The following is a 72,089-nucleotide window of genomic DNA, read 5'->3' as shown; positions in this document are numbered from 1 at the left end:
AAGAGTTCATGTACCTTAATGAGTCACAAATCCTTAAGGAGGGACAAACTAGAGTTTGTATGGTTTATTTTGTGCTTGGAATGAAGGCCAAGTAGCTCAGTTATGAGGATGATTTGAAGTCCAAATTATGTGTGCCCTTATGAAGGCCTGTATGTGCAGGAGGAGGACACTGCTTTGTGATGAAATTTTGTGCCTAGTTAGGGCCTTGTCCTAGCTCACATACTTGTAAATCATTGTCCCATGGTTCAATTTATATTCTGTTATGAATATAATTCATAAAAAAATTATAAATGTAAATATAAATATAATAATAATAAATACTAGGGTGATACATTAACATAGACACGCAAAGAATCGAAGAACGAATCTTCACTTTTGCCAGAATTTATGTGGAGGTGGATCTTAGCAAAGGGTTGTCGGATCGTATCCTCCTTACGCATAACAAGAAAAGTTGGACATAGTTTCTAGATTTTGAGAACACGGCATTTAGATGTTGAACATATTGTCAAACAGGGCATTTACAAAGCACATGTCCTGATAACCAGAAAGCGCCCTGAAGGAAGAAGAAACCAGGAAAACAACCCAAGGGATGGAAATTCCCACCGCAACAGCCTGAAGACGAAGATGAAGAAGAAGAAATGGCACCTCCTACCATAGAAGAAACCCAGATTCCCCAAGACAACGTAGAAAAGGAAGGAGTAAATCATGAAGATTTAGGAACCCCGACACACACAACGAGGCAGACGATCATTACTGAAGCAAAGGAGACAGGGGTCTCCAAACATCATCATGTATCTGATAGCTCAGATTCAGATAAGGAAAATCCAAGAAAGATTAAAAGCTCACAGCTAGCAACTATATCAACCACTCCATCCAAAGGAGAATGGAGAAAGGTAGAAAAGAAGAAATGGAGAAAATCATAAAGCTTCTCTCCATATCGAAGTTATTTTTTTTACTTTTTGGCTCTGTTTACACAGCTCAGACTAGAATGATTGAATGATTTGTAAGCATCTGCAACATGTGATTTTGTTTTTTTTTTTTTTTTTACAAAATCGGTTGCTTGTTATATTCAAAAAAGATGGAGGAGTCTAAGCTCCGATTTTACAATAGATGGAGTTACAGATGTAACTTGTTTCTGGATTTCATTGTGGCAGTACACATGAGTACCTTTACTGCTTGCTTGTAAGGTCCTAGAGCAAGTATAGATTCTTACAAATTGGGACAATAGAAGACTGGTTTTGCTGTACATTTAGACAATAATGTTAGATCTGATTAGTCAGTCAGCTGAGGCCTCTGGTTGGCTGTAAAATCACAAGTTCTGCTGAAAAGTACATTTAGACAGGAATTGCTGCAAAAAGAGGTTTGATCAAACTCCTTGATAATAGAAGCACAGTCATATGGATAGAAGACTCCTTGGCATTTTGGCGCTGTCATGTGGATCAAGGGATGAATTGGAGCAGGCTCGCTTGATTGCATAAGAGGCTTCCTTTTTCCCGTGAACAGGCATGGCTAGCTCTCTTGTCCGCTTCCTGGTTGCTGGATCGAAGGACATGAAAAAATTGGCACTTTAAATTCTGAGACAGCATATTTTTACAGCGGCTTATGATTTGATGGAGGAAGAGATTGGATGCTTGTCTGTTGCTATTCATTAAGCTGACTATTATAGCCGAGTCGCCGAAGACAAGGGCTTTATTGATCCCTTGGTTCTGAAGCTGCAAGAGGCCTTGAAACAGTCCCAGAGCTTCAGCTCGATTGTTACTCAATCTTCCCAGACCCCATTCAAAAGAGGACACCGTTACACCTGAAGGATCCAGAATGATGCCCCCTGCGCCCGCAGCTCCCGGATTTGATTTGGAAGCTCCGTCAAAAAATAATGAATGAGTATTCTTTGAATGAAGCCATTTACCGAACTCATCTTTTGTAAGGCGGATTTTCCATTCTAGATTGTCAGATTTGCCAATGAATTTACGAATCTTTGTTGCTGGTATGATGCTGGACCTGTCTATCAAATTCGAAATAAAATTTCTCTCCTCTGTCCATAAACTGTCGGGATCGATTCTCTGTGTTAGCTTGACTGCTATTGTTTCTGATGCTAGACTGGTGGCTTTAAGGATTACGTGTCTGGTTGTGGTGGCTTTGTCTCGGAAGATCAAACTGTTTCGGGCGATCCAGATGCGCCACAGAAGAACAAACGGGATGGCGTTCCACACTCTTCTAGCTGGGTTTTGATTCGCTGAGTGCCAGGGATAGCTTCTTCTCCAGTTGTTTAAGATTTCGACAATAGAATGATGGGGGTTCCAAATGGAGGGGGCAGAAGGTGCGATATTGTTCCAGCAATAGGCAGCAAAGGGACAGGATATAAACAAATGCTGTAGGGATTCCTCCGCCGCTTGACAGTTGGGGCACCTGGAGGGTCCGAAGATGCCTCTCTTCCTGAGGTTCTCTGCAGTTAAAATTTTCCCATGGAGAAGAGTCCACATAAAGAATTTGATCTTTGGGATTGCTTCAGCTCTTTTTAGAATCTTCCTCTGAGCCCAGACTGCGGTGGGAAATTCCTTGCTGCTCAGGTAGCTGTAACCTGCTTTGATGGAGTAATTTGTTCCTGAAGGGTCCCAGCGAAACTCGTCCTTTGCGCCTTTGATGGTGGGTGCTATACTGTGTAGGCCGCTACAGAGAGAGTCAAAGCTATCTGTGAGATGATGGGGTATGGGTGGGAATTCCCATTGAACCCAGGCATTAGTTGAATCATTCCATTGGGAGATTTGACTCAATTTGGATATGCCTTTGCTATGAAGATAACGAAGAATAGGATCGGTATCTGGGAGATTGTTTATGGGAGGATTCCCCATGATTTTGTCCGAACCTATATTCACCGTTTCACCTCCTTTTGGCACTTTAGAGACATTTTGCGCCATGAAGACTATGGCTTTTTTGCAGAATTTCCATATCTTTGTACAGTGTCTATTGGGGATTTCAGCATTTAGGATTTGCGATCTTGGCTGGCTGAGATATTTTGATTCTAGGACATTTTTCCACCATGCTGGTTGATTGTCCATAAGTCTCCAGATCAACTTCCCACCGAATGCTAAATTCATAATAGATGGGGACCTGATGCCCAGACCTCCATTCTCAGGACTTTGTATAACCTGTTTCCAGTTTACTAAGTTGAACTTTTTCTTTTCATTCTTGCCTCCTTGCCAGAGAAAGAATCTGAGGATGCTATCCATTTTTCGATGGAATGAAGCTGGAGCATGGGCAAGAGAGAACTGGTATAAAGGGAGGGAGGAGAGCCCTGATTTTAGGAGAACCTGTCGCCCAGCTGGATTGAGCCACAGAGTTCCCCATCTCTGAAGTTTCCTTTTCATTTTATCCAGCGTTAAGTCCCAGACTCCAGTCTTTGCTTTCCCTATGGTTACCGGCATTCCCAAATAACTGAAGCTGTCCCAATCTAACTTGCAGGGGACACCAAAAGTATTAGCAATATTATGTATCATTTGGGCCGAGACATTCCAACCATAAATGCAGCTCTTAAGGTAATTTATTTTACCTCCTGAATATCTCATGAACTTGTCAAGCAGGGACTTAAATCTTCTTGCAATAATGGTGGTCGCCCCCCCTAGCAATAGGGTATCGTCTGCAAATTGAGAATGATTTATATTTTTGATGCCATCTTCAAACTTGATGCCCGTAATGAGGCCTGACTGCCTCTTTTGATCAAGGGCACTGCTAAATGATTCTGCCATAAGGATGAAGAGATAAGGGGATAAGGGGCAACCTTGCCTTAATCCTCTTGAGGATTGGAAGGATGGACCAGGTCTTCCGTTAATGAGGGGGGCGATCCAAGGCCCAGAAATACAGCATCTGATGACATTAATAAGGAGAGATGAGAAACCCATCCTTTGGAGAACTGCAAATAGAAAAGAATGCCTTACCCTGTCAAAGGCATTGGCTAGATCTAGTTTTAGAATGAAGCCTTTCTCATTCCTTGCATGACTTGAATGTATGGCCTCTTGGACTAAAAGAATAGAATCTGAAATTTGTCTGTTTGCTATAAAGCCTCCTTGGTTGTCTGAAATCAGCATCGGTAGAAGAGGTTTAAGCCGAGAGGCTATGATTTTAGTGAAGATTTTATATGATGAGTTGCATAAGGATATGGGCCTGAAGCGAGAAAAATTGGATGGCCGGTTCTCCTTCGGAATAAGAGCCAAATGGGTAGCATTTGTGTATCCACCTATTTTACCTTTTTTTTGAATCCACTTGATGTATTTTATGAGGTCTTTCTTTATCAGCTCCCAGTAATCCCTATAAAAGCTAATAGGGAACCCATCCGGACCAGGTGCCTTGTTGGGATGAAGGGTCCAGATTGCTTCAACGATTTCTTCCTCTTTTATTTCAGCTGTCAACTTTTTGTTTAGATCATCTGTGACTTTAGGATGCAAATGTTGTAATAAGTCATCATAAGTTTCTTCCTCTGGCACCTCAGTTAACAGGTCCTTGAAGTGCTCTGTAGCTGCTTCTTTAATATCCGCTTGTTCCACATGGTGTGTCCCTGCGCTGTCCGAGATAGCAGTGATGGTATTTCTGACTTGTCTAGCGGTGGCTTGCTTATGGAAGAATGAAGTGTTCTTATCCCCGCTTTCCAACCATACTTGTCTTGATTTGGTGCGCCATTTTTCCTCCTCCTGCCTTTTAATTTTGCTCAGTTTATTGTACAACTCTTCTTCTTGAAGTTTTTTACTGTGGCAGTAATCCTTTTGCTCGATTGTGCACTGGAGTTCAGCGATTTGTAACTTTAGCTCATGCTTTTCCTGTTCTGGCTCCTTGTAATACGATTTGGCCCATTGTCTAAGCGATCTTTGCACATTCTTCAGTTTGCTCTCCCATATGTAGCCTGGGGAGCCTTCAATATGCTGCCTCCAGGTGAGCTGAATGATATTTCGGGCAGCTTGTTGATCACTCCATATCTGATTAAACTTAAAAGGTAGCGGACCAAGGGCGCAGTGAGTGTTCAAATCGAGGGTAATTGGATAGTGGTCTGAGGCAGCGAAAGGCAAAATGGCGGAATTGACAGATGAAAAGGTTGACAAAAGAGAAATATTCACCAAGAATCTATCCAACCTCTCCATGATATTGTGACTGCCCAGTCTTCGATTGTTCCATGTGAACTTGCGATTTTTTGGTGTTATGTCTATCAGGTCACCAATGTGCATTACATTTTCCATTTGGTTCCTGAATGGGTCTGGCAGAAAATTCCCCCCTCGCTTTTCATTTGCATGAAGGATTAAATTGAAGTCACCGCCTACGATGGTATTGTTGCTGTCTCCTTCCAGGATGTGATTGCTAAGAGTTTCCCAGCATTTTCCTTTATCCCTGTAGTGATTGGGGACATATACATTGAAGATGACAATCTGCTGATGGCTGTTATTATTTCTCAGGACTGATTTTATCCAATGCTGATCGACTATCTCAGATTCACATTGCCAGTCATTTTGATTCCAGATTGTAGTAATTCCTCCCGAAGCTCCTCTCGCTTCGCATATGCTTCCTCTGTAATTTTTATACTTTCCAATGATTTTGCTGATTTCTGTTTCTCTTTGTTTCGTTTCCTGAAGTAATATGATGGATGGTTTCTCCTGCACTATAAGGTCTGTTAGAGCATTGATTTTAGCGGGGTGCCCAAGTCCCCTGCTGTTCCATGAGAGTATTTTGATCATTTCAAACCTATGTTTCGAGAAGGTGCTCTGCCTCCCTTGTCTTTGCTTGCTACTTCTTGATCTTTTGTGGCCTGAATGTAGGATTCTATTGGATGTTGCAGGCCAAGTGCTATGTCTTTCTGCGCGTTTTCATCCCTGTGCTGCTTTGTAGTCTTTCTTCCCGGCTTCTTTTGTCCATCAAAGGAGGAACCCTGGTCCTTAGAGTTGCTACGGGTAATTCTAGGAGGGAGAGGTTCAGTTAAGAGAGGGGGGTGGGCACTCATATGAGGGGAGGAGGACTGTTCAGGAGGGGAGGAGGGTTGGGCAGAGGGGATCGAGGGGAAAGGGATCGAGGGGGAAGGGTCATCTTCAGGGAGGGAAAGAACATGGAAAGGGTTGGTGGATGGAGGAGAATGAAGGGGATTTTCAAGAACGGGGGAGTGAGATAGATGAGGAGGGGGAGGCGGAGGAGACGGGATATGGGCAGAGGTTTTAAGAGAAGAGGGACCAGGTTCATTGGGCAAAGAGGGGCTAGGGGCAGATTTTTTTTTTTTTACCACTTCCCATTGCTGATCTTGAGTATTATTATCCACATTAATAATCTTAGTGCAGCGATTGGCAAAATGACCATACTCATGACATACCTTACATTTGAAGGGGATCTGTTCATAGTCGAGCTGTTGTATGTGTGACCATTCATCGACTTTGATCTTGATAGCTTCTGGAAGTCCTTTGCCCAGATCGACCTCGACGCAGATACGAGCGCAGGCTTGCATGTTGTCTCTTGGTTCGCTTCTGTCAATATATTTTCCGACTGCGTTTCCAATGGCTCTTACAGAGTCATCTCCCCAGCAGTGTAATGGGAGATGTGGGAGACGAACCCAAACAGGAACTGCATTAGGAATGTCAAGCTCTGGATCGAAATCTGGTGTCCACTTGTTTAGGTACAGACCTCTGGAGTCCATAAAATATGGTCCGTTGCGAAAAATCAGATCCTTGTCATTCTTTGTCTCGAAGTGAAAGGTAAAGTAGCCTTTCCCGCAGAATCTAATGGCAATTTTTCCTTGAGTTTTGTCCGACCAGTTTCTTTCCACCCACCTCTGAACAGTTTTAGGTGAGGGCCAAAGACCAGTGAATTGTCCGATCAAACCTTTTTCGGCCAGAGCTAGAGCAGCCAATCTAGGCACAGAAGGAGGAAGGGAAACCTCCTGAAGTCCTTCTAATTTTTTAACAAATTTGGAGAGTGATGGGCGGTCTCGTTGAGGCGGCAGAGAGCTGACAAGGGCTGAGAAGGCCTGTTGCTGGGCAGACTCCTCCGGCGGAGTCTCCGGAGAAGCCATCAGGAGGTGAGCGCAGACCAGAAGGCCGAAGGCGGCAGGCGGCGCACGCTAGGTTTCTCGGGAGCTCTCTGCGATTGACGGGCGCAACATGTGATTTTTTTAATCATTAATAAAATTACGATTTACCCCCCAGGAAAAATTAATAATATTAATTAATTAACTAATAGTTAGTTAGTTAATAATCAAGAGGCATGTCTTAGAGACATGACCACTCATGAAAGGGCACCTGCCTAGGTATATAAGCAGGCCCTCATTGTAATCAGTTCACACATCTTTTATACATTCAACAATTCTTATATACAATTACTACTTTTCCTACGATGGATACTTACATATTTCAGTTCTTCTAAATTATTTTGTTGCGTATACGAATTTTGTTCGTTACATTGGTATTAGAGTCACATTCAATCCCGGCAATTGGCCATCAAAGTTTTCGTCAATCTTGTTGTCATGAAATTAAAGCATTTCGCTATATAGAGCTGGAGCTTCTCCAAGTTGCACATTGTTATTAAGGCCCTTGGCCATTTTAAGAGAGAGAAAAAAAAATTATATATATATATATATATATTAAAAATAATAATAATAAAATTTAAAAAAAATGGGAAAAAAAAATATAAGAAAAAGGTTTAAAACAAAAAATTATAAAAGGAGAAAAAAAATTACAAAAATGGAATTTAAAAGAACGAGCTATAATCTATATATATATATATATATATAAGTTTGAAAAAAAAAAAATATATATATATATATATATATATATATATAAGTTTGAAAAAAAATAAAATATGTATATATATATATATATATATTAAAAAATAATAATAACTATAATGAAAAAAGGACGACTCACCTAGTTGCATCCCTATTGTCCGCAAGCTCCGTTGAAGTTTTCCGACCAGCAAATTGCCACCCTTTGCAGACAATTGACTATCACCTCTCATCGTCCATTAGCCACCTACAATAGACACCATCCACAATAGAGCTGGTCAGCCACAATGCCACTCTACGTTGAAATCTAGTCATTGCAACCAACTGACTCTGTGCTCTATAACCGGTGCTCCACCGCCTACATAGCAAAACCAGCATTCCACGCCCCTTTCAACCCTTTCGTTATCATTGCAGCGATCGAAATTTCTACCATTGTCACTTGCAGCACCGTCCAATTTCCGCAAACCCGCACTACACCCATTCTCCCTTTGTTGCCTTTTCCCGCACCCATCAAACTGTGTCCCCGTCGTCGTCCACATTCATGTTGTCAGCTTGATCCCCCCTTCACCCCGACCACATTCCATCGAGTGTCCCGATCCTTCGGCACCCCTATCCCTCGTACTCCCTCCGTCGTCATTAAGCCTACATCAAATCTTATCGCCACCTCCCGACCAGTTATTTCCTTTGAGTCATCCTATCAACTCCCGACTGGCATATCGTTCCATAGTCATCCACCTTTCCATAGTTAAACATATATACACATGTCATAAAATTTAATTATTAATAGTTATTGCTATATAAATTCATTATATATATAAGTTATACAATAATTATTTAATCAATTTATTTTATTAAAAAAATTATTATTATTATTATATTGTATATATAATAATAATGATAAAAAAAAAATTACAAAAAAAATATTTATAAAATGAACCTTATTATATTTTGAAGAAGTGGGTCACTCACATTCAAGGTCAATCATTCAAGTAAAAGGAAGAATGGAGTCTAATTCGAAGATGAATGGAGTTATGGATTCCATACATAATTCTATGTTTTGGACTAAATGTCCATTTTGTCTAAACGAAATTGGATATACATATATTCAAAAAAAAAATGAAATTTAAGTTGTCGAGTGCGTGGAAGATTATTTAATATCGAAGAGCGTCAAGGTAACATATGGAAACAAATAGAAATATTAGAGAAAGAATTCGCAGAGCTTGAAAAGAAAAACAATGCGTTGGAAAAGAAATATAAAGATCTCGAAAACATGTTTTACAATAAGTCAAAAGAAAAAGACGAGGAAATTTTGTGCCTAAGGGACCATAATCAAAAATTATTTGAACAAATCAAGAATTCGAAGGTTAAGAAGCAAAAATTAAAGCAAGAAAATGAAAGTTCTAAGAAGAAATTCAATGAGAATCTATCAAAGAAGGAAGAAGAAAATTTTCACTTAAAAACCCTTAATCAAAGGTTATTAGAACAAATCCAAAATTTAAAATTTGAGGAGAATACTAAGAATAAAGTCAACAAACCAAAAAGTGAAGAGCTTTCGCGTCTAAGGAATCATAACCAAAATCTCCTTACACAAATAAAGAAGCTTAAAAGTGACAAGAAGTCCCTAAATGACAAGTTAGAACAAATTCAAGAAGAAGTATTTAAGTCTCCAGTGGTTTCAATCCAAATTGAAGATAAAAGAATAAATACCGATCCAGTCAATATCACAACTCGGGAAGAAGAGACACCTATAGAAGTTAAAACCAATTCAGATATTGTAGTTCAAACAGTAGAAATTCCAAGTGATGATTCAATAGCCAACTCAACTAACAACAGTACCTAAAGTAAATCAAGAAGCGGCCACACACGTGATAAGGGAAATTCCAGCTAGAAGAACTCCTTATTGACATCTGAATCACAAGAGCAGACAACTAAGTCAATCTACATATTTGAACCATTCAGAACAGAAACTACAGATTTATGTTCCAAGGAATGCTGAAGTTTGCAGAATCTAATCCTATGATAATAATTCATTACAAATTTCCAGTGATCGAAAGATCCCACAAAAAATTAATCTAGGATGGTCAGATTCATTCTCAGTCCAACAATTTTGTTTATCACTCAGAGGATCATATTTTCTTGTATCAACGAAGATGAAATTTCTTAGACGCAAAGATATTCGAAACGGGAAAAGAGATCTGGCCCTTTCATCAGTAAGCTTTGAGGACAAAGATTTTTGAAGGGAAGGGCAATGTTATGAATATAATTCATATAAAAATAATAAATTTAAATGTAAATATAAATATAAATATAATAATAATAATCAATAATTAGCTAATAGTTAGTTAGTTAGTAATCAAGAGGCATGTCTTAGAGACATGACCATTCATGAAAGGGCACCTGCCTAGGTATATAAGCGGGTCATCATTGTAATTATTTCACACATCTTTTATAAATTAAACAATTATTATATACAATTACTACTTGTCCTACGATGGGTACTTACATATTTCAGTTCTTCGGAATTATTCTGTTGCGTATACTAACTTTGTTCGTTACGTATTCGCGCGGGTTTTGTGTATGAGGAGGATCGAGACCCTACAAACCTTTGATTTTGTAACTGTGTGAGGGTCGTTAGGCCTCAGGGAAGTGCATAGGAGGTTTTGTAGTGTGGGTTGACCTTAGGGAAGATGAATATTGTCTCTAAGTGTGAACAGGAGCTGCAAACAACGAGGATAGAGGCGTTGGGCTTGTGACAGTGCAAAATCATTTGAGATAGATGCTAAGTTGATGAGTGTTGTAGGTTTGTCCAAGAGGGTTTTGGATAACAAGTTCTTGTGCCCTAGATTAGCTATCTTTAATGGTGTAAAGGGGTTATGAGTGTGCTATTTGAGTGTCATAGGTTTTGTCATCTCTCAAGCAGCAAAGAGACGAATAGAGGGCATGCGTTGTAAGCCCTAAGGATTGATATCTTGGAGCAGCAAGAAGTCAACTAAGAGGGTTATTTGGTGATGCCTTAGTTCAAAGATTTGGTGTGGCAAATAAGTGATAAGAGGGAAGATTTGAAGACCCTAACTAAATTGACTTAGAAAGCAACTACGTGATTGTTGGAGGGAAGTTTGTTGGAGGCCTAAGTTCAATCATCTTGGAGCCACAAGAGTGATTGATAGAGGTAGATCGATCAACTGAAGATATAAGCAATTCTAGAGTAGTAGAACTACTTGTGAGAAGCAAAAGGGTTGGCAAAGGACCAACCAAGAGTTCAAGTTACATGGACCGAAAGGGATGAGTTGAGTGCTCCTTCAGCAAATAACTCAAGTGTGTCTTGTTCAAGGGTGGTTTGATAGTCATAAGTTGTTGACATCAAGCCCTAGTTTTTCTTATATTAGGGCTAATTGTAAGAGCCATGATCCCTAGTACAGGAGCCTTATGTTTGTTGCATTAAAGTTTGTAATATAACTATTTTTGGGTTGAAAAATTCACATGTACTACAATGATTCATTGTTGTACATTTTCCATTGTGCAAAGTGTTTTTGTTGTGGCATTTTGGTGTGTTTGTGATCGTGTTTTAGACATAGACCTGATTCTGAAGTGCCAAGGAAAATCAACATGGAATCAGAGCTACTTTGAAAGGATAGTTGAATTAGATTGTGTACACCGTACAACTCAAGAGGGAGTTGGTTACATTGTTATTGAAAGACTAATATCAATGGCAAAGTTGGTTGATGGTCAGAGATATGAGGATAAGTTGGATGGTTTGTCCAACTATAATCCCTGGAAGGAAAGGATCAAGTTGAAATTGTTAGTGAACAAGACCTGGGAGTTTTCCAATAAGGCGATTAAGAAATCGATAGACCCTAAGGAAATGGAAGTGTATCAAGAGTTGGATGAAGTTGATCATCCTAGATGGTGTCAAAGATCACTTGATACCTCATCTTTCAGGGAATAACATTGCCCATGAGATGTGGAAAGCTCTTTAAGATTTGTTCCAGAATAAGAACAAGAACCGACTATTGGTATTGAGAGATAACTTGAAGAGAACCAAGACGTTGGATGGTGAAGGTGTGGCTCTGTATCTGACAACATTTTCTCAAGTTCGAGATGAGCTAATTTCCATTGGAGATAACATTTTAGAGTCAGAGCTAGTGAGTATTGCTTTGAAGGTATTTACCGAGGAATGGAAGCCATTTATCAAAGGGATCATTGCTTGTGATAAGTTGTCGGATTGGAACAGGTTATGGGATGACTTCATTCAAGAAGAATTGTAGGACGAGGACCTTCACAAGAAGAAAATGACTTCTGATGATAATGTGGCTCTTGCAGGAAGATGAAAGGCAAGGAAAAAAAGGACATGAGCAAGCTAAAGTGTGACATGTGTGGCGAATATGGTCATTATGAGAGCAAGTGTCTGCGGAAGAAGGGACAAATGAGAAGAGTAAGGGGAAGGAAGTAGTTGTGGTTGTTGCATCTTCTGGTGAGCTAGACGACTTATCAAGAAGTTTCAAGAAGGAAATTGTTCTAGTTTCTCATTTCTTCGAGGGTGCCAGCGATGAGGTTGCATGGTATGTGGGTAACGGAGCGTCAAAGCATATGACAGGTTCGAATGATGTTTTTGAAACTCTAACTTAATGGAACTCGAAGTTGCACATGGAGGTTAGTGACAAAAGTCAGAAAGCAATCACAGGATCAGGTGTTGTGCCATTCAGAATGGAGTCAGGTGGGTCGTTACGATTTCAAGATGTATTGTATAGGTACCATAGCTCAGATACATTGTTTTTTTTGTCTCAATGATCGAGGTGAATGGGTTTGAGGTGACTTTCCAGGATGGGAAAGTGGAGCTCGAGCCCAATGGCTCTAACTTTGTTGGAGTTATCATTAAAGTTAGAGAGCATGGTCTATATCAGCTGATAAACAAGCCTATAGACCAAGGGAAGAAGCAAGTTCCTGAGACTCAGAGGGAGTCAAGTTTGAGCGGGAGTATGCAAGTTCATAGGGAGAATCCACAACCTAAGAAGAGTGCATGGCCAGTTGGGAGTAATGGGACTTTTATAGCTAGCAAGAAGGAACTGTGAAATGGCCTAAAAGCATTTCAGGAGAAGAATAAGCGGGAAGCTTCTGGTGGCAGGGACTACTGAGAATAGTGTGGTTCATTCTATAGGGTATGAGGTAGTGGTGAACACTAGAGATTGGGCTAGTGTCATTGACGATGATGAGACACTTCTAAGTGGTGGAAGTACTTACCTTGCTAAGAGGGAGTGTTGAAATGTGTGTCTTGGGAGGTACTCCCACAACCTATGGCATACTGGGTTTATGGGGAGTTGACCCACATAAAAGTAGTTATGTGGGCAATGTACCCAAGTGATGGGTTTTGTACCCAAAGTTGTGGGCAGAAGACCAAGGTGGAAAATTATAGTCTATTCATTGAAAACATGAGGGGCACCCTTGAAGGGTTAAGGGGCACCTAGGGCTTCAATGATGTGGCTAAAGATAAACGAAAATAATTTGTATTCCTTAAGAAATTGGTGTTCAAGCAAGATGGCTAAGGTTGGCTTGGTTATATGTCATGACCCTTGCTAATAAAAGACACCACTAAGGAACACTATAAAAATGAGTAAAGATGAGTTCATTCTGGAGCATTAAGGAGCATCTACTCTCATATGATTTTTGTCCAACAAGAGTTTATGTACTTCAGTGAGCCGCAAATCCTTGAGGAGGGACGAATTGGAGTTTGTATGATCTATTATGTGCTTCAAATGAAGGTCGAGTAGCTCAAGTACGAGGACAAGTTGAAGTCTCAATTATTTGTGCCCTTATGAAGGTTTGTATGTGCAGGAGAAGGATGCTACTCTGTGGTGAATGTTTGTGCCCTAGTTAGGGCCCTATCCTAGTTCGCATACTTGTAAATCTTTGTCCCGAGGATTAGTTTATATTTGCTCATATTTTATGTATTGAGGAGGATTGAGACCGTACAAACCTCTCATTTTGTGACTCTGTGAGGGCTGTTGGGACTCAAGGAAGTGTGCAAGATATTTTGTAGTGTGGGATGATCTTCGGGAAGTTGAATATTGTCTCTATGTGTAAGCAAGAGCTGTGAGAAAGAAGGATAGAGGTGATGGGCTTGTGACACTGCAAAATCATTGGAGATAGATGCTAAGTTGACAAGTGTTGTAGGTCTATCCAAGAGGACTTTGGATAGCAAGTTCTTGTGCTCTAGATCAGTTATCTTTAGTGGTGTAAAGGGGTTGTGAGTGGGCTAGTTGAGTACCATAAGTTCTGGCATCTCTCAAGCAGCAAAGAGACGGATAGAGGGAAGACGTTGTAAGCCCTAAGGACTGATATCTTGGCATAGCAAGAAGTTAGTTAAGAGGGTTGTTTGATGATGCCCTAATTTATAGATTTTGTGTGGAAAATCAGTGATAAGAGGACAGATTTGAAGACCCTAAGTACAGTGACTTAAGAAGCAGCTAAGTGATTATTGAAGAGTTGTTTGTTGGAAGCTTAAGTTCAGCCATCTTGGAGTCGTAGGAGTGATTGGTAGAGGAAAATTGGTCAGTTGATGATACAAGAAATTCTGGAGCAATCGAACTATTTGTGAGAAATAGAAGAGGTGGCAAAGGACTTTCTAGGTGTTCAAGGTACGTGAACCGAAAAGGCCGAGTCAAGTGTATTTTGTTCAAGGGCAGTTTGATAGTCATAAGTTGTTGACATCAAGTCCTAGTTGTTCTTGTATCAGGGCTAATTGTAAGGGCCATGATCCCTGGTACATGAGCCCTATGCTTGTTGTATTAAAGTTTATAATATAAAAAGTTTTGGATGGAAAAAATCTTATGTACTACACTGATTCACTGTTGTACATTTTCCGCTATGCAAAGTGCTTGTGTTGTGGCAATTTTGTGTGTTTGTGATCGTGTTTTAGACATAAACTTGATTTTGAAGTGCCAAGGAGAAATAAGCACTATAACCATAAACAAGAAAGAAAGAAAACCTGTATCCAGATAAGCCCACCCAAATAGCTACCCCCATTTAAGCCAAAAGTTTGATCCTGCAGTAGTACTAAAGGAAGGATTTATGTGGTTGATAATGGGATTTTCCTGTTTTTTATGGGACCAAGTTGTAAAACAAAATGATTAGGTGTGTCACTAGAGTAGCAAAAATATCTTGAAGTTTGGGATGTAGAAAAAAAACAACATTTTTATGAAATACTAACTTCTACTTTGAGCACAGTTTGAGATATCTAATATATTGTTAGCAGACTGAATGGAACCTAAGAAAAGGATCATTAAAAATGACAGTTTAGAATCTAAAGAAAGAATTATTAAATGGAGAGATGGTTTCCATTGCTAAAATTTAGGACATGTTGACAAGTACTAACGGCTTCACCTAAAAGTTCAATGCAAGGCTCTTCAAATGGCTATGCAGAAGGATGATGAGAATTAGCTATCATTCATTCAAACCAAAACTTATGTAGAAGGATGATGAGAATTAGCCATCATTCATTGAAACCAAAACTTTTGGGTTGAATCTTGTTTCCATACAAGGTAGGTTGGTTTCCAAGTAGGAAACTTCACTACTAGGAAATGTTTCTCGAAAGTATCTATAAGAAATGTTTCCAAGGGAGTTCCTGGAATAGTTGAGCATAAAAACAACATTTCCTTTTCAATACATTTTAAACTAGACATATAAGCTCCATGTTTTAGAAACCAAACATTAGAAACAATCATTAAACTACCCATACATCTATCTACTATTGTATATAAATAATTTACTTCCTACTCATCCATCTAGATAGAGATATGCCTATACCAGTTTCCTAAAATTCTGAAAGTACCATATCTGAAACTTGCAACTGTTTCCCTACTCCAAGTGTCATAACCACAATGTAGATGAGCAAGACAAGAATGTGAACTTTATTATGGTAAAAAGGCACTATACCTAGAAAAGTGAACAAATGATCCCTAATAAATAAAGGAAATTGTCTCTCAGAAAGAAAAATGATAAAGAGTGGAAAGATGAATCCCATTGCACTTACTTGGACACAAAATTGACATGTGTTATAAGCTTTGTCAAAAAAGGGTAAAATGCGGGATTTTGAAATGGCTATGCAGAGAGGAAGAGAGGAGTATCCATTACTATATATAACCCAGATAAGAACGCCTCTCAATGAGGAAAATAAAAAATAATTGAGAGAAGATAGGTTTCAGCAGTTGAGATTCGTTGTTGTAAATATTTTGGATAAACCTATGTAAATACATATTAATCTTGTGCAGTTTTATCTGCTATATTTATAACAAAAAATTGATAAATAGTATAGATTTATCTTAACCCTGGATCTATTAAACACAGAGGAATCAAGATATGAGATGGAAACATAGAGGCATCAAAATCTGAGTTGGAAATATCAGTATGATTAAATAATCTTTGAAGATACCTATTTAGAGTTTTTTTTACTTATGTTGATGCTTAATAAATTTGTGGTTAAGATTTCACTCTCCTACATGTTAAAACATATGGCTATACCACTAGTAGTTTATCGGTGTCTATACATTTATCTGGGGTAGTGTTTTTCTAGATCTCTTTGTTATGTGCATGCACTTAAGTTGGTGTGAACAATGGGTTGGATCTCTACTAATAGTATTTGTTTGTCTGTAAATGAGTTTGTGGGGTGGACTCTTTCCCACTTTATTCTTCTGTGAATGGGTTTCAATCGAAGGTTGGTTATAGTTTATTGATATAGATTATTTAGGGTTGCTTCATTTCTTACAGTTCTTATCCAACACAATTTGTCTTCTAGTTGAGATTCTATTTTAGAATAGAAACTCATTTTCAGCAGCTTTTGGCTCTTTAAAATTAATTCGTTGAAACATCTTTCCGTTTGATCTCATATTTGATTTTTCTATTCATGTAAGAGAATGAGGGCTATGAACTTTAATTCATTGTACTCACTTTTAAATAGGTCAACTACTTTTCAGTCAAAAATGAAGTTTCTGACTAAATGTTAAATTATTCAGTGCTCATCACTAGAAAGGATGTCAGCGTATGGAAAAGTGATGGGAGCAAAGATGCAGTTAAAAGGCAAAACTCTCGATGTAAAATCTGGTGTCATTAAGAAGAAAAAGAAATAAAAGAAACATTATGAGCAAGATTTGGCAATGGTAGAAATAATAAAATCTTATCTAAACTGACTAACTAGTGAGGCTAGAAATGGAGGCACTAAAGCAGAGCGATCTGTTTCTGAAGACCATCACGCAGTGGCTGAGAAGAATATGAGAAACAAAGAGACCAGTTAGATATAAGGAGGCTAGCAAGGTTTGTTACCAAATCACACAGACAACGAATTGAATATATCAACCAATATTTCACAGATCTCAGTGAACATTTTGACATTCCAAAACTTGGTCTAGGATAAATTATTAACGACACTTGAGTTTGTGTCCAACCCTTCATTTTATATTTACTTTCGGTTTAACATATATAACTGCCATGGACTGTTTTAAATAGCATGACAAGCAGGGCAACTTATCTGTTATAGTTGTGATCTATCTGTCATGGCTCTCGAAGAAATACAAATTATGACTTAAGATATAGTATTGTTTATTGCAATGCAATGTTCAGTTGCGACTCATCTGTTATGAATATAACTCATATAAAAATAATAAATATAAATATAATAATAATAATAATAAATAATTAACTAATGGTTAGTTAGTTAGTAATGAAGAGGCATGTCTTAGAAACATGGCCATTCATGAAATGGCACCTGCCTAGGGTATATAAGAAGGCCCTCATTCTCATTTGTAATCATCTCATATCTTACATCAATTCAATATACAGTTACATGCCTTGCAATGGACATTTACGTCTTTTAAGTATTTTAAAAAATTTCGTTGTGTATACGACTTTTGGTTGTTACATTGGTACCAGAGCCATGTTGGTTGATCATCAGGCCTTTCGCCATCAACCTTGTTGTTTTGTAATTGAAGTGTTTTGCTCAAAGTTTGGAGTTTCTCCATTTTCGATCAAGGCCTTGGCCACTCAACCAAAAACAAAAGTTAAAAAAAAAATGGAAAAGAAAAATATAAAAGAAAAAAGCTAATATATATCTATATATATATAATTTTAAAAAATTCCTTTGGCCATTAACATTTCAATGATTCTAGTAAATAAAAATTAGTCAGATGTAAATTTTGAAGGAGAACATCCAAATATATCATATAAAAAAAAAAAAAAAAAAAAAAATCTACATTATTATTAAAAAATGCATGATAAAGTCAAAAGGGAATATTTTCAAATATCTTTAAAACTATACGTAAGAGAATAAAGAGTAGATAAGATTATCTTGATTCTTCATTAAGTGGTTTACAAGCTTGCAGTTTTAGCACCCATGGTAGAATGCAAAATATCTCTATGTGAATGGTAAGTTTTACTTTTTACATAGAGAAAATTAACCAAGTTAAAGGCACATAAGGGGGCATATATTTTATATTATACCCTAAAGAAGTGAATAGCCACATTTCACTAGGGTTGTAACTTTTCAACAAACAAACAAAAAAAATGTTGGGATATATATATATATATATATATATATATATATATATATATATTGTCAAGGAAGGTTATCAAGTCAAGAAAAATGGAGCCTAATTCGAAAATAATGAAGGAAATAGTCAAGATGAGTCCCACACAACAATCACTATTTTGGACTAAATGTCCATTTTGTTTAGACGAAATTGGATATACTTATATTAAAAAAAATACAATTTAAGTTGTCCAAGGTGTGGAATATTATTTAGTACCAAAGAGAATAACAATAATGAGCAGATACAAATAAAACAATTAAAATAAGACATCGAAAAACTTCAACAAAATAACGAAGCATCAGAGAAAAAATATAAAATCTCGAAAATCAGTTTCTTGAAAAATCAACCAAAGGTAATGAGGAGATTTTGCGCCCAAAGACCATAATAAAAAATTACTTGAACATGTCAAAAAGTCCAAAAGTAAGAGGAAAAATTAAAGTAACGGAATGAAAGCTCTAAGGAGAAATTCAACGAGAATATATCAAAGAAGGAAGGAAAAAATTGGGTTTAAAAACTCTGAATCAAAGTTTATTACAAAATATCAAAAAGAAATAAAAAAATGAAAGTTATAAGGAGAAATTCAATGAGAATCTATCGAAGAAAGAAGAAAAAAAATGTGTGTATAAAAACTCTAGTTCAAAGGTTACTAGAACAGATCAAAAATAAAGAAAAAAAATACTAAGGAAAAAGTCAACAATTCAGCAAATGACGAACTTTCACGTCTAAGGAATCATAACCAAGCCTTACTTACGCAAATTAAGAAGCTTAAAGGTGACAAGAAGTCACTAAATGACAAGATAGAACAACTTCAAGAAGTAGTATCGAAGTCTCCAATCATTTCAGTCCAAGTTGAAGATAAATAAACAAATATTGATCTAGTCAAAATCGTAACTCAAGCAGAGGATAAACCTACTGAAGTGAAGACACATGCAGAAGTTGCAGTTCAAACGATGGACATTCCAAATGATGATTCAGTAGCCAACTCAACAACAACAACGCCTGAAGGAAATCAGGAAACAACCACTAACATGATAAGGGAAAGTCCAACCAAAAGAACTATTTATCGACATCTGAATCACAAGAGCAGATTTTCCAATCAATCTACATACCAATATCACTCAGAACATAAATGACAAATTTATGTTCCCAAGAATACTGAAGTTTGCATAATTCATTCATACAAGAACTATTCATCACAAATTTTTAGAGATCAAAAGATTCCACAAAAGATTAATCTATGATGGTCTAATCCATTCTTAATACCACAATTTTATCTATCACTCAAAGCATCATATCATCTTGTATCAACGAAGATGAAAATTCAAATACGAGAAGATATTCTCAGTAAGCTTTGAGGACAAAACTTCTTGAAGAGAGAGACAATGTTGTGAATATAATTCATATAGAAATAATAAATATAAATATAAATATAATAATAATAATTAATAATTAATTAACTAATGGTTAGTTAGTTAGTAATGAAGAGGCATGTTTAGAGACATGACCATTCATGAAAGGGAACAAGCCTCCAGTGTATAAGCAGACCCTCATTCTCATTTGTAATCATCTCATATCTTACATCAATTCAATGTACAATATTCAATATACAGTTACATGTCTTACAATGGACATTTACATCTTTGAAGTATTTTAAAGATTTACATTGCGTATACGACTTTTGGTCGTTACATCATCGCATTTCTTTTCCCTATTATTTTAAGTCCATAAACAACTCTAATTGCATTTTATGTTAATCAGTGAAATACGGTGGTCATGTTTATGTCTTGTTTTGATGTGTGAATTTTCATCTCTATTACTTGTCATTTAAGCTGCCAGTGAAAATGTGGTTGCATTAGAATCGATGAATCTGATGCTTTGTATAAATAATTATACATCTCATAAGAGACATGCGAACAATATAACCACAATATCTCGATTACTATTGGTGAAACTTCATATTTGAGGCCATGACATGAAAGCCAAATACTGGTGCAATTGTTTTTCAAGACCTCGTTGGACTTGTTCCATTGGTGTATTGTTGAATAGTGAGTGAGTTTAACTTTTTTGGTGACTTAATCCATTGGGCCATGGTTGAATGTTAAGTGATTTTGACTTGCGTGGTGACTTAGTCCATTAGCTTATGGTTGAATAGGTAAGTATGAGGGGGCACGCGTACGAGGGGGCTCTTATCTAGCATCGGCATAGGATGAGATCTCTTGTAGGAAGGGGCCAGTAACCAATATCTGAGACTAAGCAAAAAAATAGAAATGGGTAGATTGGGAATTTAACTGAATGAGAAAGAGCTCAGGAGCAAGGGGCTGGAGCTATAACGGTGTGACTTGAAACCATCAAAGATTGCTATAAATCACAGGGAAACTACAGAAAAACCACAAGATCTCAAGTAACTTACCTAATAGAGGCACCAAAGGTAGAGACTTGCACCAATCTCAGAGCTTTTGAACTCACTTAACCATAAATTTGAAGTGACTGCCATTCTGATTGTTGAACAGACACAACCCAAGTCACAATAATGCTTGCGCATGGAGTTGATCCTCAAATGTTGTAGAGGATCATTGACAGGACTATCCTTACCAACTTCCAATCATTTGCTAACACACATGGCCATTAAACTCTCCATTTTTCCCAATCTCATGACCAACAAAAGACAAAGGTGGTGGAACCATGGAGATGGGGATCCTCGCTTAGGGTGTCCTAGCTATTCGTCCCTTTGGGAAAACAAAATATATTTAAATTATTTATTAATATATGTGAATAATATAATTTTCAAATGAACAGTCAAGCACCACTTCCGCCATTACCAAACTTGCAACGGCCCTTCGATGTGGAGACAAATGTGAGTGAGTATTTATGGAAGCGATCTTGATGCAAGGAGGAAAGTCTATTCTGACTGAACAAACACAACCCGAGTCATAATAATTCTTGCGCATGGAGTTGATCCTCAAATGTTGTAGAGGATTGTTGACAGGACTATCCTTACCAACTTCCAATCATTTGCTAACATGTATGGCCATTAAACTCTCCATTTTTCGCAGCCTCATGACCGACAAAAGACAAAGGTGGTGGAACCACAGAGATGGGGATACTCGCTTAGGGTGTCCTAGCTATTCACCCCTTTGGGAAAAAAATATATATTTAAATTATTTATTAAGATATATCAATAATATAATTTTCAGGCGAATAATCAAGCACCACTTCCAACATTGCCAAACTTGCAACAACCCCTCGAAGTGGAGACAAATGCCAGTGAGTATGTTATGGAAGAGATCTTGATGCAAAGAGAAAAGCCTATATGCTACCATTATGGAGTATTTTATGGGGTGGTTCTCAACTACCCTACTTATGACAAGGAGCTATATGCCTTAGCGCAAGCTGTGAAGAAGTGGAAACACTATTTGATGGGAAAGGATACAAAAATCCACATAGATCACCAACCATTACAGTACCTACAAATCCCTAGTAAGTTACAACAAACCAAGGATTACAAGTGGATGGGGATTTTACAGTAGTTTCATTTAGTGTTAAGTACAAGAACGACAACACAAACAAGTTGGTCAACATGCTTCCAATGCCACTCACATGAAAGATCATAGCTTTTGGAACTCTTATGCACATGGAGTCTTTCATGCATGATGCATACATAGAGGCATACAAGAGGATGAGGACATCAAGGAGGTGCTTTAGCAGTTGCAGCGCCAAATAAATGTACACGATGGTGGCAACACAATTGACTACCATCTCCAAGATGGGTTACTTTACAAGTTATATAAGTAATGTGTTCCTGAAGGTGAGCAACTGCGGATGATCAGAAAGCCTCGTAACTCCAAGGTTGCAAGGTACTTTGGTGTAGGGAAGACAGTGGCCAACTTTCATATGTATGTGTATTGGACCAAGATGCAAGAAGAGGTAGCTAGGTCCATAAGAGAATGCATGCTTTGTTCTACTAGCAAGCTTACTACTAGGAAACAAGGTCTATACCATCCTTTACATGTACTCACTCGTCCTTGGGAAAGCATTTCCATGGACTTTGTGGGAGGTTTACCAACAACCAAGAAGTAACATGACTACATGTTCATGGTAGTCGACAAGTTCAATAAGATGAGTGTTCTAATGCCCTATAATAATACCATCAGCAGGCAAGAAGCAACAGACTTGTTTTTTGAACAAGTCTGGGTGCACTTTGGGATACTAAGGAACATCGTTTCAAACAGGGACACCATATTTCTCAACGCATTTTGGCCTACATTGTGAGAGAAGATGGACACGAAGTTGAAGAGGTTTACAACATTCCATCCACACACAAATAGGGAAACATAAGTAGTCAACAGGACTTTGGTACAACTTTTTACAAGTTACAATTAGAAGCATTTGAAGACTTGGGATGAAAATTTGGTATATATACAGCACTCTTATAACAGAGCAGACCACACTTGTATTGGTAAATCCCCATTTGAAATTTGTTTTGGATATTTGCCACCTTCACCTTTAGGCAGCAAGGAAGAGTGAGGGAGGATGATCTCATTGGGAATGTCTTAAGAGCAAAAAAAATTGTTGAGAAGATCAAGCAAATCCATCGACGAGTACAACAGACACTACAAAAGTCATGGGAAAAATACAAGGCCATGCGTGATCAGCATAGAACAAAGAAGTCATTCAAGGTGGAATGACAAAGCATGATTACAATTGAACAAGGAAAGGCTACAGGCTCCTGGTAAGAAAATCAACTCTCTACGATACAAGAGAAGGTGGGATATAATGCTTATAAGCTCAGTCTACCCCCATACATGCACATTTACTCAATGGTGAATGTAGAAAAATTGAAACTCTATGAGCCTTCCATGCTAGATCAAGAAAAAGAACAAGTCCTACCCTTTGTAGAGGATTTGGCACCAAATGCCTACTTAAAGTTGACAAAGGATAAAGTTTTGTAGAAGAGGTCCAAAACTACTAGACAAGGGCAACATGGCCTTTCACGGATTAGGTTGAAAGGGCAACCTCCACGCAAGGCTAAATGGTACTCCGAGGAGAACATAGGGGAAAATTTTCGTCACCTCATTCAATAAAAGCTTTTGGCGACCAAAAGCCTCCCAAAATGAGGATGTATGTTCCACATTGGATCAATATATTATTTTTCTTCCATCTCGATGCTTTCAGTGGAAAATTTGGAGGGAATATGCGTGCAAAGTCATTTTTACCAGTGATCCCAGTTTGGAAAATTTCAAGTGAAACTTTAGGATCCATTTTGAGACCTTAATGACCACTTTTTGTGGTCCCGACCTTACTATGTACCTAAAGTCCATAATATACACATCAATGCCTTTCAAATGGTGTAAGAACCTCCTCAGTCGAAACTCATATGAGAAAGTTATGACTCTCGAAAGTTGACCTATAGAAATTCACCACCATAATTCGAAGGGATGCCATGTCAACCCCCGTTACTCATGGAAAAGGGACTAGCCATATGGACACTATGAAGAAGACTCTAGAAGGGTTGAGTTGTAACTCATATTGAGGATTGAAAGGCTCAAATTCAACACCTAGTTGGCTATCAGGCTAGTGTTATAACTAGGCCACTAGGAAAAAATGGGGTTTCATTCTATTTGAGTGCATTTTTGTTCCACAAATGTGCAGAGTAGTTAAGAGCGAATAAAGAGAAAGCAAACAGAGGGTTTGAGTATTGTAGCCAGTGTTGATAATATCGTTGAGATATCAACAATTTTCGAAAATATCACGATAATTTTAGCAAGCTGAAATATTTCCGAGAAACTATTGCGATATTTCCTTGCTGGAAAATATCATGATATTTTTGAAATATCGTCGATATCTCAGCAAAATATCACGCGACAACATAAAAAATCGTCGGGCAGGCCAGGCCGCAGCTAGAAAAGGCAATTTGTTCATTTCATTTGCTCATTTCGGTTTCAGAGTCTTGGAGAAGGAATGGGAAGAGCTTTGTGGTGGTTGTCAAGAAGGGATTGAGGATCAAACATTCATTATCACCACCAACTAAGATCCTTTGTGTGGATCAAAGACTGAAGAACAGTGAGACAAACTTCATTTCTTCCATTAACAGGTATGTTCTTAAAAACCCTTGTGTATTTTTAAGAAGAGAGCCCATACAAGTGAGTAAAATTTGAAACAATGTTTTGGAATAACCTGTTCGAGTTTTTAAACCCAACATTTCGGACTTCTATGTGAGTCCATCTTCAGGGGAACGCCCAGATTTCTTGAGAAGATTAGTGTGGATTAGGGCGAAGAAATGCAAAGATATATATAATAATGGATGAGGAGAGTGTTCTTGAGTCGATTGTTAGGAATTTAATTTTAATTTTTAATATAATTTATTATGTTAATTTAAGAGATAAATTTAATTAGTTAAGATATAATTTTTTTATTATGCAAGTTAGATGCGTGCAAAAATCTTTCTTTTTATAAATTGATTAATTTATTAATTCTTTGTATCTATTATTCTCATAATAATAATATATAATTAATTAAGACTTATACGTTATTCAAAAAACTAGTTTATATTAATTTTTAATAATGTAAAACAATAATATATGTAAGTGAATATGATTTATAAATAAATTAATGTTAAGTTTATTAGATTTTTTTTGTAATGAGTTAAATTTAATTAATTAGGATATAGCTATTCTAGGTTAATTAGAAATGTGAAATAGAAATTCTTTTTTATTTTGGTTCCTTACTTGAGCTTTAATTTATCATACCTATTTTTTTATTTAATAACTTTTATAATTATTCTTTATTAATTATGAAAAAGTCATTATGAGTTAGAATAATTAATCTAAGTTAATAAGATTAAAATTATAAGTTAATGTTAAAGTTATTAGATAGGTTGTTATGAGAGGCATTATTTAATTAAGGGTTTCCAGGTGTTGCTGATTATAGGACCTTTAGCAAAGGACCCTATAACACTATTAGAAAAATCATAGACTCAGCAAAGGACCCTAGGGTTTATGGGATCCTTTGTTGATTATAGTACCTTCAGCAAAGGACCCTATAACAATATTAGAAAAATCATAGACTCAGCAAAGGACCCTAGGGTTTATGGGGTCCTTTGCTGAGTCTACGATTTTTCTAATAGTGTTATAGGGTCCTTTGCTGAATGACACAGGGTTACCCCGCTTACACCCACAGTGCGCATGTAAAATGCATACTCACACTTGTCCGAGGTATTTAACTCTCTAAGGAGTGAAAATCTTCAACCTCCAATGGTTAAGGCCCTATTCATCAGTTCCTTTACATCGGAACTCAATTACCTGGCTTCAACCTTTTATCGGACTTTAAACCTCCTCATAACCTTCGTTATCCCTTAACCCGCACATATATAGCATTCCCCCTCTTTCAACCTTGGTTAATATATATTTATCACATAAAACCTTCATCCTGTGCTTAATCCTTTATAATCCATTTACAAAGGAAATATACGCAAACACACCTTTTCTGCTTTGGTACAGCCTCTGCACAGATCCCGAGGTTACCTTTATCACAATCGGGTATCGCTCCTCTGTGAACACACCACATATATGCCTCATCACCCCTTCCTCTCTGATATATGACTATCGGAAGCGTTTGAATAACGCTTAAGCCTTAAAAGACTCGGCACAATACTTTAACGCAATACAGGAATACACAAGAATTACACGAAATCCTGCTTCGAAACACATAAGCAGATCTCAAATCTTATACACCCGCTTCTATAAAATCGTCGGGTCCGCACCTTTAGTCGCTCCACAGCGCTGCTCCTCCGAACTTCGATAAGCATGATCTCCGATCGGCTTTATCGCTATCGGCATGTCGCTTCATCGATATTTTAGCCATCGCATATCAACGTTCCATATTCCGCCATCGCACTATCCCTTGACTGCTCCAATATGCGATTAGCGATTAGATCTGGACTGTCGATCTGAATCTCAATCTAACGGTCCACACTTAATCGCATGATCACGATCGCTCTAATTCGAAGGCCTGTTCCGATATCCTTACGATGGTTTCGCCGATGCGATGTTAATCCTGGCCGTTGATCTTAAAGATCCAACGGCTGCTGTGCAACCATACTTCACTTCTCCGCTCTTCCGCTTCACTTAAGTTTTACGCCATTTCTTCAAGTTTCTATGGTTTCGGGGTTCTTCAAAGGTTCTTCATCCTTCATTGTTTCCACTGCGCACTCTCTTCTGAGCTTAACTCCACATGCTCCTTTGATCGATGTCACTTCAGAGCATTTCTTGACCCTTCAAGTGGATTCAATGATCCATTATGATTCCTCTGAATCGTTCTTCTCCTCTGCGTAGTTCTTCAGAACTCTGCCTTCTACTTCCGCTGCTCAACTTCCTCTAAGATTAACTCCTCTGCGAATTATCGCTTCGCAACTTCGCCAGATCTTTACTCTGATCTTAAACTGGATTCAAAGATCCCTTTATGATTCCTCTGAATCATTCTGTTCCTCTGCATATCCTTTAGAATTATGCATGTTACAGAACCTACAAATTCACATGTAATTCATTCATAAATACTCATTTCACACAGTTACACAGCTAGGAATAAACCTCTGTATACATAAATATAAACAAAGGATTACATTTGAGACTCTATGTCTCGCACAGGCTTGATCTTTGACTATTAATGGCCTCTTCCTCTTACTTTGCGCGTAGGCTTATATTTATACCAAAAAGCTCTATTGAACTAATTCTGGTTCCCCTCCTAAATCTACTGAACTAACTCCTAAATCATCTATGTCCACTTCTAACTTCATTTAATTCCTAAAAACTCTCTCTCGTTCCTCGAATCATGAAACTGCTTAAGAGTTATAATTGACTTTTAACTCTTTTGTCTTTATTAACCACTCATGTTCTCATTTATTTGAGAGCATTTACAAAACATCTCACATTATCTAATTAATTCCTATTCTATGCACTCAAAAGCCTAAATATTACATTAATTCATCACTTAGGAATCCAACTTCCTTAAAATACATGACCCCCTATGTCTACTTAATTACAATGATTTTCTCTTGGGTTGAATGCTCCTGCATCAGACTCCCAAAGTAGAAAATATTCATGATCTCCTGATCATGTGCCTTCTGATCTTTGTCTTCCTGGATCCCATACTTTGTTTTGTAACTGTCCAAATGTCTTGTTCCTTTGCTGCTGTTGTACTTCTGTTGTCTTTTGTTCCATCTTCTTCTATTTGTCAATCAGGTTCATACTCTGATTGATCATCCTTCCTGTTGTCATCAACTCTCTCCCTATGGCATGTTTCATCATCAGCTGCCACAAATCTTCAATTTCTTTTTCAGCACATCTTTGGGCTGGTCCATACTTTGCCACTTACCTTTTCCTCTTTCTCTTTGTTTCAGGTTGTTGCTGATGTCTACCAACTCTTCAAATTGCTGTTTATTTTCCTCTACTTTTTCTCTTGCTACCATTGTAGACATTGTTGTAGTTACTGCTCTAGGTACCACTGTAGACATTGCTTCCACCCAAACCTCCTGAATATCTTTAAGGATATCTCCCTCTGCAACATCTAATTTTTGCATTGAATTCTGACTTTCCATCATTCTCTCCAGCTATTGAACATTTCTATTCCATGGATTAAATTCTTCCACAGAATCTTCTTCTTTCATTTTTATTTGGTTGCTCATCTGTGTCAAATTTCCTCCAGTGTTTGCAACAAAACCTACATTCACAAAACACTTGTTAAAATCAAAAACACAAGGCTTCTGTGCCTTATCTTCCTTTGGCAACAATTCAGTTTGTTGCTCTGTTTCTTTCTCCTATGTCAGCACATCGGTATGTTGTTTTGAATTCTCAAAAGAACTCATGAGACTGTCAACTAGTCTCTCTTCCACGTCATCTGCTCTAATGATGTCTCACTGCTCTTGTCCACTATAATGAACTCCTCCTTTTGCAGTGTCAATCTGTTGAACTTTCATTACCATCTCCTTTTCCTTATGATTGGCATTCATGACAATTCTTTTGTTTTCCTTTTTCAGCAATCTATCTTGAATATCTATCCTCTGTTTTTCCAACTCCCTTCTTTGAAAATCTAATTTTCTATATAACTCAATAATCTCAATTGGAATAGATTTTGGAAATTTCACACAATTTTCCATATCTTCCTCTCTTATTGATAAATCATCAGATGTCCTTTTTCCCTTTGCTAAGTCTTTTGCATAGACTTCTTCTTCCTTAACATCTTTCAGTAGATGACCTTCTTCTTCAGTACATTTTGCCTTGTTGTCCCTTTGTAACTCTTCTCCCAGAGTTATCCTTGTCTCATCATCTTCATTAATATTCCCTGCTTTTGTTTTTCATCAATAACATTAATCAAACTCATTTGATTACCTTTATAAGACAATATTCCTTCATTCTTGATCAGAATAAGATCTTGGTTCTTCATCTCTATGACAGCTTCTATAGACTCATCCTTAGACTTTTTCTTCTGTATGCAGTCAAATTCTTCTTCTAAGAAGTTTTCTTTGTCACCTTTTACTTCTAAATCGTCGTCTACTCTGAAGATATCTTCAAAAGGTTGCTTTTCTTCTGCAATACCTGCCATAATACACAAACTATCAGTTTTGAAAACATAAGACCCTGTGGTCTCACTGGATGCTTCAGCCATCATATCTCCTTGTTGTTCCAAGTTCTTTTTATGACTCAGAAATTCTTTGATGGTCTCCTCTTCAATCTCTTCAAGCCCTTCACTTGGTTGCTTGATATCTTTTCCCAACTGTATATGAGACCTATCTATCTCATCTTCTTCCAGAACAGAATTTAGATTCTGCTTGTCTTCTTTCTCCTTTATGACAATATCAGCAAATTGTCTTTCTTTACATGTTTCACCTGCAAACATACACAAATTGTCAGATTTAAAACCATGTGACCCTTTGGCCTCACTTGAAGTTTTAGTCTTCAAGTCTTCATCTTCACTTTCTCCCAGAATTTCTCCCTATTCTGGTTCACAAATGGACTCTTCCATTTCCAACTCAACTTCCTTGAGTTTTTCCCTCAACCACCTTACTTGCCTCTACTGTAGTTTTCTCTGCAACTTATGCCACTTTACTGGCTTCTTCCTCAAGATCCAACCTAGTATCTGGCTTTCCTCAAGTATTCTCCTTAATGCATTGAGTTGTTCCTTTAACTCTGCAATCTCTTTGTCAATTTCCTCTTGACTCATCCTCTTGCCATTTGCCTTGGCATCCTCTTTCTTCATCTTTCTTCTGTTGTGGCTTCTCTCTGAACATTTGCTATGACTATCAGTGGTCATCTTCTTCTCCTCTTCCTTCATGAGCTTCTCACTCATCTGCAATAAGCCTCTGCAACAGCGAGTCCTCCTCGTTGCAATATTACCTCACTAAGCTCTCCTCACTCAGACTTTTGGTAAGCACGGGTCCTCTGTCTGGAACCTCCTCTTGAGCAACACCTTTTCTCCTTCTAGGCTTCTACAATCTCTCACTCTCTCTTGAGAACACTTCAGTTGTTCTCCCTGTCCAATCTCTTGTTGGATTTTTCCAGGTTCACTGCCACTTTTTCTTCAAAGTGTTTTCCTTACTCTATCGTCAAGAACACATCTGGTTCTCCTCTCACGGCTTCTCTTGTTTTCCTTTGTAAGATGCTTCATCTGCAACCACAATCTTCGATTTCAATTTGAAACAAAACACACTATCTTACCTCCAAGATCTATGTATGATCTTATTCTCCCATTCTCCTGCACTTTGAATGGATTGTCCTCTGTTTGGTCTCCAAGTCCTCTTCCTTCAGAACTTGTACTAAGCAATCTTGCTCTCACTTTTATTCAAGGAATCCTCTGATCCTGTCTACTCCAAGCCTCTGCTAGGACTGCTACAATCTCCCAAGAACTCCAAAAGTTCCCCTACAATCTTATGTTGTAGCCTCTATCATTCATCAATTAACTTATGCACGTTACCTTCTTCTGTGTGCAAACTCCTTTTCATAGGAAATCTTTACCCGCTCTGATTACAATTCTACTCTGATACCAAATGAAGCAGGGTTACCCCGCTTACACCCACAGTACGCATGTAAAATGCATACTCACACTTGTCCCAGGTATTTAACTCTCTAAGGAGTGAAAATCTTCAACCTCCAATGGTTAAGGCCCTATTCATCAGTTCCTTTACATCGAAACTCAATCACCCTGCTTCAACCTTCTATCAGGACTTTAAACCTCCTCATAACCTTCATTATCCCTTAACCCGCACATATATGACATTTCCCCTCTTTAAACCTTGGTTAATATATATTTATCGCATAAAACCTTCCATCCTGTGCTTAATCCTTTATAATTCATTTACAAAGGAAATATACGCAAACACACCTTTTCCGCTTTGGTACGGCCTCTGCACAGATCTCGAGGTTACCTTTATCACAATCGGGTATCGCTCCTCCACAGGCACACCACATATATGCCTCATCACGCCTTCCTCTCTGATATGTGACTATCGGAAGCGTTTGAATAACGCTTAAGCCTTAAACGACTCAGCACAACACTTTAACGCAATACAGGAATACACGGGAATTACACGAAATCTGGCTCCGAAACACATAAGCGGATTTCAAATCTTATGCACCCACTTCTATAAAATCGTCGGGTCCGCACCTTTAGTCGCTCCATAGCGTTGCTCCTCCGAACTCCGATAACCCTGATCTTCGATTGCCGATCGACTTTATCACTATCGGCATGTCGCTTCATCGATATTTCAACCATCGCATATCGACGTTCCATATTCCGCCATCGCAATGTCCCTTGACTATTATGATATGCGATTAGCAATTAGATCTGGACCGTCGATCTGAATCTCGAGCTGACAGTCCACACTTAATCGCGTGATCGCGATCGCTCCAATTCGAAGGCCCATTCTGATATCCTTACTATGGTTTCGCCGATGCGCTGTTAATCCCGGTCATTGATCTTAAAGATCCAATGGCTGTTGTGCAACCATACTTCACTTCTCTGCTCTTCCGCTTCACTTAAGTTTTATGCCATTTCGTCAGGTTTCTATGGTTTCGGGGCTTTTCAAAGGTTCTTCATCCTTCACTGTTTCCACTGTGCACTCGCTTCTGAGCTTAACTCAGCATGCTCCTTTGATCAACGTCACTTCAGAGCATTTCTTGACCCTTCAAGTGAATTCAATGATCCATTACAATTCCTCTGAATCGTTCTTCTCCTCTGCGTAGTTCTTCAGAACTCTACCTTCTGCGTCCGCTGCTCAACTTCCTCTGAGCTTAACTCCTCTACGAATTCTCGCTTCACAACTTCGCCAGAGCTTTACTCTGATCTTCAACTGGATTTTATGATTCCTCTGAATCATTATGTTCCTCTACGTATCCTTTAGAATTCTACCTACAACCCTATTACAGAACCTACAAATTCACATGTAATTCATTCATAAATACTCATTTCACACAATTACACAGCTAGGAATAAACCTTTGTATACATAAACATAAACAAATGATTACATTCAAGACTCTGTGTCTCACACAGGCCTGATCTTCAACTATCAGTGGCCTCTTCCTCTTACTCTACGCGTAGGCTTATATTTATACCAAAAAGCTCTATTGAACTAATTCTGGTTCCCCTCCTAAATCTACTGAACTGACTCCTAAATCCTCTATGTCCACTTCTAACTTCATTTAATTCCTAAAAACCCTCTCTCGTTTCTCGAATCATGAAACTACTTAAGAGTTATAATTGACTTTTAACTTTTTTGTCTTTATTAACCACTCATGTTCTCATTTATTTGAGAGAATTTACAAAACATCTCACATTATCTAATTAATTCCTATTCTATGCACTCAAAAGCCTAAATATTATATTAATTCATCACTCAGGAATCCAACTTCCTTAAAATACATGACCCCCTATGTCTACTTAATTACAATGATTTCTCTTGGGTTGAATGCTCCTGCATCAGACTCCCAAAGTAGAAAATATTCATGATCTCCTGATCATGTGTCTTCTGATCTTTGTCTTCCTGGATCCCATACTTTGTTTTGTAACTGTCCAAATGTCTTATTCATTTACTGTTGTTGTACTTCTATTGTCTTCTGTTCCATCTTCTTCTCTTTGTCAATCAGATTCATACTCTGATTGATCATCCTTCTTGTTGTCATCGACTTTCTCCCTATGGCCTGTTTCATCATCAGTTGCCACAAATCTTCAATTACTTTTTCCAGCACATCTTTGGGCTGGTCCATACTTTGCCACTTACTTTTTCCTCTTTCTCTTTGGTTCAGGTTGTTGCTGTTGTCTACCAACTCTTCAAATTGCTATTTATTTTCCTCTAGTTTTGCTCTTGCTACCAGACATTGTTGTAGTTACTGCTCTAGGTACCACTGTAGACATTGCTTCCACCCAAACTTCTTGAATATATTTAAGGATATCTCCCTCTACAACATCCAATTTCTGCATTGAGTTCTAACTTTCCAGCATTCTCTCCAGCTATTGAACATTTCTCTTCCATGGATTAAACTCTTCCACAGAACCTTCTTCTTTCATTTTTATTTGGTTGCTCATCTGTGCCAAATTTCCTCCAACATTTGCAACAAAACCTGCATTCACAAAACACTTGTTAAAATCAAAAACACAAGGCTTCTGTGCCTTATCTTCCTTTGGCAACAATTCAGTTTGTTGCTCTGTTTCTTTCTCCTCTGTCAGCGCATCGTACGCTGTTTTGAATTCTCAAAAGAACTCATGACACTGTTAACTAGTCTCTCTTCCACGTCATCTGCTCTAATGATGTCTTCCTGCTCTTGTCCACCGTAGTGAACTCCTTTTGCAGTGTCAATCTGCTGAACTTTCATTACCATCTCCTTTTCCTTATGATTGTCATTCATGACAATTCTTTTGTTTTCCTTTTTCAGCAATCTATCTTGAATATCTATCCTCTGTTTTTCCAACTCGCTTCTTTGAGAATCTAATTTTCTATATAGCTCAATAATTTCAATTGGAGTAGATTTTGGAAATTTCACGCAATTTTCCATACCTTCATTTGTTATTGATAAATTATCAGATGTCATTTTTCCCTTTGCTAAGTCTCTTGCATAGACTTCTTCTTCCTTAACATCTTTCAATAGATATCCTTCTTCTTCAGTACATTTTGCCTTGTTGTCACTTTGTATCTCTTCTCCCAGAGTTATCCTTGTCTCATCATCTTCATTAATATTCTCCTGCTTTTGTCTTTCATCAATAACATTAATCAAACTCATTTGATTACCTTTCTGAGACAATATTCCTTCATTCTTCATCAGAATAAGAACATGGTTCCTCATCTCTATGACAGCTTCTATAGACTCATCCATAGAATTTTTCTTCTCTATGCAATCAAATTCTTCTTCTTCTGAGAAGCTTTCTTTGTCACCTTTTACTTCAAAATCATTGTCTATTCTAAAGATATCTTCAAAAGGTTGCTTTTCTTCTGCAATACCTGCCATCATACACAAACTATCAGTTTTGAAAACATAAGGCCATGTGGTCTCACTGGATGCTTCAGCCATCATATCTCCTTCTTGTTCCAAGTTCTCTTTATGACTCAGAAATTCTTCGGTGGTCTCCTCTTCAATCTCTTCAAGCCCTTCACTTGGTTGCTTGATATCTTTTCCCAACTGTATATGAAACCTATCTATCTCATCTTCTTCCAGAACAGAATTTAGATGCTGCTTGTCTTCTGGTACGGCCTCTGCACAGATCCCGAGGTTACCCTTCAAGTGGATTCAATGATCCATTACGATTCCTCCGAATCATTCTTCTCCTCTACGTAGTTCTTCATAACTCTACCTTCTGCTTCTGCTGCTCAACTTCCTCTGAGCTTAACTCCTCTGCGAGTTCTCGCTTCGCAACTTCTCCAGAGCTTTACTCTGATCTTCAACTGGATTCAAAGATCCCTTTATGATTCCTCTGAATCATTCTGTTCCTTTGCATATCCTTTAGAATTCTGCCTGCAGCCCTGTTACAGAACCTACAAATTCACATGTAATTCATTCATAAATATTCATTTCACACAGTTACACAGCTAGGAATAAACCTTTGTATACATAAATATAAACAAATGATTACATTCGAGACTCTGTGTCTCGCACAGGCTTGATCTTCAACTATCAGTGGCCTCTTCCTCTTACTCTACCCGTAGGCTTACATTTATACCAAAAAGCTCTGTTTAACTAATTCTGGTTCCCCTCCTAAATCTACTGAACTGACTCCTAAATCCTCTATGTCCACTTCTAACTTCATTTAATTCCTAAAAACTCTCTCTCGGTCTTCAAATCATGAAACTGCTTAAGAATTATAATTGACTTTTAACTCTTTTGTCTTTATTAACCACTCATGTTCTCATTTATTTTAGAGCATTTACAAAACATCTCACATTATCTAATTAATTCCTATTCTCTGCACTCAAAAGCCTAAATATTACATTAATTCATCACTTACGAATCCAACTTCCTTAAAATACATGACCCCCTATGTCTACCTAATTACAATGATTTTGTCTTGGGTTGAATGCTCCTGCATCACTGAAGGTCTTATAATCAACAACACCTGGAAACCCTTAATTAAATCATACCTCTCATAACACAACCTATCTAATAACTTGAACATTAACTTATAATTTTGATCTTATTAAGTTAGATTAATTATTCTAACTCATAATGACTTTTTCATAATTAATTAAAAAATAAATAAATAATTAAATTTATTAAATAAAAACCTAGGTATGATAAATTAAAGTTCAAGTAATAAATAACCAAAATAAAAAAGAATTATTATTTCACATTTCTAATTAACATAGAAATAAAGAACCAAAATAAAAAAGAATTACTATTTCACATTTCTAATTAACATAGAATAGTTATATCTTAATAAATTAAATTTAACTCATTACAACAACAACAAAAATCTAATAAACTTAACATTAATTTATTTATAAATCATATGCACTTATATTATTGTTTTACATTATTAAAAATTAATATAAATTAGTTTTTGAATAAAGTATAAATCTTAATTAATTATATATTATTATTATAAAAATAATAGATACAAAGAATTAATAAATTAATCAATTTATAAAAAGAAAGATTTCTTCAAGCATCTAACTTGCATAATAAAAAATTATATCCTAACTAATTAAATTTATCTCTTAAATTAACCAAATAAATTATATTAAAAATAAAAATTAAATTCTTAACAGCCGACTCGAGAACATACCCCCCATCCATCATTATATATATCTTTGCATTTCCTTGCACTAGTCCACACCAATCTTCTCAAGGAATCTAGGCATTCCCCTGAAGATGGACTCACATAAAAGTCTAAAATGTTGGGTTTAAAAACTCTAAACAGGTTATTCCAAAACTATTTTTCAAACCCTTTTGTTAATGATATTTTTCATAGATTTAGGGTTATGCTTGCTTGCCTCTTTGCCTAACAACATTTTAGTTCTTTTTCTTTTTTCCATTTGCTATGATTTTCATGCATAGCAAGCTTCATTTCTTTTTTTTAACTTTTTTATGCTCCCTCTTGTTGCCATTTTTCATTCACATAGAAAATAATGTAGTAAAAAAAATATTTTTTAAAATGTGGTTATTACTTATTTTTTTGTGTATGGGTGTTTTATGCCAATTTTTTGGTTTTTTGGTGCCCTAGGTTTGAATTAGTTCACTACAAATATGCCAAAAACCTTGGACTCATTTTGGAGAGTATGGGGAGCTGGGACAAATTAGGCATATCTATCATGCGAATTGTGTGGGACCAAGATGACACAAGGAATTACGCGATTGAAATACCATCTTGCTAGACTCCTTGGACATGATGTTGGGCTTTGTACGGTTTCTAGCGCAGAGCTTATACAAAAATTCCAAGGTCGAAAAGAAGGAAGAGGTAGAAATAAAAAAGGTTGAACGTGCAGGTAGATCTTTCGGGATATCTTCTTCTGATTTTGACAGTGAGGGTAGTGGGAGGGGCTCCACAGCGTCACCTACTAGTGATAATGTTACTGGGAGTCGTAAGTCATCATTTTTTGTTCCACGAACAGGACATGGAACACAACCTTCCATAAAATCGGTTGTTAAAAAAGGGAGAAGCAAGAAGGAGGAGTTATGGGGAGGTGTTTTTTCTGGAGCGACTTACCTCTCAGCGTCACCAAAACCAATCCATTTGGCAACCAATGGGTGATGTTATTGTTGTTATGGGCCCCGGGTACAAAAGTGCTACATATGAAGAGTTGTGGGGACCAATCCTTCAAGCAGAAAAGGAGGACATCAACTCTAGATTGGCGGAGGAGTTGAAACAAACATGGGAAGTGTCTGGATGCACAATGATGTCTAATGGTTGGACAAATAAGAAGGGTAGGACCCTTTTAAATTTCTTCGTACATTGTCTTAAAGATACAATGTTTATTAAATCAGTGGATGCATCGGCACATATAAAAGATGCAGCAATGATTATGTGAGTTGTTAGATGGGTTCATCCGGGATATTGGTGTGCAGATTGTGGTGCAAGTCATAACAAATAATGCAGCTAATTATGTATCTACCAACAGGATGCTTATGGAAAGGCACCTCACATTGTTCTGGACTCTATGTCCAGCACATTGTATCGATTTGTTGTTTGAGGATATGAGGAAACTCTCCTTCATCAAGGAGGTGATTGATATGGCTAGGAGCATCCCTAAGTTTATATATAGCCATGCTTTTGTGCTTAACCTCATGAGGAGATACACTAAAAACAAGGAGTTGTGGCGTCCTGCAATCACACATTTTGCCACCAACTTTATTACTCTTCAGTCTTTGCTTCGATGCCAGTTTGAGTTGAAGCAAATGTTTGATCCTGATGAGTGGCATGATTGTAGATACAAAAGGAGACAGGGCATGAGAGCCATTGCAAAAATGTTGTACACTGACACATTTGGCAAGGAGTAGAAGAAGCGTGCTACGTTAGTGAACCTATAGTAAAAGTTCTAAGATTGGTAGATAGGGACAACCCTGCAATGGCTTATTTGTATGAGGCCATGGATAAGGCCAAGGAGGCCATTCGTTCTTATTATGTAGACAAGGGTTCTACTATGCTTGATAAACATATGATGTTATTGAATGTGATTGATAGTCGGTGGACAAGGATGCTTCATCGACCCATTTATGCAGCATCACTCTTCCTCAACCCCGCATTTTCATACAAATGCGCTTTTAATTTTGATGGTGAGGTGATGGAAGGGCTCCATTCTTATATTCAAAGGATAGTCCCTGATCCTGAACTTTGTAGCAAATCAATCACGAAATACAGTTTTATCAAGATTTTGTCAACCTATTTGGCTTTAATGATGTTATTAGGGAAAGGACTCTCTTCATGCCACGTAAGTGATAAGTCATCACTCATTAGAATTTTCAATTTAGAATTTACTTATTTATAATTCTAGATTTTTAAAATTCAATTATGTAACTTTTATTTGAAAGTTTAATTATGTTTTAAGTTTTTGACTTATTTATTTCTTTATTTTGTTGTAGATGTTTACTGGTGAAGCTATGGTGCAAGGGCACCAAATTTGTAGAATTGGCCATAAGAATCTTCAATCAAACATGTAGCTCTTCACGTGTGAGCACAATTAGAGTGTACTTGAAAAAATACACTCAAAAAAACGTAACAGATATAACTTTGAGCTTCAACCTTCAGTTGAGAAATCAAATTTATTGTAATTTTTAATTTATGACCCTCAAGTGTTGGAGTTCATTAGTTTTTCTGACACTCCTACAAGTTGGAGTTCTCACGCCTCAATGATTTAGTGTATGTGCATTACAATATCCGACTTCGAGTGAAGCAAATAGAAGCACCAATGGATACAAATGTCATTTCCTTAACAATATTGATATATTGTCTCAGTGGAAAGTGGAGTCTGAGGTGCCCATCTTGGAGGAGTCACCTACATGGTTAGAGCCAAAGGAACCATTAGAACAGAGGCAGTAAAAGGAAGACTCGAGGGAGGAGCAAGAGGAAGAGGAGTAGGAAACTGTGGGAGCATCAACATCAACACCATCTGCTATAGATATAAGAGAGCACAATTCCATACCCATCAGTCATTATTTGACATTAGATGCAGGGGCAAGACCTTCCACTATTAGGGGCAGGCTTGGCAAACAATCCATCATGTGTTCCCGTAAAAAGGGGTGAAGGCATTGATTTCATATAGATAACTACTAGTTTTATTTGTTTTGCTACATATAACTCGTGTTGATGAAATACTTTTATATATATGATGTTATTTAATATTGGTTCTCCACATTCTAGTCCTTGATTGAACAATTATAAGGGATCAACAAGATTTCGTATCGACTTTGATGTATCATTTTTATTTTACATCCACCACATCATATATATCAGTGCTTTCTTTTTATGTGCCAATGTGTTTATTTCATGTTGTTATTGTTTTATATGTTTAAAAATCTAAATAAATTGGGAAATATATATATATATATATAATGCATTTTTTATATTTGTCGATATTGTTGATAAGATGTTTTCTGGACCCTCACCAATATTTTGTCGATACCAATATTTTCAACACTGGTTGTAGCAACCCACAAGCCATAGTTTTCACTTCTTTGTACTTGCATCCATTTCCCTTTATAGGAGAGAGCAAAATAACCTCACCTTCCAACTAGGTTTTCTCTTACAAGGGTTTCTCGATTCATATCTTGTGTTATTATGGTTGTGATGATTGTATTTGTCTTACTTATTTTTTGTATTTTATATTGCATGCATAAGCATACAACAATAATTAACAAATCTAGAAATGTAGATTTCAAATTTTCATTATATATTTGTAGATCTATTATGACAAACTATCCAGTGGAATATCCATAATAGTTGACATATCAAAACAATTATAAGATTTTTTCAAAAATAATGAGTTAATTCAATATTTCAAAAATTCAATCAAAATATATGTTGTGTTGTTGTCTTCCTTGAAGTCTTTTGAATTTTAAAAAATTTCATCTCATCAAACCTATAAATAAATTTAACATATTACAAGTGTTTCTCTAACGTTAAACTCCCATAAATATGTGTTAAAGCATGAAAAAGATACATGCCAAAAGGATGTTTTATGTCATTCCTCCCAACCACCCAAGATAAATCCAATTGACAAAGTTGCTTTTTTAGATAACTTGTCAACCTCACCATTTATTTCTTTCTAATAAGTGCAAAAGTGATATTATTAAATGAGTACTACCTTTAGAACTCGAACCAAATTCTTAATAAAACTTTTACCATTAATTCAATCCATTAATATCTTTGAAAATATGAACATTTCTAAGGTATCAATAATATGTCATCTATTTGTTACAAATTTCAAAGGAATATACAAAGCCATAATTTAGTGTTGTGGTTTGTGCCTTGACCTCCTACATAAAATAAATAAAACTATTCAAATATGAATAACATACCTCCAATTCCACGCTTTCCTTCCTAACACACTCTATCAAATAACACGTCCTTTTGAATAATCTATTTCAAGATTTCTAACGATTCTTCAAGGCTCTATCTTTTTAGGTTTGTAGGAACCACTTTAAGAAAATTTGATTTTGATTTGCTATCATGCCACATCCTCTTTCCATTCTTTTAAATATCATGTAGTTTTTTTAAAAAGATATAATCTCCAATTGACGAAGCAAGGAAGAGTTTGGAGATGAAAGGTTATAAGGTTTATTACCATGATAGTAAAGATTACAAGTTTTATCATCATATAATATAATTGCTATAACACTAAAACTCATGTAGCTATGGGCCATCAAAAGTGCTCTACTTAATACAAGATGTTTCCTATTGGCCACATGATCATTACGTTAACAAGATGACTTCAAACCAATTGTGTCACAAGATGGCATACAACACATCCTAGAACCATATAAGAAAGCATCTATGCCTAATTAGTTGCAAACATAATGCAAGAAAAAAATAAGGACAAAATGTGAATTAACTGTTGGAATGAAGAAAAGGAATTTGCTCGATTGTTTGAAAACTCAAATTACAAAAAGCAATAAACAAGTGAACAATGAACATTTTGAGTCGAATCTTGTATATGAAGTAACAATAAGAAGTAACATTTTGAGCCAAAGCTTGGATATGAAGCAACAAGAAAAAGGTTAATATGTCCCTGGCATGAAGAAAAGTCTCACTCCTTACTCTAAAAGCACAAATTAGGAAAAATGGATCAAAGAAATGCCAAGAAAATAAGGAATAGAAAAGAGCAATTAGTGCAATAGAGCAATACTTTCCACTATTCAAAAAACCCCTATTTATGGATGTGACACAGGGGAATGAGTCTAGTTTCAAAAAGACGTGGTTGACATTGACAACCATGCTATCATGACATACTCCTCCCTAGCAATCATTCATATGACTAAAATACCAAATATAAGGGATCAACTTCGTAGGAAATGTGCAAAAAACTTTATCAAATGAAATCTCACCACCTTATAATGCACCTAATAATACTATAAGGAACAAATCACTTTTTTATCGTAATGGATTCGACTTGGAAAGAAGAGAGACTTGTTTCCTTGCGTACTACTTTTGCACATAATAGACAACTTGGCCATAAGAGATCTCATCTTCATTTACCATGCACAATTGTTAATGTCCTTGCTAGTGTGAGTTGCATTCAAGGTGCATTGACCCAAGATTCCAATAATTCCATGACAATTGTTGTATTGCTAAAGAGAAAATTAGTATATGAAAATGCATACTTGTCATGATCTACTTGTTATGTTGCATCAAAGAAATGGATGTGATGCTTGTGCTTTATGACTTAAGCAAAACACCATCATATAGACATGAACGCATTGTCATTGATCGACATTGGGAGATTTATCTTCCAAAACATTGCCATAAATGAAGCTAACACCACAATGGCTCCTAAACTCATTGACATTTCTGCAAATAATTGTTATGTACCAAATACCTAAAATACCACAAAAATAGAAAGAATGAGTAAATAAGAAAGAACTCAAAGGGGGGAGCCTCCTTTTAATATATAACTAATGCAAAAGATGAGATCATTTCTAGAATTAGGTATCCTTGCCATATATAGAAGACAAAGGGTACAATTACAATTAAGGAGCCTAGCCAACCATTAAAGGGCCTTACTAACCAATAATGACAACACCAATATAATGATAGAAATATGATATCTCAATATCTCAGTGTTCTAGGTCTTTACATGCCCCTCCCATTCAAACAAGCATTTTACTCGGCATGTGTTTATGCATGAAGAACTCACCTTCCCATATTGTATCTTCTATTGGCAAGCTCTTCCACTTTATGAGGTACTTGGTAATTGATTGATTCCACAATTGCTTGGTCCATGTTCTAGTATGATTTTCCCTTCTTTTATCAATCTCTGCAAAATAGTTTGAATGTGGATCTTGTCACTAATTACCTTCTTTAAATAAAAAAACATTGAAGAGTAGATGAATGTGTGACAATGAAGGCAACTCTAGTTTGTAAGCGATACTACTAATCCTCTACAATAACTTATAAGGACCATAGGACTTGGGTGTTAATTTATTGTCCTTTTTTTGTTATTTGAGGTAAATATGTTATGTTTATATCGTTGCATCCTCAAAAACACCTAATCAATCTGGTCCTGGAGGAAAATAGATATATCTTATTCTTGGGGATTGGGATAAGCCTCCAATAAATCAGGCTGAGTTGTACAGTCTTCTTCAAGGATTAATGCTGGCCAAATCCCTCTCTGTTAGGTCGCTCGTCATTGTGGGAGAGTCTAACAATATTATCAGACACCTCAATCTTGGCTCAACTCTAGCTAATACTAAACTTGATTTTATATATCAAAGAGCCATGAATTATATGTTTATCTTTCAAAACACTCAAGCTAAGCATGTACTTCGAGATCTCAACTCTCAAGTGAACTCGCTAACCAAGCCTGCAATTCTCTTGGTCCCTCGAACCATGATAGTGAATGGAACTATGAGAGAGGCCCTAATCCCCTAAATTGGATTTATCTTAAAATTAAAATCATGTCTTCCCATTCAATTCAAAGTACAAGAGCATTCATCGTGCCTTTGAATGTGGTCATGATCTCTATGCAAACCACCTCAAGTCTCACTCAAATATTACATAATCCACCATCACACAATTGGACATTCTTCATCTATAAATGAGAATTAAGGTATCATCCATGCATTTTCTGTGCAACGAGTCCGGTCCATGGCTTCGACGTCAACCCACCATCCCTGCATGTTAATTTTTGGTGTGTTCTATGCTTAAGAGCAATTTACGTCAATTTCTTAATTAGCCCAATATCAATAACCAGTTTAGCAATCACATCAGCATGATAGTAAAATGCATATAGAACATAAACATAAACAATGGAAGACAAGCCAAGACAAGAGAACATAAGCTGTGGCACTAGTCAAGGACAAACCTCAATGTGGGGAAACCCTTGATCAATTCTTCTTATATTCTTCAATAGTTCAACAGAGAGACAGATAGTGCAAATATACAAATTTGATATTTTATGACAGCAACAGCAAACCCTAACCAGCAAAGTCAACACTGGTCAAACAAGTCAGATTTGACCTCCAAATAAGCTCGGTCAAAGCTCAATCAACTCGGCCTCCAACAGCAAGATGAAACAACCCAAAAAATCAGTCAAACATTGGTCAACAAAAGTCAACCTACAACCAGCAACTAGGGCGGTCAACGCTAGTCAAACCAGAGGTCAGATCACCTCGATTTGCATGCCCAAATCTGTGGCCTGCCAAGGAGAAGCAACCTCACCCAATCCGCAGTCAAGTAGAGGTCAACGCTGGTCAACATTGTCCAAAATAGTCTCCTTGCAGCTTCGGTCAAACCTGGTCAAAGCATCCCTAAATAGAAATCTGACTCCTTCCTTCGCATGTGTGAGAGATGTTGCCCCAATCTGCGTACCCAATCAAGTGAGGAGAGATAGATGAGTGAAGATGAGATGATGGAATAATGAGATTATGTCTCCTTTTATATGCAACGATGAGGTTGAGCTGGGGGTGAAAATGCTTGTTTTGCTTGTTGGTCGACCTTGACAACTAGTCAATAATACAAATTAATTCATATCTCCATATATACATGTAGAAATCGAATGATATTTAGATCAATCCTACAACTCTCAAAGAGAGGAATCCAAGAAAAATATCACCTGCCATAAATAAAGTGACCCATATGGAGTTTGGCCTTAGTTGCCAATTTTAACACTCCCTCTCAACTAGGGAGAACTCCATTTGCCATTCGATACTATTTCAGCCATCAATGCACTACTCTACACTGCTTTGTTGAACCATGAAGAAGAAGAAGTGATCGAGAATGTATCATACCATTCTCTACTGACCCGAAGTCAATTCCAGATAAAAGAGTGTTTCATACCACTCTTACTGACCCGAAGTCAATTCCAATGAAGAGAGTGTATCATATCACTCTCACTGACCCAAAGCCCGTTCCAATTGATCCCAGATCAATATCATCCTAGCATAGGGAGTATGATAATACACGATGCGTCCATCAGTAGTACTATGGTCCCTATCCTCATTCCGTACTCATTGGCTAAATGAGAGGTACTTCCCATAAGTCTGAGACTGCATGGGTAGGATGTCTCAACAGGAGAAGGATGAACCACTCATCCTACCTACATGTCACCACGGGGTATCATAGGGGAAGGTTGAACCACTAACCCTATACACAGCAAACCACTAGGGGAAAGTTGAGCCACTCAGCCTATGGTTGCTCATCGCTCCAAGAAGTACCCCAAGCCCCTCGAAGCTCCCAGAGCTCAATGTCCATATCATACAAGACCCTCATAAGAGGGTCTCTCCACGACTCCTAGTCGTTCTTGGAAAGTCGTGCATTTGGCCTTTCCCAGGGGTTTTTCATAATGTCGACGACCTACTCATCAGTCCCAATGTGATGGAGCCTTATTGCTCCTTGTTGTACCATATCCCACATAAAGTGGTACCTGATATCGATATGCTTAGAGCGATCATGAAAAATACAGATTCTCTGATAATCGGATCCCTCTGGTTGCCACAAAGAATCACAGTGGTATCCAACACATGTCCAAACAGCTCATTGAAGAGCTTCCTCAACCAGACAGCTTCACAAGAGGCCATACTCGCAGCTTTGTATTTAGCCTCAGTGGTGCTCAAGGCAATCGGCTTATGCTTCCTGCTCATCCAGGATATTGAAGCAAAACCCAAAGAAAAACAACACCCAGAAGTGCTCTTGCGATCCACCACACTGCCAGCCCAATCAGTGTCTAAATAACCATGCAAGCTCACATCTTCGGCAGTGTATCTCTATCCATGAGTGATTGTGCCCCAAAGATATCTCAAAAGATTCTTGGCACGAATCCAATGTGTGTGATGAGGCTCAACCATATATTGGCTCAACGTATTAACTACAAAACATATATCCGGACAGGAGTTCACCAAGAACATCAATGCTCCTATGAGTTGACGATACTCAAAAGCATTTCCCAATTTAGGTCTGGCAGCACTACCACATAACTTCTTAAAGTTAAGTTCCATCAAGGTAGTTACAGGCTTGCAGTCCACCATCCCAAATCTTTCCAATGTCTTCACAACATATTTTCCTTGAGAGAGGAAAATTTCTCCTGGCTTTTACTAGACCTCCAACCCTAGGAAGTAGTGCATTAGTCCTAGGTCCTTCATCTCAAATTTGAAAGCCAACTCCCTCTTACATTTGTGAATGAGGGCCTACACCTATCAGAAATAGGTCATCCACATAAAGTACTAGTATGAGAGGTTTATCATCTTCAACCTTAAAGGTTCGGATCGACTTCACTCCTAGTGAATCTCAGCTTCATCAGATAGTTATCAATCCTCTCATACCAAGCCCGGGGTGCTTGCTTCAAGCCATAAAGAGCCTTCTTCAACCTGCATACATGAGATTCTCGGTCATGAACCTCAAACCCCTTGGGTTGTTCCACATAGACTTCATCTTTGATCGAACCATGCAAGAAAGCGGTCTTGACATCCATTTGATGTAGGTTCCATCCTTGCAAGGCAGCAAGGGCTATGATCGAGCGGATGGTGGTGTATCGAGCAACAGGTGCAAATATCTCATTGTAATCTACACCTTCCTTTTGAGAGAAGCCTCTTTGAGCAACAAAGCAAGCCTTGAACTTTTCAGCACTTCCATCAGCTCCATGCTTGATTTTGTAAAGCCACTTATAGGTGACAACCGATTTGTCCTGGGGTCTAGGGACCACATCCCAGACATCATTCTTCATAATAGACTCGTACTCTTCATTCATAGCGTCCTTCCAAACTTGTTGCTTCACAGCTTCTTCAAATGATGCAGGTTCAATTTGAATGATAGTGCTCATGGCAGTAAAGTATCCTTGATACTTGTTCGGTTTCTTGCTCTCACAAAAAGTCCCCCTCAGTGCAATATGTCTCTCAGCATCTTCGAGAGTCTCCCTAAGCCATGAGGGTCTCCTCTTGGAGGAGGAGGCCTCTTGGGGAGGAGGATCAATAGGATACATAGGTTCATCAACATCCGACATTGTCTCGTCCTCTTTTTCACCCTATTTTTCGGTGTCTGCTTCTTTGTCCTTCCTTGGGATAGGAAGGTTGTTGATCTTGCTAAGTGCCATATCTTCGTCAAAGGTGACATCATGACTTATCTCAACTTCCCTTTAACCAACCACAAATTCTATAGCCCTTAGAATTTTCGTTATAGCCCACAAAGATACCTTTCTTCCTAGATGCACCCCATTTGCTTCTTTTCTCTTTCGGCGCATGAAAATATATGGGACTTCCAAAAATTCTAAAATGAGAGACATCGGGTTTCTTACCAGTGAACATTTCTTCGAGAGTCTTGGAGTCCAATGATTAATGAGGGCATCGATTTTAAACATACACGATGGTATTCACAGCTTCGGCCCATAGAAACTTCGAAAGCCCTTGATCATGAAGCATGGCACGAAAAGCTTCCATAATAGTACAATTCTTCCTTTCGGCCACACCATTCTGCTCAGGAGTGTATGGTGTTGTGGTCTCCCTCTTAATCCCAACTTCTCTGCAAAAGTCATGGAATTTATTGGATACTCGATCCCATTATCAATCCTCAATATCTTGATTCTCTTCTCGGATTGATTTTCGATCATGGCTTTGAAGTGACGGAACCAGGTGAACATTTCATTCTTCTTTTTCAAGAAGTAGATCCAAGTCTTGCGAGAATAGTCATCCGTAAAGGTGAAATAATATAAGTATCCTCCCAAGGAGTTTACGGGCATCATACCAAATATGTCGGAGTGGATCAATTGCAATATATCAGTGGTCTTGTTATTACTCGAGGGGAATGGTCCCCTTGTAAGTTTTCCTTCGACAAATCTTGGACATATACCTTCATGCTCTACTTTGAACTCGGGCATACCTGTCACCATCTGTCTCACATCAGAGAAGCGCCTTCTAATGAAGATGGGCAAACCTCTAGTGCCATAGTTCAGATTATAGAGATGTGTCACAAGACATGGCTCCTAATGGACTTCCCCCAACTTGATACAAAGTGTCAACCCGAAACCCAAGAGTAGAAACATCTTTAAAATTCTTTTTCCAAACACGTGCCTTTCCATCGATGAATGCCACCTTGTATAATTTGTTTTCCATTGCTGAAATAGACACCAGGTTCTTCTTGAGATCAGGTACATATCTTCTTGTAAATGAATCGTGTTACCCTGATTCAATTGAAGGGTAACATTCTCTACTCCCTTTATGGGATAGGTGGCATCATCTCCAAGAATAATCTCCAAGTTTGTCTCCTTCTCTATCAGATTAGAGAGAGCTTCCTTGTACCCGGTGAAGTGCCTTGAGGCACCACTATCAATTAGCCAATTCCCCAAAGAATCCGAAGGAGAGGTAGTGGAGAGGGTCGATATAAGATAGTATTCCTTTTGCTTATTGTTCACAACATTTGATTCTTCATACGTGGAGTTCCTTGCTTTCTTGGAGGGTTGACCATTTCCTTGATGTCATGCATTCCTTTTTCCTTTGCCATTGAGCCTGTCATTCCTTTTATTGTTGTTGTTGATGTTGCCCTTGGAGTGATTGTGATCATAATCATGTGATGTGTCCCTTCTATTTGGACACTCCCTCGCATCGTGGCCAAACTTATTGCAAACAAAGCACCTACCCTTCCTTCCACCCTTTGATCCCAGCTTTCTATTGAAATGACCTTTAGACCCTGCATTATTTCTCCTTTTGGAATGAGCAGAGAAAGCAGTGGGGTAGCCTCTATTAGAAGGCATTTCTTGCTCCACCATTCTTGTCTCTTCTTGAATGCATCTCGACATCAATTCTTCAAATCTCAGAATTCGATCATTATTGAGAATAGTGGATCTAAATATAAACCACTTGGGTGGGAGTCCTCCAAAGGGTAGTGATAGTAAGTTCCCTGTCAGGAATGACCTCTCCAATCGATAAAAGATCATTCTTGATCTCAGTGATCCTTAAGAAGTAAGATCGAATATCCTTGCCCTTGCCCTTCTGAATATCATTCAATTTATTTTTGAGAAATAAAATTTGATTTGCATCACTAACCTTGAACATGCTGACCAACCTGTCATAGATTTCCTTGGAGGTGTTTAGATCGGAGATGTAGGCCACCAGACACTTGTCAATGGAATCTCTGATAATCTTCTTTGCTTTGACTTCAGCGTTGTTGTACTTGTTCTTTGTAGCAACCGATGCATTTGATGGAGGCTCGGTGATTTTACCCTTCACATAATCCAACACTTCTTGTTCTTCCAATGTCAGATCAAGAGACATCTTCCATCCATGATAGTTGGACTTTTCACGGAGCTTGTCTTCAACCGGGAAGTGGGATGAGGAACCCATTGAGCCTTTGTCCTTGTCCAACTGTCTTCGATGATTGCTCTTTCACTCTTGCTTGCACTTTGTCTTCACATCAGCTCTGATACCATGTTAATTTTTGGTATGTTCTATGCTTAAGAGCAATTTACTTCAATTTCTTAATTAGCCCAATATCAATATCCAATTTAGCAATCACATCAGCATGATAGTAAAATGCAAACAGAACATAAACATAAACAGTAGAAGACAAGCCAAGACAAGAGGACACAAGATGTGGCACCAGCCAGGGACAAACCCCAATGTGGGGAAACCCTGTGATCAATTCTTCTTATATTCTTCAATAGTTCAACAAAGAGAAAGATAGTACAAATATACAAATATGATATTTTATGACAGCAACAGCAAACCCTAACCAACAAAGTCAACATTGGTCAAACAGGTCAGATTTGACCTCCAAATCAGCTCAATCAACTTAGCCTCCAATAGCAAGATGAAACAACCCAAAATAGTTTGAAAAATCAATCAAACGCTAGTCAACAAAAGTCAAACTACAGCGAGCGACTAGGGCAGTCAACATTGGTCAAACCAAAGGTCAGATCACCTCGATTTGCATGCCCAAATCTACAGCCTCATCCAATCCACAGTCAAGGAGAGGTCAACATTGTCCAAAATAGTCTCCCTGCAGTTTTGGTCAAACCTAGTCAACGCAGCCCTAAACAGAAATTTGACTCCTTCCTTCGCACGTGTGGGAGATGCTGCCCCAATCTGTGTACCCAATCAAGTGAGGAGAGATAGATGAGTGAAGATGAGATGATGGAATAATGAGATTAGGTCTCCTCCTTTTATATGCAACGATGAGGTTGCGCTGGGGTGAAAATGTCTATTTTGCTTGCTAGCCAACTTTGACAATTTGTCAATAATACAAACAAATTCATATCTCCATATATACATGTCGAAATCAAATGATCTTTAGATCAATCCTACACCTCTCGGAGAGGAATCCAAGAAAAATATCAGCTGCCATAAATAAGGTGACCCATATGGAGTTTGACCCTAGTTGCCAATTTTAACACTGCAGCACCAAAGGATAGCAACCACAATCTCTGTTGATGGCTGAAGGGGGTCATGCTCACTCATTACGTCGCAGGCTAATTATGGTTTGATGGTTATTCCCAATAAGTTCAGTGTTCAATGTCCGCCACTCCTTAAAATTCGTAGAAGGAATAGTTCACCTCCCAGCCTCCATATCTCCTCTAGTGATAAATTTTTCTCTTTTGCGCTCCGTTTCAGACCCTGGTTGCTTTGCTCCAACATGCAGTTTCTTAGGGTCCTAGCAGAAGAAAGAATGGTGTACAAGCGAGGCCAATATAGGCCCTCTAGCAAGCAGATTGAATTCAAGGAATCCTCTAACACAACAGAATTAGCTTCCCTTGATGTCGAAATAGACAGTTTGTCCACTCGGATGGATGCAATGTTGGAGATTTTGTCAGAACAGAAGAATCAAATTCATGGTTTGCATGAGGACATTCTCTGGGTTAATTCCCAGCTGGCCTTAGTTCAAGTTGCACAACAACAAGAAGGACGAGGAGCCCAGTTCATGGCTTCTTCGGCTAATTTAGCACCAGTGGCACCTGTTGTTCCAGACTTGAACCAGACAGCACCAGTCAAAGATATCATAGTTTTAGATGATTGGTCGTATCTTTAGCTTTAAATTTTTTACCAATGCCAATTTTTCAACAATGATTGAAACTTATGCAGCAGGAAAAACCATTCAGTAGTACCAATCAAAAGCACAATGGAACATACCACTGGTAGGGTGTTTCCAAGCATTACAACTATCCCAAATTTCTGCCAAAATGTGAAACCCATCAATGTTTTCAACAATAGAAAAATTTGTACATCGAACAGAAACAATCAGTATCACATTGTAACATACCTCTGGCAAGCATGTTTCATTGATGAATCATTTATCTACAGCAATTAAATAAACAATCTAATGAATGAACAAAATACCTGAATAATAAATGAAAATATAATAACAAAGCAACAAAAATACATCAACTCATCATGGTTACTCGTGTAATTCTAGAATAGCTGGAATCAGTCAGACCCAAAATAGATCAAATTACAAAAACCGAAAATATAACTTATAAAGCATTACAGAAAGGCAACAGCAGATCTTAGCCACTCGTTTGAAGTACAAATGGAGCCATAAAGAATATTGATACAGAAGAACAATCCACACAATAACCAAGACAGATCAATGCTTCTGCTTTATTGGGAATTTTAACAGAAATGCTTAAACAAGTAACAAAAAATGCATGTATAAGAAAAAGAAAAAGTATCAGAAAGCATAGAGTGTTTTTCTAATATACTTCATAGTTTCTTTTGCTCCGCATACAGTTTTCTTCTCACAACTCAACTACCCAAGATAAAAGGTCAAATAGCAGGTAAAGGTGCTCATAGTTAATGCATCAGGACACAACAAATATCCAAACACTTGTACGGTATAAAATCAATGTGAAAATACTCTAAACTCATTATAAAGAAGAGAAGTAAAATGGTTTGGCCAAGTGAAATTCAAATGCTGCAAGGAACGACACAAATAGTGAGCTTCTAAAACATATTGGCAGGAAAAACACAGAAAATTTTATTTATAGGAGAAGAAACTCGTCCAATGAAAGTGCACCATATTAATCAACTAACAAATAAATTCGCCAAATCCTCGAATCAAAGTTTCGCTTTTATTGCCACTTCCAAAACGATGGACGTAAATAGACCTATCTAATGAATGTTAATGGCTCAGAAAATCCCTTGAAACATTCACAATCATACAGACTAAAAAATTTCATATGAGCCGTAACCTCAACCATGCCTGACAAATCGGTCAAATGGATCTTGCACTTAAAGGCACTTAAAAAAATGTTGCAAATGTAATGCATACATGTTCAGCAAACAAGTCATGACATTGACCATCATACATCTAGATGTAATAAAAATTTACACAACTCTAATCCCTCGTCTCAAAGTTTTCCAGACAAAAAGGTATGCGAAGTGTAAAAAAGATCCCCTTAGCCTGTGCATTGTCTCACCTAGCAAATATGGAGATTTTTGGGACTTGATTAACATTTCAGTAGATACTTCTGGCTCAGAAAATACCCTTAGCAGTCAGCATCATCCTACTACCTACTGATAGAAATCAGAGCAGCTGTAAGACCGGCCTTTGCTATCATCATTGCCAGTGATACTGAACCGAATGCAGGCAACTCTAAACCCTTGTCACTAAAGATTTCAAGACAAAAAGTTTCCAAAGTGCCAGAAAGATCTCAATAGCCTCTCCACTCTCACGCCTAGCAAATTTCTGGAGGATTTTGGGAATTCATTAACCATTTCAGTAGAGAATCCTGGCCAAGTGATCATCATACATCTAGATGTAATAAAAATTTAGGCAACTCTTAATCCCTTGTCTCAAAGTTTTCCAGAAAAAAAGTATGCAAAGTGTGAAAAAGATCCCCTTAGCCTCTGCATTGTCTCACCTAGAAAATATGGAGATTTTTGGGACTTGATTAACATTTCAGTAGATACTTCTGGCTCATAAAATACCTTTAGCAGTCAGCATCATCCTGCTGCCTACTGATGAGAACCAGAGCAGCTGTAAGACCGGCCTTTGTTATCATCATTGCCAGTGATATTGATTAATGAATGTAAGCAACTCTAATCCCTTGTCACGAAGTTTTCAAGACGGAAAGTTTGCAAAGTTGTAGAAAGATTCCATATTCTCTCACCTAGAAATTTCTCGAGGATTTTGGGAATTCATTAACATTTCAATAGATACTTCTGGCTCAGAAAATACCCTTAGCACCAAGCATCATCCTGCTACCTACTGATAGGAACCAGAGCAGCTGTAAGACCGGCCTTTACTATCATCATTGCCAGTGATACTGATAAACAAATGTAAGCAACTATATTCCCTTGTCATTATGTTTTCAAAACAAAATGGTTGCAAAATGGAACAACGATCACATTAGCCTTTGCATTCTCTCCACTAACAAATTTCTGGAGAATTTTGGGAATTCATTAACATTTCAGTAGATACTTCTGGCTCAGAAAATACTCTTAGCACTAAGAGTCATCCTGCTACCTACTGATAGGAACCAGAACAACTGTAAGACCTGCCTTTGCTATCACCATTGCCAGTGATCCTGATAAACGAATGTAGCCAACTCTAAACCCTTGTCACTGGGTTTTTCAAGACAAAATGTTTGAAAAGTGAAAGGAAGATCCCATTAGCCCTTGCATTCTCTCACCTAGCAAATTTCTGGAGGATAGTGGGAATTCATAAACATTTCAGTAGATAATTCTGGCTCAAAAAAGGCCATTAGCAGTAAGTATCGTCCTGCTGCCTTCTGATAGGAACCAGAGTAGCTATAAGACCGGCCTTTGCTATCATCATTGCCAGTGATACTGAACCAGATTTTCACATAAGAAATGAAAATTGCAGATAATTCCAATTCTTAGGGGAGACTCTAAAATGTGTCTAATAATTACAATTTGAAGGCATTGCTGTTTTAGACTTTAGTGATAGAAAAGTTAGAAGTAGGTGAAGAAAAGTGACAAATAATAAGAGCTTAATGTTGAAATGTGTAACTAGGTTCGGTCTTCATAATATCTAATATAATCATGACTTTATGTATTGATGTAAAGAGAAAGAATTTTTATTATTATTATTTTGTAGCATGGGTTTCATGATCAAGGTCCCTTTTTTTTGTAGCTCACGCAGCCATTGAGTGCTTCTAGATTTTGTCATTGAGTGAAGAAGTCAAGGAAGTCATTATCATATATGAAAGACCCTATTAAGCATATTGTATCATGTCAAAAAAAAAAATTGTGAGACAAAAGACCCCCTGCAAGACAAGTTGGCCTACATTAAGAGAAGTCAGCCTACAAGCAGGAAAGTTGGCCTCACTGACAGCTACTTGACCTCCAAGGAAAACTATATATAAGGATACATCAACCTCATTTGAATTTTGAAGTGCAATCCAAGAAGTTCGTTGAAGACAAGAAAAAGACCTAGAAAGGTGAGTGAAAATGAGGACGAAAAAGAGAGAAAGAAACCGAGTTTGAAAGGGATTGTTTTAGGGCTAAATTTCCCACACGTGCGAAAGGATTAGGGCAACATTTATTGCAGCAAGACAGAAAAATCAGTCATTCTAGAAGGCCGAAATCAGGTGACAAAGGGATCATCTTGCAAGCCGAGTTATTGAAGAAGAAGCAGCTCACTAAGCAAAGAAGAAAGGACTATTTCACCATATTCTCACTCACACGTGTGGCCTAGGGTTTCTGCAGTAAGGCTGAGTTGCAGTCAAGAAGTTGCAGGTCCGAAATATTGGTCAAAGGAGAAGTTGCATCTGCTATGAGGCAAGTTTGACTTGGGTTGAAGGAAGTTCATCAAGGAGCAGTTTGACTTGGCCTTGGAGGGGTCTTTGTCTAGGGTCATAGGTCTTGGAATTCGTCATTTAAACATACATTCTATAAGAAGAGAAGAATTCTTGTGGGTTTTCCTCTCAAGAGGAGAGCTTTTGGCCCTGGCTAGCAGCCTACATTTTGTGTCCTCTTGTCTCATTGTTCTTTATTGTTTGGTAGCTGTTTGATGACAAAGAACTCGAGAATAACCAAGTAAAAGAAGAAGCTAGTAACAAGTACATCAAGATAATTAAAGAACATCACAAGCAGTTATCAAAGTAAGAGAAATCTCCTAATCTAGATGCCCCTAGATTTCTCAACACTTAAAATCCTGCATTTCAAATAGTTGGCATTATTCCCCATACAAAATTCCATAGATTATTGCCAGTTATGACAAAAATCACCTGGGACCATGTTTCCAAAAATCATAGGAGTTTCACTTTCAAATAACAAAAGTGCAAAATGTATCCAATCGAAAATAATCACTCCAATAATAACTACTTTAATTATCGAATTGAGGCTTCTATGATCCATATCAGGTTTACGAGAGATTTTTCGGCGTAAATCACAAGATCTATCATTTGTCGACGCGTTTCAAACCAACCAGTGTGGTTCATCGTCAGGACAAGTTGAAGAAACAGATCCAGCTATGTATGTTAAATAGTCTGAGCAGAGCCTCCAACGGCTAATTCTGACTAGGGGACTAGAGTCAAAAAATCTTTTTAATAATTTAAAGGAAGTTAGTTATATTCGGTGACCATACCCTTAAAATATATATATATATATATATATAATAATTTTAATTGGTGTTTAAGTTAATAGTTAGTTAAAAAGGTATTATTTAATAATTAAAAATTATAAGTTATATGTAATTTAAATGGGAATTTAGTTATATGGAAGACCTTTGTTTTAATATAAATTATATGTTCATATAAATATATATAAAGTAATTTTAAGATAATAGTTAGTTAGAATAAATATATATTAGAACGAGAAAATAATAATAAATAACTTAAAAAGAGGATGGCTGGAAAATCAGTAGCTGTTGTGTCCCAGCACTCTCTTCCTAGTCACCCGCCCCCATTTTTATATTTTTTTTATTTTTTTATTTATTTTTATTTTTTATTTTTTTTACTTCTTCTTCTTCTTCTTCTTCTTTAATAATAATAATTATTATTATTATTATTTTATTTTATTTTTTTATTTTTATTTACTTATTTATTTATTATTTTTTTTTATTATTATTATTATTATTATTATTTTAAGCTATTAGACAATATTAGATTAATTACCTTTTTAACCAGCTTCGTTAAAATTATTTTTATTTTATTTTATTTATTTATTTATTTATTTATTTTTAAGTTATTTATTATTATTTTCTCGTTATTTGACTATATGAAATTAATTACCAGCTACATTCTTAACTAAATTTATTTATTTTATTTTTATTTATTTATTTACTTATTTATTTATTTATTTATTTTTAAGTTATTTATTATTATGTTCTCGTTCTAATATATATTTATTCTAACTAACTATTATCTTAAAATTACTTTATATATATTTATATGAACATATAATTTATATTAAAACAAAGGTCTTCCATATAACTAAATTCCCATTTAAATTACATATAACTTATAATTTTTAATTATTAAATAATAACTTTTTAACTAACTATTAACCTAAACACTAATTAAAATTATATATATATATATATATTAAGGGTATGGTCACCGAATATAACTAACTTCCTTTAAATTATTAAAAAGATTTTATGACTTTGGTCCCCTAGTCAAAATTAGCCGTTGGTCAAGTTAGTTAGCCGTTGGAGGCTCTGCTCAGACTATTTTACATAGCTGGATCTGTTTCTTCAACTTGTCCTGACGATGAACCACACTGGTTGGTTCGAAACGCGTCGACAAACTACTTTAATGTTTTCACTGAGAAATCTGACATATACGACACAAATAATACAAACTAAAGTGTGATGCTAAAGACAATGTCAAGCAAGTGAGCAATAAAGGATTGAACAAACACGAGGTTTCTTTCAGAGTCTGCAACTTCATGTTTCTTTCAACATGTTCCCACATTAGCAAGACCTTAAATTTTTGCGATTGTCTCCAGCCAAGTCAAGAACTTGAAGAGGATAAATGCAACATTGACAATTTCTCCAAAAAGGGAGTTAGCCAAAAGTGCCCTATAATGATATTTCTGAATCAAAAGTGCCCTGTAAAGATATTTCTGAATCAAGATATTCCAGGCTTTTATGACATCAATCAATATGCATGACTAGTTGCACTATCCCTTACTTTGTTGCATATCTCTATGAACAGATGCCTGCGTGAAACACTCAAAAAAATTAATTCTTCATAGAATAGGACTTTATAAAATCCAAATATGTGATATCATCCTAGGCCAAAATGCGATCATGAAGACTTGTCAAAGGATAAATGCAACATTGACAATTTCTCCAAAAAGGGAGTGAGCCAAAAGTGCACTATAATGATATTTCTGAATCAAAAGTGCCCTGTAAAGATATTTCTGAATCAAGATATTCCAGGCTTTTATGACATCAATCAATATGCATGACTAGTTGCACTATCCCTTACTTTGTTGCATATCTCTATGAACAGATGCCTGCGTGAAACACTCAAAAAAATTAATTCTTCATAGAATAGGACTTTATAAAATCCAAATATGTGATATCATCCTAGGCCAAAATGTGATCATGAACACTTGTCATAGGATTAAACAAATATTGAAAAGAAATGGATAAACACAAGTAAAAACCATGGAAAAACATTTTTACTAAAGTGAATCTTCGAAAGTGAACATGAACACAAAGGAGTATTATTGGTCAACTAATCTATTATCTAACCTAGTTCCAATCCCACATACTACAGAATATATCAGAAAATAGGCCAGAAATATTCATGATGTTATTCTAAAACTTCCCACATAGATTATGTCTGTTACCCACCAAAAGTGGGTGACCCCTAGGAGAAACTTTTCTCCTATTCATCTCTTCCAGCCAGCAGCCCCTGACAGCCACCTTGTAGCCGATGTGACGTGCCATTCATATCTCTACCACCTGCATCAGTCATATGTCTCCTCGCCCATTTGCCAAGAGCACATGTTGGAAGGTGGGCTTCTAATCAAAAGGTACTTTATTCATTTTGCAATCGGGTGCTTATGCTTGTTTGTATTTGGGCATTTTGGCATGGATTATGGGGTAACTTGGAAGAAAGAAGGGTCTTGGTCGTGATCTTGTTCCCTCACCTTAAATGGGGGGTTAATTTTCAATCCTAGTCCAGTGGGACCTCCCCTAATGGCCCAATGGGTATAGGAAGGGCACTACTTGGGAAGCCATGATTGAGATAGCGTATAGCCCCATCTCTCCCTATTCCATACTTACCACTTTCCATCTTACATTACAAGCCCCTATTCCACCTCCCTTATTCAGGTTCAACTGATCATTGGTTCTCTTGGATTTGGCACCCACACACCCTCAAACCTGAGAAGGGCCTAAAATGCACGCTGGTAGGTTCAAGCAACTAAAATAAACAGAAAGAGCATATGATGGCACAAGAAAAACAAAAGAAAAATCAAAATGCAAAAGATGGTCGGGCTTTACAAATTAGCACACAAACAAAAGCCAAGCACGAGCTCCACCTCCTTCATATGGCCATCAACCGGTTCCTAGGCTAATATTGCCCTATCTCAAAGAAGACAAGGAACCTTTGCATGTCCGAACCCCTAATGGGTGATGAACTGCCCCATCCATAAGGGGGTAATAACTGCTATACATCATACAAAGCAAGCTCTCATTCATTGAGCTATGAGCAGTAATACAAAGAAGAATCAAGAAAAAGTAAAAGGCAATTTAGAGGGGTGGAAAAAAAAAGGCTGAGGTAACTCATGCATCCATGATTACTCCCTTCTCACATCTATACACCCACGATGAGTCACTCCATCATAGTCAATCCCTTTTGACCATGGCACTTGGTCATGATATCTTTCCCCTTCATTCCATCATTATTCACATGGCGCCTGTCAATTGAAGGGTGGACCAAGGACATGTCACTTCTCCTTGGGGGTTGAGAACACCTAATAGGATCGTCTATTAACCACCCCTACCTAGGGAGGTAACACCATCATGTGACTAAGGCCCCAATTTTGGAAGAGAAGCCTTATATGAAATGTTAATTTGCCCATTTCTTTCAAACTTGGTTCACTTAGATGCAATAAGATTAATGCACCTTGTTATCTCAAAATCAGTTCCTGATAGGCTGCTGATCAGGTAGACCTTAAGTAACTATTTCAAACCTACTTTTGGCTGAGGCTTAGCCTCCTCAACCTGAGAGGGCTCTCTCAAAGGATTAATGATTTTTGCTTATGAGTAAGATGGCTAACTCTTATGAAACAAATGTAAAAGTGTAAGTGGTGGAAACACAATTAGAAAGTATCCATTGGGCTTATGGAGTCAGATATGCTTCAGTATTGACAGTAAGGTTAGCTTTACATAGAAGTCAGGGCATTTAGAACTCAATGCATGTAGAATATACCAAAAACACATAGGGCCAATACAGTTTACAAATGCATGAAGGAAATTAGAGCATTGTTAGTGATTTCTAAGTAATCACACATTCATACCACTGTAGATAATAGGAAGAGAATAATACAAGACATTCAAAGCATCGAATTCCTTCTAATTCCTGAGAAGCAAAGCCAAAGTGTTGTATTACTAAAAAAACAGAGTCTTAGGTTAGCTTTACATAGAAGTCAAGGCATTTAGAACTCAATGCATGTAGAATATACCAAAAACACATAGGGCCAATAAAGTTTACAAATGCATGAAGGAAATTAGAGCATTGTTGGTGATTTCTAAGTAATCACACATTCATACCACTGTAGATAATAGGAAGAGAATAATACAAGACATTCAAAGCATTGAATTCCTTCTAATTCCTGAGAAGCAAAGCCAAAGTGTTGTATTACTAAAAAAACAGAGTCTTTACATAAAGCCAAATATCAGAGCTTTTCTCAATAAATTTCCAACCCTTTGTACATCAGCTCTTATGCTATATATAGAGCTTTTTACATAACTGAGATTCTTCCTCCAGCATGAGGGGAACTCGAATTCTTCCTATGATGACACCTATTAACATTTAAAACTAACTAATAAATACAAATGGTTGCTAACTAGCAGTTTTAGAGACCTAAGACAATTAGGATTCTAACTCTTCATCATGTTGGTAGTAGCATTAAATACAATCCAAATTCGTTCTTTGACAGATGGCCTTCTTCAGTTTAGCTTTGGTAGATGTTTGAAACTGCTTACTGGCCCTTAATGTCTCATCTCTCAACTGCTCCTGGAAAGTAGGAAACTGCCCCTGTTTTTCTGCTTTTGGTCTCCACAAGGATATTCGAAATCCTTGTTGTTCTTTGATTACACAAAAATGTTTTTGGACTATCATGTTTTTCATGTACTGTAGACCTTGCCCATGCACGTGTATGAGGATAACACCTGTTTAATTCTGCCTGAAGTATGATGAATAATACTTGGTTGTGATCACTTTTATAACAAATGGCTTATGGTTTATATATACTTTTCCTTTGCTCGTTTTTCCCTTGCTGAATGCTTGTCTTGTGTAAATGATCCTTCTTCAGAAACTCCTTTTCGAAAAGGTTTCCCTTTTATCCCTCAAAATTGGTCAACTTCATCAAAATATGTAGCTACAGCAGCTTCATAGCGCGCTACGAAACTGCTGTGTAATCACAAAAACACAGTTTAAATGCCAAAATTCGACTGTCTTGAGCTTCTTTATCTTGGAATGTCCTTTTCCTCTGCCCTAAAGTTGTTCAAAACTAAATGTCGAGACATCATTCTTCAAGCAAAACTTCAAAAAGGTAATTCATCAAAATTTAAGGACTTAACCTTACTTGCTGCATGATTTTCCTTAGCTAGGGAAATCCTTCCCACTGGCTTAATTGTATCTTCAAGTCCTCGATTTGCCTCTTCATGATTCTGATCCCAGCTCTCAGTCTTGTATTAACCTTTCTGATGAATTTTGCTTCCTTTATTGCAGGGACTGACCAGGTGTAGTATTGAGCATGACAGTCGACCACCTCGGGTATTGCAATTGTTTTGTCTTCCCACAGAGCCTCCATTTTGTTAAAATGAGCTTCTTTAATTGCATGTTTCCTTGAAGCTTTCTTCAGTTTAGCAATTTCAAGGTTTGCTAATTTCAACTTCTTTTTCAACTCTTCAACACTATGTTCCTCTTGAGGGATAATTGCCTTACCTTTATCGTTTTTATGCAACTGAGATGGTGTTTCTGATGTAGTCGCAGGGTCTTCATGAGCTTTGGCTAACTCGTCTATTTCACTTGACTATGGCAGCTCCTCTTTTATCTCCTTTGAACGCCTCGTCACAGGTCTTCTTGGTTTAAAGACAAACTTAGAAACCTGATCATCAAATTTGAGCTTTTTCGAGGCTTTGATCCCTTTGGTTCTGTTTTTACTTGATTCTATCAAGTCTGCTCGAACCAAGGGAGATTCTTCAATATCAATAGCTTGCAACAAGTCGTTCAGACTTCCCTTTGAAATTGGGCTTTCCTCAGCAACCACTCTCTTGCCTTTTTCTTTAGCTAATTGACTCCTGGTCATTCTTCTATGGACTGCTTCAACGGTAGATGATTCACGTACACCCTCTTTGATCTGAGTTTTCTTTTTCCGGGACTGTTGGGGTGTGTCTTGGATTACCAGTGGTCTGGTGGGCTCCTTTACCTGTTTCCTAGCCTTCAATTTTATGAATCTCATTGATCTTGTTTCTGCACGATGACTGATTGCTGGTGGAGAACTTTTCGTAGCTTGAGGACTGAGACCGGTTTCAGTCTTGAAGCCAGACATAAACATGAACACGGACCATTCTTTATTTATCTTCTGGAGCTCATGCAGAATGATCAACTTGACTAAGTCGTGATGAAACAACGAGGTCTCACAGGCTTCCTTCTTTAACTGGACCTTGTCACACATTTTTCCCAGGCTACGAAACAAGTAGAAGGGTAAATCAATAGAGATCTTTCCAGTGAAATGAAGTAGCAGCTTGAAGTGATAAGGATACACCTTATGATACCTCCCTTCGCAGGTGAAGTACCTCTGTATGCAGGTAAGCAAATTAGCGTATGAATCTTTGACAGAACTTCTGGGCATGGACTTGTTTAAGTCTGAATCAATGAACTCCGGTTTCAGAAATTCCTTGCAGGGGGTCATGTCAAACTTGAAATTTTTAAACCATTTTTCCTATCCCCTTGGAATCTCAGTGACTGTCGATATAACTTCTGGAGAGATTGGCAACTCAAGTACCCCAACCTTTGAATTCAATCCTGTGAAATTTAAAGCGAACTCCTTGGTGACTTGCATATGGCCTCCTTGAAGTTTTTCGCAAAACCTCCAACAGCCAACCTGTTTGAAGGCTTGTTCAACTTCGTCATTCTTTAGGATGTTGTCTAAACCCTCAGGTTCATTCCTCAAGCACCTGCCTAACCTATGTTCTTTTCTCTCTGCAGACCCCTCCATGAAACTCCAGCAGAATGAAAATTTGAAAGACTGGCACTGTCTCACACTTCGATCACTGCCTCACTTGAAAGCTGCCTCGCTTGAAAACTGCCTCGCTTGATCTTTAAGAAATTCAAATTGAAAGGCTGCTCAATTCGTTCCTCATGCATGAACCCAATCATAATGATGAGTATGACAACTTGGCTCTTTTTGAAACTTGCAATCTGAGCGTACCAAGACATTTAACAACCTTAATGATGAGGATAAGCGGTTGAATGTGATCGGCGAAGTGTATGGACTGACCACTGATGATGTAAGAATAACGGATTTTGACAGATATGACAGCTAGACAAGATTTGTTATGGATCTACACGAATCCCCAATTTTGTAGCGCAGCCAGTGCAAAATCTGGGTTTTGCACTACAAAATCACTTAGACTGGGTTTTTGCGCTACGAAATCACCTAAACAGTTTTGTAGCGCATAAGTACTTTGAAACGAGTTTCGACATATGATGTCCATGTGAAATATGAGACCAATGATAGACTAAAGCAGAGAATTGACCCCTTTTGACATACCAACAAGACTCTTAACAAGACTCCTATTCAAAATCTTAGACTCTAAAACAAGATGAAAAGACAAGACCCAAAACTGACACCAACCCTTTGACAAATTTTAAAAATTGATGTTCAGAATTTGAAATATTTTTTTTTAAGTGATAACACACCTAATGGTGAAGTTGCAGCATTGGATATTGTGTGTAATTAGCAAGTGGTTCCATCTATATGTTTGGGCAACTTAACTGGGGTCCAGGTCCTCCAGAGGGGCATTATTGACACCCACGAGTGATGCATTGAAAGCCATGGAACTTTGGACAGTTATAGAGCATCATTCATATCCATGGGCACCTTTGGCACTCACAGAGATCTTGCACTTTGCCCTATATCATTCATGGGATGATGCACCTAGACCAACATGCCCCCAGTCGGCTTAGCAGTACTACAAGGTCAGGTAGTTGTTCCAAGGCCCAAATGAGTTTTGTCTCATGCCTTAATCTTTAGTGCCCTCAATTTTGGAGCAAAATCATGGTTATTTACCACCTGGAGACCCATGAGACCCATGTTTGTGCCCCAAGCCCAAAACTAGGGCCCACAAAGGAATTTGCTATAGATTTAGGGGCCAACCCCTAGAGCATGAGTTTAGAGGGCCTCAACACTTGTCATGGCATTCAAGGCCCCCAACGCAATCCCTAGAAGGGCAATCCTCTAGCATGATGCCAGCAATTACATCATTCTGACTCACACGTGTGGAGATATTTATGTTTTTATGAGAGCTACAAGGTCGACTTGTGACATTGCATGTAGTTTGCCCATTATTCTATTGTTTAAGGGGCTTGTAGGGTAAACATAAATTAGAGATCGTGTCATTGTGATCTCTCATGATCACACATTGGAATTTCAGCCTCCTTAGAGGAACTCGCACTTATTCTCTTGAGGAAGACTTGGATATCTTGGGTGCATTTTGATGTTTGTAGCTAATTTTAGATACTCTTTGGAGTTATTTTTTGGTCTAATGGATGGATTTCTTGCATGCTATCTTGTAAGTGCTCTTAATTGTTGAATATCTAATTTCTATGTCTAATGTATGGAATCATTGATTCTAGTTTATGCTAAATTGTGCCCTAATTTGTTGAAGATTAATTAAATGCTAGCTAGATGAATGTTGCATGCATTACCCCTACATTACATGTAATGAATTGTCCTAGCAGTGAACTCCTAGTAGCTTTCCCATAAAATTCCATTTTTCTATGGAGTGGGTAAATGCTTGAAATTTGATTGAAACTCGAGGGTCTAAAATGGGCCTCAAAACAAAAATGTACAACCAAAATCAACTTTCTAAGAACCAATGGGATTCAAGATGATGACGTCAACCATGGGAGACGATTCACCATTTTTGGAGTAAAAAAGTTCAAAGATTAAAAAATAAAAAATAAATCTACTTTTTCAACTCATATTTTCAACTTATCCCCCTACAGTTTTACTCAAATTTCAAGTGGGAGCACTCGGATATGGAATTTAATTCCTCATCCAAGGAGTACCCATGTTGCATACTTTTGATGGACCCTGCTAGACAAAAAATGAGAAATACATGAAAAAACGTGATTGCAACATGCAAGTTCCATCGAAAATATGCAACATGGGTACACCTTGGATGAGGAATTAAATTCTACATCCAACGAGTGCTCCCACTCGAAATTTGAGTAAAACCGTATGGAGATAAGTTGAAAATATGAGTTGAAAAAATAGTTTTTATTTTTCCCTCTAAAATTTGATGATGTAATCTAATCTTATTTTGTTTCCACTATTATTTTATAATATTCCTTAGGAGGCCCATTTTAGACCTCAAAATTTCTCTAATAGTTTACCTTATGTACCATCCTCAAAATGAGGGGAAGTACTTGGGGGTTTTCCCTGTGCAACTTTATAACCTAAAAATATATATATAAATAAGAAACACCAATACCAATTAGTAAAATATACAGAAGGTTTAGAAAATGACAAAAGATTGGTACAAGCACTACAAAGCCAAATCTAAAATCAAATGGACATCAAGCAATTATATTTTATTGCAAGTAATAAACTACATTTCAAGGATATCAATAATCCTGCGTTTCAAGTTGTATCTTCAAGTAGAAGTTGCTCTAACCTTGACAACATTGTTGCCTTCATTAAGTCTAAGCCATGAATGAGAGAATATACTTCATTATTTATAAATATCTCAAAAGAATGAAGCTCCAACAAACACAAAAAGCAATGTACAATGAGAATAGGCAATGTCATACCAATTCTCTATCTCAAGAGATGTTTGCACAATACCATTCAAATTCAATTTCTTATCGTTGTTCTCCTATCACCTTAGAGATATTGGAGAAAAGGATTCAAATCTAGTCAATAAAAGTGTGGTATTACCTCCTCAACAATGCCAAGTTATGAAAGATTAAACGAACAATCTGCATTTCTGGAGACTATAGTGGAAGAGAGGATATCCACTGCAAATGTGGTTAGCATGACATCTTTCTTCCCCAATTATGTGACTGGAGATAAGAGTCAAATTTTAACCAAGAAGGCCTCTGGGAAGAGGTTTAGGTAGCCCTTCACAATTTTTAAAAGGAAAAAATTCCTAGGCCTAATCATTGGCCTATAGAATTTTTCTTGGGCTTTTGTGACACTATTAAGGGGGGTCGTATAAGGGTCATTGAGGATTCTAGTGAAAATGGGAGTGTTGGCAACCATTAATGCTATCTTCATTGCTCTAATCCTGAAGATTAATAACCCCTCTTCCTTTAAAGAATTCGAATTCAAACCAATATCTCTTTGTAATTGCATTTATAAAATTGTTGCAAAGATTATTACGAAGAGGATTAAAAGGCTAATCAGTCTAATTTGATAAAAAATTTGGGTTTTAGGATGAAAGGCATATTCATGAGGCATTTGAGGTAGCCCAAGAAGGATTACATTCTATCAAAAATAGCAGTCTTAAAATAGTAGCAGTCAAGGTTGATCTCCCTAAAATATATTATAGGGTTTGTTGGTTCTACTTGAGGTTAATGTTGAAACATCCTGGTTTTATGTTACTTCGATCACCTAGGTGATGCACTGTGTATCTTCTATTTATTTCTCAATATTAATCAATGCAGCAGCCTTTGCTTCCTTCAAGCCTACTAGAAGTTTAAGAAAGGGTTTTCCTCGATCTCCTCTTCTTTTCCTTATTTTTGTTGAAGGCCTCAATAGGGCCTTAATTGATGCAACTAAGGCAAATTAATCCTTTTAGTGTGAAAATTGGGGGATCCTTTTACTTGTCCCATCTAGTGTTTGTTGATGATATATTAATATTTTCTGATGGGTCAAGAAGGGAAGTGGAGAAACTCAAAGAGATTCTGAAGTTGCACTGTGTTGCTACAAGGAGGTTGGTTAAGGTTGGAAATTCTATCATCTCTTTGGTAGGGATGGATGCTACAGATTTGGATTATATTGCTACCCTTTTCCCTTGTAATTAGGGCAACTTGGATGGGGAGATGAAATATTTAGGTTGCTTTAAAACATAATAATAAATAATTATCTGAAACAAGATTGGAATTGGTTGATTGCCAAGTTTGAGAAGACAATGTCGATTATGTTACAATTGATTAACTAGAGGTGGTTGCCTTGTATTGGTTAAGGCAGTTCTAGAGGCTATTCCATTTTATTGGATGTCACTCTCCTAGATTCCAAATATGACTTTGAAGTAGTTGAGGAGAATAAGATTTAGGTTCTTTGGTTAGGGTGCAGGCAGAATAGGGTTGTTTGGGTAAAGTGGCAAAAATTAGCCATTCCAAAAGCTCTATGTGCTTGGGGACTCAAATATTTTTTGCTTTTCCAAAGTTGTAGCAGCCAAAAGTGTTGGAAGACATATTTAAGAAAAGGTCTATGGTGTCCTGGGGATTGACTGGCAAGGATTGCGCAATTCTTCCTCGGAGGCTAGGAGGCTGGCTACCAGAACTGCGCAAAAGGCAATCTTGGTTGTCTGGGGAGGCTGGCTGGCTACTGGAATTGCGCAATGCGCAAATTCAGCGGGCAATGGTTGCAGGCCCAATGACTGCATTGCGCAATTTTCTGGGCCAGCAGTCATTGGGCCTGCAACCATTGCCAATTGGAATTGCGCATTGCGCAATTCCAGCAGGCCAGCCTGGATTGCACATTGCGCAATTCCAGCAGCCAGCCAGCCTCCCCAGACAGCCTTTTGCACAGTTCCAGTAGCTAGTCTCCTAGCCTCCTAGGAAGAATTGCGCAATCCTTGCCAGTCAATCCCCAAGTATGTTGCATGTCGTTCCTCAAGTTTGCTTTGGTTTTCACTAACAAATTTCTTGCCATGCATGTCACTTTGTCTCTAGATCTAGCAGGTGTTTGTCCGCCTCTTAGCAGTTCAGGATCAATGGCCTCCAAGAGAGCAGGATCAAAGGACACTGATGGAAGTGCAACTGGAGCAGCAGTTGAGCAAGTGTCTACAAGTTTGTCGATCTATGAAGACACCAAGCTGATTGTAGACAAGGACATCAAGCTGAAATGGCAAGAGGTCAATGATGCATTTGCAGGCACATTTGGGGAAGACCTCGAAGACCGCCAAGTCTATGTGAACATCCACAAGTCCGACTTGTATCGGATTGCATGCAGGTATCCCGTGCTCCCATGCGCGGACATGATACATTGGATCGTCTCACACATTGATCCTGAGACAATGACATTAAGCAGTGTCAGCGGGACGGAGATTGCTACCTTCAGGGCACAGGGTTACGAGCAAGATGTATCATATGTTGAAACTAGTGATCACCATGGAGACACCCTTCAGCATACCCAGCAGCAATGCCAACTCCAGAGATATCTCGGAGAAGAGGGTGAAGGAGCCGGCTAAATTCAGGATAAGACCCAACTAGGTCTACAAGACGAAGATACAGCGGAAGGCGTATCAATACTTGGTCATCTTTGCATGTCCTCTGTATGGCCAAGAAAGCACGGAAACCAATGTTGTGAAAATCGCGATTTTTTCGCTGTCCCAATAAAATTGCGATAACTATATGAAATAATCGCCAGAAATTTTTTTTGCCGATTTTTAGTGAAATTATCGCGATAAATTTGATTTTATCGCGATAAAAAGGGAAATAATCGCGAGGGGTCGCGACAGCGCTGTTTTATAACGTTTTTTTGGTTTTTTAATGAGCTCATTTGGACAGTCGCGCGCGGAGGGCAGAGGAGAGCTGGGAGACCAAGCTGGAGAGGGTTTTTAGCTAAATCTAAGTGCTTAGAGGAGAAAATCAAGAGGAGACCACCGATTTCTCCATAGAAACGGTATGTGGATTAAATTTTTTTTTGTTTTCATTGTTTAAAAACATTGTTTTTGTATGTTTTTCATTGTTTTTGGTTGGGTAACTTGATATGGGCACCATTTTTCTTTTGTTTTCATTGTTTTAAAGATTTTTTTGTATTTCTTCATTGTTTTTGGTTGGGTAACTTGGTATGACTATGGGAACCAATTTTTTTTTTTTTTCATTGTTTTTAAATATTGTTTATGTATTTTTCATTGTTTTTTCCATTTGGTTGGGTAACTTGGGTTTGGAATGGTTGGGTAACTTGTGTTTGAAACTTTGAACTTTGGAATGGTTGTTTTAGGTTGGGTAACTTGGATTTTCATTGTACAATGTAAAAATTAAAAATTAAAATACTAAATTGTAAATTGTAAATTTGTAACTTGTGATTTTGTAAATGCTAAATTGTAATCCTTATTTTCCCATAGGTTCACAACTGCACCAAAACACCATTCAAGAGTCAAGAGGCAGCACAAAAGGTGAGGAGATCAGGTCGTAAATCTACAAAGAGATCTGACTTGAGCAGACAAAAAAAGACAAAGAGTTGGGGTATCAACACACAATTCCTCGACAACTAGCAGACCTTGGCAATAAAGGAGGCAATAAAGGGAATGTAGCAAGTCCTGAGAAAGGGACATCATCTAAAAGTAAATAATGAATATTATCTCCTGGAATTGTAGGGGCCTTGGTTTTGAAAAAAGAGTAGTAGAAGCTAAGTCCTTGATTCGCAAGGAAAACCCCTCGATAACCCTGTTCCATGTGACCAAAATGGGAGAATCTGATCTCCCTGAGGCAAAATAAAATTTGGAACAACAGTAATATGGCAACAGTCAACTCTTAGGGAGCCTCTAGAGGACTTTGCATGATGTGAAACCCAACACAAGTGCAGTTGCTCAATTCTAAACAAATTGCTCATTAGCTTGCGACCACTTTCAAAGTCCCCGATATTAATCAGGTATGCACTATCATAAACCTTTACATGTCGATCCATTTCCGGCAAAAGCAAGAATGTTGTAGATCTTTAATGGATTTAAGAAACATTGAGTATGGGAAAAACTACATTATTGGTGGTGACTTTAACACAACTATAGGTCAAAAAGAAAAAAGAGGAAGTTCCGTGGAGGACCTCATTCAACACCTTAGCCTTTTTGATGTTAAGCCTCCTAGATTTCAATATACCTGGAACAAAAAACGCTCCGACCTAGGCCATATAGCCGCTCGTTTGGGTCGCTTCCTTGCTTCAAATAATCTGTTAGCCATGAACCTCAATCTCCAATCCTTCATTCTTCCTTGGAATGGTTGACCATCAACCTCTCTGTCTGCTCCTCTCCCCTCCTCAGAACTATGCCCCAATCCCCTTTCACTTCTCTCCTCTCTAGCTTTCCACCCTAGCATTCAAAGAAATGGTAGAAGAATCTTGGTCCCAACGGGTTGAGGGAAGCCCTTTCTTCATTTGGGAAACCAAGATTGTCTGAAGTCAGTATCAAAAAATGGCTCAAGGAGGGAAAATCGGAAAGGCAACACACAATCCAGGAAACTGAACAACGATTGGCTTCCATACAAGAACACATAGAAACAGTTCCAATCATTTTCAAAAGGAAGCAAAAACTTTTAAGTCTTATCACTCTCTCCTCAAGCAAGAGGAAGAATACTGGAGGCTCAAATCCCGCAGTACTAGCTTCATGCAAGAGATTGTAATACCAAATTCTTTCACAAGAAGGCAAAGTATAGAGAACGTAGAAACAAAATTTCTCAGATCTAGTTTCAGGGGTAGACTCTTACCGATTTTGATGCCATTAAAGGTGTTGTTTCTCATTACAGCACCCTGTATCAGGATATCCCTCCGAGAGATCAGGAGAGTGAAGCTTACATGTTGGAGCATGTGCCTACTTTAATCTTGGAGGGCATCAATGCCCAGCGAACAACTCCCCCGACCATGGAGGAAATCAAATACTTGACATTCTCCTTTCCAGACAAAGCTACAAGGCCGGACGGGTTTTCTGTTAGCTTTTAACAACACTTTTGGGACCTAATTGGTAAATATTTATGTAGGATGATCGGTTATTCTCTCAAAAAGATGTGTATGGGTGGTGGCATTAACTCCTCATTCCAGGCCCTGGTCCCCAAAGAATCCAATCCCTCCTCTTTCTCTTATTTTCGCCCAATTTCTCGTTGTAATGTGTCTTATAAGATCATCTCGAAGTTGTTGGCTTCTAGGCTCAAGAAAGCCCTCCCTCTTCTAATTTCATGCAATCAAAGTGGTTTTGTCCCAAGATGCCAAATTTTCAACAATATAATCTTAATCCAACAGGTTGTGGAATCCAATTAGAAAAGAGGGGATCAAGGCATGATCATCAAACTTGATATGGAAAACGCCTTTGATCGAGTAAAGCATGAATTTCTTTTTAATGTAATGCAGAAAATGGGCTTTGATGCAAATTTTATACAATGGATAACACTATGCACCTCTTCTCCCTGGATCACTCGCTTAGTTAATGGGAGAGTTGCGGGTTTCTTCAAAGCCTCACGCAAGCTGAGGCAGGGTTGCCCGCTTTCCCCCTTTTTGTACATCATTATGGCAGACTCCCTAAGTAGGCATTTGGACGCTGAAAGAGGTGCAAAACCTCCTCGGCATCAGATTTAAAGAAAGAATTAGAAGTGTGAAACACAGCGAATTTGTAGATGACACCATTTTACTAAGAGAAGCTTCTGTGACAATTGGGTTGATTGGCAGTTTGATGGCACATCCTGGAGCATTTAATGACAGTGCTTAAATCTCTCAAGAAGAAGTTGATTGGGTGTGCCCCCCTCAGTCGCTCAGCAGCATATAGGTGGGGTTGGAGGAACTCTTCATATACTGTCAAAACCAGGTTCCAGCAAAATCCTCTACCTGGAGCAAGTTATGGAAACCCAATGCCATCCCCAAGATAAACTTCTTTTGTTGGTTATTGTTGTACAAGAAAATTTTAACGGCAAAAAATCTCAGGAAAAGAGGGATTGTTGGCCCTTCAAGGTGCCCTCTTTGTGAGAAGTCGGAAGAAACTATTTCTCATCTATTTTTACATTGCCCTTCTTCTCGTGCAATCTAGAGCATTACTTGGGTTCCCTCTTCTGCAAAACTCTCTGACCTTCAAATATCCAATCCTTCTTTTCTTCCTGGCATAAGCACTATATGGGCTCCCTTCAGACCAAATCCTCTTTTAAATAGTCTTGGATTACACTTCCCAAATACGTTTGTTGGCAGATTTGGCTATCTCGAAACTAGCCTATCTTTAAATCCACTGTAGTCCCAGTGAGAAAAGCAACCCTTAAAGCCCTCTCTTTCTGCTTTGAACATAACTCCCCCTCGGTTGATTCTTCTTTGGACCCCTTAGAACTTCAATGGATCAATCCCTAGATCTCGCCCCACCCATCTTATTCTCCCTCAAACAAGCTAAGATCTCGTCCACCCTGGCTTCTTCGCATTCCTCTTGAAATTTTTGCTGATTGGAAGCAAAAAACCCAGCCTTGGATTCTTCAATTTGATGGAGCTTCAAACAAAATCCAGGGATGGCAAGAGGGGAGGGATTCTCTTTAATCCCGAAGGAATAATAGTGGATAAATACGCTTGGTGTCTAGGAAGGAAAACCAATAACCAGGCAAAGGCTTCTATTTGGGTCTCCTCTTAGCCAAAAAAAAAGGAAATTAAGGACATCATTATTATGGGGGTCTCCCTTTGTGTTATCTGGCTTTTAAGAACAGACTCCTCTCCCAGAGACAATGTACTTAATGTGTTGCTCCATCGAATCAAGGGTATCTTACTCTCACTCTCCACCTCACAACCCTTCCATATTCTGAGAAATCTTAATGATGAAGCCGATCAAATGGCCAATAAAGCCTGCTTGCTAGATGAGGGTAAAACGGATACAAATGGTGCCTTAGATCAATTCTCTATCCCTTGAAGATAGCCATGTCTAGTCTTCAATCTTCCTCTACATATATTAGTTCCCATCTTAAATTGAAATCCATGAATATTTTTCCCTTATTGTTGACTCCTCCCTCTCCCCGACTTGCAAAATCATACATAATTAAAAGTCAATTATTGTTCCATAGTGGTTACTTCGTGCTTGATGGGGGGGGAGCGCCATCAGCGAGCTCAATGTGGCGGCTTGGTGGGCTAAGATGCATGCACTCGTGTTAATCAAAATTGCAATCTTTGTTTATGGTTCACATTAGGCCAAAACAGTTATATCTTTTGCGACTCCCATCATCCAATGTGCCTCAATTAACCACATGCGAGGATTGGACGAGTAATTCATATGAGAAGTAGGCCAATCAATGAAGACGTCATCTCACGCATCACAATGATGATGGCTCTACATTGGGTACCTAGTGATTACGCTGATACAATTCAACCTCGCACGCTCTACCTAGTGAATGAATGGAATAAATTAGCATGGGATTGCATAGGTAAATTCATCGAGGAAGGTTGGGAAAAGCTTGGGCTCAAGCAGTTGATAGAGTGGTGGTGGGTTGTCGGACTAATAAGAGGGGTGCCTTCAGGGAGGCAGAGGATATATTGCAGTATATTTCACCATAGTGGAGCAACCTCAGATGGCATGCTAGGCTTTGGCACAAAAGTATTGCCTGCATATCACATTTTCGGTTTAGTTAGACATTCGTGGAATAGACCCCACCTTTCTGTAGCAATAGTTATTGTTCATGGTAGTGCTAGTAGAATTCTTCTTTGCAGTCTTTTGGTTAACATGTCATCGGGACCATGGGGACATCAACAACAGCGTTTTGGTTGAGGCTCGAGAAGGGATTGTAAAAAACTCAAAATAGAAGGAGGCCCAATTGGATACTGGCCCCTCAGCCCCCACTGCCTTCGAACAATGCAGCCTTAAACACGAGAAGATGAAGGTCGAAATATATGACTT

The 72,089-nt window shown here is 37.8% G+C and overlaps 5 non-coding genes across 5 annotated transcripts; all 5 read right to left on the bottom strand.

Annotated features, from left to right (window-relative positions):
• Positions 1–51,390: 51,390 nt before the first annotated feature.
• Positions 51,391–51,488, bottom strand: LOC149263827 (small nucleolar RNA snoR113). Its single transcript, XR_016261410.1, has one exon. It is a non-coding gene; the product is annotated as a small nucleolar RNA snoR113 (small nucleolar RNA).
• Positions 51,489–51,834: 346 nt separating this feature from the next.
• On the bottom strand, positions 51,835–51,932 carry LOC149263826 (small nucleolar RNA snoR113). Its single transcript, XR_016261412.1, has one exon. It is a non-coding gene; the product is annotated as a small nucleolar RNA snoR113 (small nucleolar RNA).
• Positions 51,933–52,084: 152 nt separating this feature from the next.
• On the bottom strand, positions 52,085–52,182 carry LOC149263825 (small nucleolar RNA snoR113). Its single transcript, XR_016261411.1, has one exon. It is a non-coding gene; the product is annotated as a small nucleolar RNA snoR113 (small nucleolar RNA).
• Positions 52,183–52,345: 163 nt separating this feature from the next.
• Positions 52,346–52,443, bottom strand: LOC149263824 (small nucleolar RNA snoR113). Its single transcript, XR_016261413.1, has one exon. It is a non-coding gene; the product is annotated as a small nucleolar RNA snoR113 (small nucleolar RNA).
• A 164-nt stretch (positions 52,444–52,607) lies between these two features.
• LOC149263823 (small nucleolar RNA snoR113) lies at positions 52,608–52,705 on the bottom strand. Its single transcript, XR_016261415.1, has one exon. It is a non-coding gene; the product is annotated as a small nucleolar RNA snoR113 (small nucleolar RNA).
• Positions 52,706–72,089: the final 19,384 nt, after the last annotated feature.

Source organism: Pinus tabuliformis, chromosome 6, assembly GCF_031772625.1.
Source record: "Pinus tabuliformis cultivar Carrire ecotype Pingquan chromosome 6, CPIR1, whole genome shotgun sequence".
Taxonomy (NCBI): domain Eukaryota; kingdom Viridiplantae; phylum Streptophyta; class Pinopsida; order Pinales; family Pinaceae; genus Pinus; species Pinus tabuliformis.
The sequence above is the reverse complement of the archived record's forward strand: the minus strand, read 5'-3'. Positions and strand labels throughout refer to the sequence as shown.